Source organism: Panthera onca, chromosome F2 (assembly GCF_046562875.1).
Source record: "Panthera onca isolate mPanOnc1 chromosome F2, mPanOnc1 haplotype 2, whole genome shotgun sequence".
Taxonomy (NCBI): domain Eukaryota; kingdom Metazoa; phylum Chordata; class Mammalia; order Carnivora; family Felidae; genus Panthera; species Panthera onca.
In genome coordinates, this window is record NC_138356.1 from 37,558,756 (window position 1) to 37,630,844 (window position 72,089).

Here is a 72,089-nt window from a genome sequence, read left to right on the forward strand (position 1 = left end):
AGAGGGAGAGAGAGACAGAGCAGGTGAGGGGTAGATAGAGAGGGAGACACAGAATCCGAAGCAGGCTCCAGGCTCTGAGCTGTCAGCACAGAACCATACGCGGGGCTCAAACTCATGAACTGTGAGATCGTGATCTGAGCCGAAGCCAGACGCTTAACCGACTGAGCTACCCAGGCGCCCCTCTTCTAAAGTCTTCTATTTCTCAACTGTGAGGTAAAATAATCCTTGTGTTTGGAGACAGGATAAATGGCACTTAGCATAAAATCAACTAATTCTGGCAGAGGAGATCTTGCCTGCTCTGCCTCACACTCTGCCCTCTACCCAGGCTCTGCCACAGCAGCTTTCCTTCTGTTCCTAGGGGTTCTTCGACCTACAACCTTTGCACTAGCTGCTCCTTTGTTCTAGGAATGTGCTTCTCTAAATCCCTGCTCATGCACCATTAATTTCTTGAAACTTTTTGTTTGATGTATGATTTCTTAAGGTACACAAACCGAATTATCACAAAATGAATACACGTGTGTCAACACAACCCAGGTGAAAAACAACATCACCAGGAGTCCCGAAGCCTTGCTTGTGTCTCTCATCATGACTTAACCTGCTGTAAAACGGGTCACTCTCTTGACTTCTACCACCATAGCTAAGCTACTTTTGAAGCTTACATAAAGTAGAATCATATGCTATGTATTACCCTGTTTCTGGTTTTTATCTGTGTCTCAATTCTTTATGCATTCTCATTGCTACATAACAATGTGGTATGAATACACCACAATTCATATGTTAGTCCTGCTATTGGTGGGCATTGGGGTTTCTAGTTTGGGGTTAGGCCAAATACAATGCGACTGTAAGCATTCTTTTGGTGACAACGCAGACCTTTCTCTGGTAGATTGATAAAACCTAGCAGTGAAATTGCTGGGATATAAGGCGTGTATACATTCACACTTAGTAGACACTGCCACAGTGCTTTCCAAAATCATCCCAGTTTAACCTCCCACCCGGCAGTAAGAATTTCCACTGTGCCACACCCTCACCAATACTTAGCATTTAAGATCTCTTTATTTTTTTTTTTAAGTGTATTTCTTTATTTTGAGAGACAAAAAGAGTGCGATCGGGGGAGGGGCAGAGAGAGAGAATCCCAAGCAGCCTCCGCAGAGTCAGAGCAGACCCCGACATGGGGCTCGACCTCACAAACCCCAAGATCATGACCTGAACTGGAACCGAGAGCTGGATGCTCAACCGATGGAGCCAGCAAAGCGCCCCTCAGAATCCCTTTAATTTTAACCTTTCTGATAAGTGTGTGGCGGTATCTCATTTGTTTTAATTTGCATTTCTCATTACTAATAAAGTTGATTACTTTTATTTATTTTGGCTGTTTAGAGAGCTTTTTTATTTGTAAAATGCCTGTTCAACTTTCTTACACATTTTTTCTACCGGGTTATGCTTTTAAAATTAATTTTTGGAGTAACGATTATATATCTCTGGATAAGTACCTTTGTCAATTATATGTGCTACAAATTGTTGGAGGAGGTCATCGGGAGGACGTGACCGCTGGTTGACCCGAGAGCTGCACCTGGGCAATCAGAGGGTTCTCATCCCCTTGGAATGTTGGTTCCACGTACCCACTGTTTCCTGGCTGGAGCGGTTTTCAAGCATGAAGCCTCGAGTCAGCAACGTGTTGTTGAAACTACCTGGACTCTCTGTTCGTGCTCTTTCTCCCTCAAAAATGAATAAACGTTAAAAAAAAAAAAGATTCCGGTGGGTGAGTATGAAGATTTATCCGTTTTATCCGTCCTGGGGTTATTCAAGACAAGCCTCCTGAGTAAGTTCCCTTGTTTATTACTCTGCCACCTATAATTTGGAATCCTGTTTCTTTCTTCAGTCTCTCCCTGCCCTCCGTGTATGGGGAAGAATTTCAGATTTCACCTGGAAAGCTCCCAAGGTTTTGAGCCAACCCAAATATCTTCTCACACTCTGATGTTTGATTTTTTTTACTCTCTTAACAGTGACTTTTTTTTTGAGGGGGGGTGGGCAATAGAGTTCTTAAGGTTAATAGGGTCCAATTACTCAATGTTTTTTCATAATTGGTTGTTAAGGAATCTTTCCATGCATGAGGGATGGAAGATACTCTAACACATTGTTGTCTGTATACCTTTTGCACTTGGATTGATAATGTACCTGGAATGAATTTTGTTTGTAATCTGAGGTAGGTGTGCATAAGCTACCTTACATCTGCCCTGTCAGATTCCTTTACTCTCTTCTGTTTTCTGCTCCAGGAGGCAGGCCCATCACTTAGAAGGAAGTGTGACTGATTTAGCTGAGCTGTAAGAATTTCTTTCCCTGATAGAGCTCAGGAGTTCAAGTTCACCATGATAGGCCAAGTGCTAGATTCATGACCATTATTCCTATGGGCTTTCTAGGAAGTGACCCCAGATATCAGACTTTTATCGCTGTTGTTTTCCTTTTAAAAAAATTATATGTATTTATTTTTGAGAGAGAGGAAGAGAGAGAGCGTGAGTAGGGGAGGGGCAGAGAGAGAGGGAGACACAGAATCCAAAGCAGGCTCCAGGCTCTGAGCTGTCAGCACAGAGCCTGATGTGGGTCTCGAACTCACAAACAGTGAGATCATGACCTGAGCTGAAGTCCGACGCTTAACCGACTGAGCCACCCAGGCACCCCTTATTTTCTTCTTCAATGCTACAATGGTAAGAGTGCCAAGCCTGCCCTCATTTTGGTATATACTTTGTAATTAACAGCTATTTTCATCTGTCACGAACAGATGAATGTAAGAAATTCTGTATATTCCTATTCCTTTGGAAAAAATCTTTCACAAAGAACTATTTGATTATGTCAGTTGGGCAAAAAACTTCAAATATTTGGATTTTGGGGGATTTCTTTGTTTGTAAATCTTATTGTTGGAGGCTTCTCTTCATAAGACATACAATGATTCACTGAGGCAGGCAGATCTACATTTATTTAGATTTCTTAGGCCATAATAACTTGAGCATCCTACATTTCCACCTGGATTGATTACCAGTTACATGTCCACTGACTTTTTGAGGAAGAAGCAAAAATACAAGCAATGAGTTATTTTCCTCTTTATTCTTAGTCGTTAAATTCAACCTAAGGTCAGTGCTTCCATTTACACACTAGAAGCAAAGCCAATCTAATACATCATTTTGATAAATTTTATTTTTTGACAGATCTATTTTCTGTTCATCCTTGAGGGAAAGAGATACCTCACTTTTATTTTGTCGTAATTTCTATGAATTGAGAAAAGTAGTGCTGAATTTATAGAATTGGGGACATTTAAACTGATCTAGAACCATTAATTCTTTGGTGGTAACTTTGTAAATTTCATAAAGACACATAACTCTTAGCTCTCTGCTTCACAATCAAAGAATCCGAAGTCACCAACCATTACATGTCAGGTATAACCAGTATAGGATATTCTAGCTACAAATATATGAAACTGACTTGGATGTAGGTCAAAAGAACGTTTTAGAATCTCCCTTGCTAAGTATGATAAATGATTACATTAGTATTTCTCTTCAGATGTTATTTTTAACTCATTTGAAACTATTTGCAGATAGAAATAGAACTATTTTGAATGCTGATCTCAATATGAAATATATAGAATTCACAGAATACACAAAATTTTGATGATATAACATTCAACAATCAGGGTGCTATGAATTTAACATTAAAAGTTAATTATGTAGTAAAAAATAGAGTTGTTATAGCTAGAAAAAAATATTTTCAGAGGCAGCAGACACCCTTGGTGGAAATGGACAGTCCTACATGGAAAGAAAATCCAGGAAGTATGCAAAGTAGACACCAGGATACTCGGCATATATAATTTAATCAGAGATCACACAATATGACATAAAAACAGCAGTTGACTAGAATAATTATAATTTGCAACACGTGAAAACAGTTTAGAAAATGGATTAAGGTCACACTCTCTGACAGTAGGCTTGTTGGAAATACAGATGTAGAATCAGACAGATTTATGTTTCATCTGGTGCTACTCTTCCTTGTCATCAAATTAACTTGAACCAATAGCTTGGTATGGATTCAAGCAGTAGACGTGTTGTTGATTAATTAACTAAGTCTTGTCTAGTGAGACTGTTAACCTCATAGAGCCACAAATAACTAACTATTGATTGATATTTTGGTATTTTAGATGCAAAAGCACATTCCTCCTAATAATTGGAAATACAGCTTAAAACTATCTTGTGGGACAGACCTATGATTGTCTGAAGCGGTAACTTGTTAGGTATAATTCTCCTATTCAGTGACACATGTGCATTTACACATCAGAGACTAGAATTTTAGAGATTAATCCTAATGGAATTTTTAGGGAAATCATGTCCAACTATATTTGTGACAGCAAGAATGTGTTCGGTTATTTTTTGTTCCCAGTTGGGTGTATTGGCTGGCCTGAGCCTAAGACGTTCTTTTCCAATCATGTAGTTACAAAAACTGTACATTACAAACAGTGTAGAAACAAGCTGAAAAGAAAGTGCCACACATCCTGGGTAATTAGCTATATGCAGTTAAATTTACAGATACAAAAGAAAATACAGCCTACTCCCTTATAGTGCACAGTTATTTTTTAGATACAATGTATCGCTAGTAAGTGGTCATGGTCATTAACTCTAGTTGTCTCCAGCACAGAGAATGAGAGCAAGATCCGTTCGGTACAGCTTTCCTCCATCTGATAAAGCCATTATGCTCTTCTTGTATGTTGGAATATTATTAATATCCAGGTCCTGTATAGAACATAGATGGCATTGTTATCCAGTTAAATATGGAAGTTAATTAACCACTGTCAAGTGATAAAACATAGGATGAAAACTGCTTGCTACATCAATCCATTAAGAGCTGGATTGAAATCTTACACTAAAGTGAATAATCACAAGGTTGTTTTAAAATATATTTATCACAGTTACACTGATTTAGGCCAGTGCCAAATCAGGTTAAGAATTGAATTCTACTGCTGCTGCTGTATAAATCTTTAAAGTAGACTTCCAAAAATGGATGTGTGGTAGATGGATCCTTATAGTCTGCCTAAAAAGTAAGTGGCATGGTAACAAAATTACCTGTTTATTCTTCTCACACAGATCCTTCAGTAGAGCATCCAGTTCATTTTCATCTATGTACCCATTGCCGTCCTGAGGGAGCAGAAAAAAACCAGTATACAACCAGCTGAGCAATAACGGGGGATGTAATAAACAGAAACAATCGAAATCCTCAGAAATCTCACTGGCAGATATTCCAATGTCTTCGTGTCCGACCCTCAAGATGCTTAATTGCTCCCGAGGTCCAAAATACATGTGAATTGCCTCTCATTCAACACCTTACATTTATAAAACACTTTGAACTTTTCAAAGCACTTTCAGATTTAACATTTCATCTTATGTTAACAATATCACCTCCTGTTGAAGTAATTAAGTGGTCATAAATACGTTCATGTGAATGAGGACCCTGAGGCCTGGGGAGGCTATGTGACTAGCCTGATGTCACAGCAGGTAGTGGCAGAGCTATGCTAGAGCCCAAGAGGTCAGATTTGGTCCAGAAGTAGAGAAATTAGAAGAAAATAAAGGACGTCAACTATTGACATTACTAACAAACTTTCCTCATGTGCATGATGTCACCATCTATCACATGGTGGGGAGGATTTTGCTGGATGTTTTCAACTAACTTAATCCTCATTCCACCCTGTAAAGTCGGTATTATTATCTCCTGTTTACAAATGAGGAAACTGAGGTTGAGAGGAGTTTGGTGTCTTATTTAAAGCCTCAAAATAGATAAATTACAGCATGGGATTGGAATCCAGATTCGTCTGATTGGGACATACCATAATACATTTCCTGTGACAAGAATGAATTGGCTGAGTAATTTTAATAGCTCCTGTTACTTTTAATATGGACCTTTAGTTTGAGAGATTTGTTTTCACTGAAGTGAGCATTTTCCAAACTCTCCTAAACAATCAAATTATAGATAAAAATGAACTTTTACCTGATCATATAACTCAAAAGCTTTATTGAACTCTTTCCCACACATTTTGACTCCCTGGGTGATAGAGAAGAGAGAAAAGGTTAAAATGCTACTATTGTATTTCATTGTGTTTCCCTTGGCAAATCTCCCACAGTCTAACTTTCCAAGGAAAATAATATTTACAGTAGGGAAAAGAGAAATACCTGAAATTTCAGAAGAAAATTCTCCTGTACTGGTAGTAACCTTTTGAGAGAGAAATATTAATAGATGAGATTTTCCGGACAAGGATCAACTTATTATAATATCCATGTATTTCCTAAACTCACCTGGCCATCTCAGTTAATTCCAGCTTCCCATCATTATTCGAATCAAATAATTTCAGCTGAAAGACAGAATATTATTGTTGTAGCCATTGAAGAATGATTTATTGCAGGAAGGAGAAGAAAATTAAAAGTAAAGCACTGTGAGTTATCAATTACTTATACAGGCAGCAAAATTCTAGAAACTAGCTTTTATTAAGCTTTGAGTAAATTTTTAGTTCTGTAAGTTGTGTCAATTGCCAGAGTATATCAGGACAATGTAGAATAGTCAAACAGAGCAATAGTGATCTTAGCTAGATTCTAGAATACCATCATTTATTTTTCTTGCAAGTATGTGTATGTATCAAGATGTGAGAGAGAATGTGTCTGGCAATATATAGCACACCCTAAAACTCTCCAAAGAATGATATGAGAATAAATATTTGTTTCCTTCTTTTAGAGCATAAACTTACAGACAGAAGCAATAGACTTCTATTGAAGAAGAATGAATAAATTCTTAGAGAATAGAGTTTTTGCATCATTTTCAATTGTTTTATTTACCCTCGGATACTAGCTACCTCCTCATTGCACTTACAGGTACATCACACACCAAGACACGTCCAGATATATAAATACACTCCTACCCTTATTCAGGAAACATTCATGTTTTTAGAAAGTAGCAACTACTGCTGTACTATATTACATGGAAGGATTATAGATGAAATGTGTTAAAATATATAAAGTTTGCACATTACACATGTGAAAAAGCAACACTTTTGTTTTTAAAGAAAGGAATGTTATCAGGGTCATAATGGATATAGGTTTAGTGAAGTCTCTTTAGGGAGAAAAAGAAGAGTCTATGGTTTCAGATGTTCTAACATTCCTTGTAGGAGGCAGATTTTTTTTCAGGGTCCGATACTGACACATTTTACAATCTATTGACCATGAGTCCTAATATTGTCAAACTGTCTACCAAGACATTGGACTTGATCACACAATTTAGTGTCCATAGGGGAATATTTCTCAACATATATATTTAAATTTTAATTAGTTCTTGATTAATTTGCCTCTCAGATTTGAACTGGTTTATGACATTGAATCAGATACGCCAGGCCAATCCAACAGGGGGGAAACTCCCATCTGAGTGGTTTTTAAAAGACTGCTTCAAATTTCCACCTGGAAGGAGTCTTTACTTTAAATAGACATCCCATAAGACTGGCACAAAACAGAAAACTAATAAATGTAGGTTATTGTCCATTTCCAGAAGTTATTCAGATCTGTCCACTGTGACACATTTGTATGCTAATGCTATGACAAGTAGATAGAAAAGGATACTTCCTTGCAATGAAAATTTTTAATCGTTTTGAAATTAAAGATTAGTCTCACTCCATAATCTCACTGTATAGTGAATAAGACAACAGTAAAGTTCTAGTGTTTTTCTTTTCCCTACATCAAAGTAGGATGGGCTGAAAGTAAGCCTCCATTACATCAAATATAATCAAACCTTTTATAAGATGACTTTCCAGGGTAACTAAAAAGTCTAACCCCTTTATCAACCTAATATAACATAATTTTTATAATATACACTTATATTTTATGGGTTTTTATTTTAAAACTGTAAGAATTTACTGTACATTTACAGTACTTAAACCACATATATGTACTGATATGGATAATTTAAAATTTTGCTTGAATTTCAAAAACTAATTAAAATGTTGCCAAAATAGTGGTCCATAGTTTAATCAGTTTGGCAAAGAATTTTCTTCATAGTCTTAATTCTGTGAGTCAAAATGAAGAAACTACCCACTTGAAATTAATGACCTTCATGGGCGCTGGATTATTCTACCTAGAACTTCATAAATGTGTTCATTCCTAAATCATTAAGGGCTTATGTGTAAAGCAATTTTCTTGGCTCTATTATCAATATTCTATAAGAGGTCTTGGTTATACTATTTATCATAGCATCAGGGTACATTTGGAATGCCTCACTCAAAGTTTGGTGATATAGTTACACTGGCTTTGTAAGAAAAATGATGTTTTATAGATAAAAATTACCCAGTTCCACAAGAAAAGAAATACTCGTGTTGATTACTTATGTTAAAGCCAAAGATAACAGCTCTCACTCAGCCTCACAAGGTGTAAACATCCTGAAGTATTTCACTTTTCAAGTGAAATGATACCTGTGTGCAAGTGATGCCCATACCATGGTTTATTTCATGTATCCTCCATAGCCTTGGGAATTAACAAGAACATAGTAATATTTCATAGACCCTGGGCTACAGTCTCTCCAAGATCAGTCTTACCATCAGGTCTGTATACTCAGCTAGTTTTGTATCATCAACAGTCTTGTTTGCTTTTTCCAGCAGGTCCTTTAGAAAGTTCTGTTAAGACAAAGAACGCTCAGATAAATGTCATCAGTAACCTACAGTCTGCTTTCATTTCAGGCCGCCCTGAAATGGAACATCCCAAGAATGCAAAGAAGGCCTCTTTTTGAGGGTAGAACTGGGCGAGGAGAAGACCTTAGAAGGGACATTATTCTACACGGTTCACGTGGCATTCCAATGATGCCGCTGCCTTTGACAGGTATATCTGCCTTATGTGTTATAGTCTGTGTTGCACTGCTTTTGTGACTTCAGTTAAATGAGTATCTGGGTTGTGCACTGTGTAGGAATCTGAGTACAAGCTTGTACACCAACCAGCCCAATGGATGCATTTCTACATAATGTTATCTTCACAAAGGCGCGTATGACTTTTCTAAGAAACACAAGGGCCCCTCTCTATGCCTTTGTAACATGAGTGAAAATTCTTAGTGAGCCAGATGGAGAACTACCTCTAATTTCTAGTGGATTTTCTTTCCTTGCAAGCTGTATTTTCACATCAGCTTTTGACCACTAGGAAGCTTGTTTCACTGAAGGGCCAGTCAGTTAACTTTTAGGCTTGATGCTGTCCCAAGCACCTTGGAGAGAATGCTTCAGCTGGTTGTTCAGACTAAAACAGCTGGCCACAGATGATATTATCTAATCCTTGAAGGATATATGAATCATATTAAAATAGAGATTATTGTGGGAAGGATGAAAAAAGATGATTATTAATTTGACAGTTGGAGTTTAGGAGTGAGTTTACTTTAAAAAAAAAAAGAAATAAAAAGCTTTATGAAAGCCACATAAAAGTGTTAGCACTCAGGCATATGATAATCATTTTGTCTAGTGCTGTTCATTTGCAACTTCTTTATTATTTTCAGAAAATGAATTAAAGCAGTTATGGAAAACTGAGCAAATACTATGCTTGGATATTATTGAAGGATTGGGTATCTTTGGTTCTGTAGTGGTTTTTCTGTTTCCCAAATGTACCAGTTCTGCTGGGCTGATTTAACTTCATTCTTTCTGAGAAAGGAGACCTTTTTCTTTGTTTGATTAAATTTATTTTCATTTCAAGCATTGCACTTCAAAGCCAAAGTGAAGCATGGAAAATTCAAAGTTATCTATTGGGGGTGAATTTTATTTTTGAGCCTTATGAGCCTTTTGTCAGAGATTAATTGGGTTAAAAAGCCTCATCAGAGACTAAAATGGTGGTCACAAAAATAGCCTGGGAGAAACCTCGGGACGCTGAGATTCAAAGTCGTGTCTGAGAGCAAGTGATGTTTTACTCTATTATGGATCTTAAAATTAGCTTTCTTGAAAGATCCATTAAAAAAGAATGCCAACTTATCTTTAAAATTCCCCAGAGAGGAGGACTTCTATTTAGAATCTCTTTCTGAGAATAAAATGTAGAACAAAGAAGGTCAGTATTGGAAATGAGCTAAGGTTTTCATTATGAACTTGAAAACGATTATTTTTTTGGTCCTGTAGAATAAAAACACAAGTTTAACTGTCACCTTGTGAGCTCTAGGTTGTTGTGTTGCAAGTTTGTGTAAAAGACCTTGTTTTCACATTTAAAATGTTTATATTTCCAAGAAGCTGCTGTTGAATGTGTTTTAGCAATTTTACAGTGGTACAAACATCCTAGTTCCATCTCTAAAACTGTATGTGAATGGGGCCTCTGGATGGCTCAGTCAGTTAAGCGTCTCTTGATTTTGGCTCAGGCCATGGTCTCACGGTTTGTGAGTTCAAGCCCCATGTCAGGCTCTGTGCTGTCCTTGTGGAACCTGCTTGGAATTCTCTCTCTCTGCCCCTCCTCCCATCTCAGAATAAACAAAAATAAAAAACTTAAAAAAAAAAACTGTATGTGACTTAAACCGTGTTAAACCATGATGAGGAAATGGTATTTGATATTCCTATCTCCACACAGGACAACAGGAGAGGTAGCTCTTGATGCCTGAAGCTTGGAAGTATGTGGTGTTGTGGGGGGAAAAAAAACATCATTAACATTGTCAGATCGTCTAGATTCTTTTCGTAAGCAGCTAGGTAACTTTGAAAAATTATCCAATCTCTGTAAATTTCACCTTCTCTGCGTGGTGGGAATGATAATACCTGCCTTGCAAGTTTTCTGTGAGGATTAAATGTCAAAATTCATTTCAAGCCCCTAATACTCTACCAGCCACATAGTACTGAGCACCACATAGGTGCTCAGTAAGTATCAATTTGCCTCCCTTTTAGTTATTCTATTTCCTGCAGATAGACAAAATAGGGTCTTCTGGACTGAGAAGTCTTGGGGACGATTTGAGGAAATGAGAGAAAGATGTTGCCATACTTCTGAAAGACTAGTAAATTACTGAGTTCCTGAACTACTGAGTTCGTGAATAATGTAATTTATTGTGCCTCGTGAGTGTCACAAAATCTTTCATGCACAGAATTTTACTTGAGCTTCACGATAAATCTGAGAGGAAGGTATTATTACCCCCATTTGAAAGATGAAAAATCAGACAGAATAACTTGATTTCTAGACCACTTTGCCTTCTCCTTTGTATCTTCTTCCTCCCCCACCAGCTCCTCTGTACGTTTGTGAGAGGTAAGTTCCTAAATTCACTTTCAAAGTTGCAACTTTTCAGAAGTGGGATCGTGCAAGGACTCTGTCGTTCTTGTTGAGAGGCAGAAGGTGGTATGGAATGTCGAGGGAACTTGGAGGCAGAGGAGTCTGGGTTTAAACACTGCAGCCCCGTGTCTTCATTCAGTGTCGCCTTAGCGCATCACTAAACTTCTCTTTATCTCTTTCCTCAGGAGCGTAGTACTAACTTCAGAACTCAGGTGGAGATTAGGTAAAAGAATGTGCATAACATATAGTAGGTGTCCAATACTTGTCTCTCTTTCTCTTGAGAGAGAAATCTCTTTATATTAGTTGTTTAATTCATAAAATAAAATGGCAAATTTCAATGAAAAGGAGTGTCTTCTTTGGCTTAGTATCCTGTTATATCTGACTATCTAGTATAACAATTTGTTTGCAGCACAGAAAATGCTAATTTCTTTTGCATTGCTGAATAGAACTGAAGACGTACTTGAAGTCTCTTGTTTCATCTGGTACTTCATTAACAATGTGGAAGAGTGGGGGAAAGTGTGCCGTTGCTCAACAGTTAGTTGCTTTCGTGGGAGGCTTTTTAAAATGTTACAGAGTTCATAACTGTATTTAAAAGGAAAAAGAAAGCTTAGCACACGTATTTATTTGCTTACCTTAAGCTCCTCCGTTTCTATGAAGCCGCTGTGATCAGTATCATACTTTCTCCATGTCTGTAAGTAATTTGGGATAAGGAAAACCAAACACATTAAAAAAAAAAAAAGCCACCATTTTCCTGCATTAAGTAGCTTTCTGAAGACCTCCCTCATTGACAGGGCTCTGTTTTACCTTCATGAATTCCTCACAGGACTTCAGCTGCTGGCATCGGAAGAGCAGCAGGAAGTTCTCTTCTGTCGGTAACACGTGAGCCAACTGAAAAAGTTGTGAAAAGTTGTTGTAAAGAAAGCAAGCCTCTGTCATTACTTCCTGCTTAGTTCTTTTTGAACATATTTATTCGAAGCAGTTTTATTGCTTAGAAAGCCGGGAGAGGAAAAACGTTAGGAATGACCTTCCCTTGCTGATACTTTGTTCCTACACAGAGCCGGTGTCTTTTCCAATGCTTGGGTGGCCTTGCCTGGCTGGCTGGCTGGCTGGTCCTCGTGTGCCCGGAAAGCTCAGATAGGACTGGTTGGACCACTCCTCATCTGAGCAGATTCATCCCGGCCTTCACCTCTTCTGTGCCACAGAGCAGTCTTGTTCCTCTCAGGGCGCATATAATGTGGGGTACATACATGTCAATGTGGGGACGGTACATGTCATGTAGAAGGAAAGAAACTATGAGAAATGTGAATGTAGTGGAAAGGAAGAAAGGGAAGCAATGAATTCCCGGGTCTGAGGAGAAAGCCTAGAGATGTGAGGAGGATACACTAAAGATACTTGTACGGCAGTGGAAAGAGAGGTGGTAAGACAACTCAAGATGAACAGTGGAACTAAACAGAAAGAGGGAAAATCTGTTCTTAAACTGTTGGTTTCATCCAAGAGGGTGCCCACTGTTGGAATCCAGGGCCCGGGTTTATGATCTCCATTTCAACACTATGACCTGTCTCTTTAGATCTCATTTCATAACTTCAGTTCTCTTGCTCCCCTCCTTTTTTTTTTGGAAGATAAAAGGGCTCCAGATCCCATTTTAAGATGATTGTAATCTATCTATTGTGTGCAGGGAGGGTGGGAGCTGGATTGATGGCCTCACTGCAGGCATGGGTTCTATTCTTGGCTCAGCTGCTAATTAGCTGTGGTCCCCAGCAACTCCCTCAGCCACCTCTGGAACTTAGTACTCTCATCACTACAATAAGGAATTGAAGTAGAAACCAACATCTCTTAAATGTACTGGGTTCAAAAGGACTTTGAGAATCTTGTAGAATCACCATATCTTCACCATTAAAGAATGAACCTACACAAACTATATTTCATCTGATTTCCAGAAGTTGATGATTCACTTGAAATTCAGGCATGGACGCTCATCCCTGGATTTTAGCCCAAGAACCTATGGTATGGATCAACTTAAGTTCAGTATAAGTTCCAAAATTTCTACTAAATTATAGGAAAGACTAGCTCCCCACCCCCTCCTTTGAAAAGTTTCATCCACTGAGGGGTATTAAAAAATAAAATTTAATAGAAAACATATCATTCCAACTTATATGCAAGTAACCTCTGCTTTTTTATGCCCATATAATATGTCCTTTCACTTGTTTTTGGGTCTTTAAAATGATACCTCAAACCAGATCCATTCAGTTTGTAGACACTACATATGGAAGTGAAACTAAGAACAGACCCAAATATCTTACTAGGATATTAATATGACTCAGTCAGAAAACGTTTCTTATTTTGAAACAAAGGTCACTAGTATAGTTGTATATTAACATAAGCATTCATTTAGGGAATAGGAAATAGCAAGTTGCAATTCTTCTATTTATTGGTATGTAACTTGTCAGATACCACTTTGTAGGTTGTCAGACCATCCATTTCAGGAGGGCAGAGGCCGCTCTTCGTCTTCATCTGCTGAATGCCCAGAGTGTGCTCAGCCATGCTTTATGCCTGACATAAATGCTTGTGGATTGGTTGATAATTTCACTTCATTAAACATACCTACTTAACATGACTTATAGTATTCATTTTTACTGTCTCCATTGTAATTTTCTATATTGCTTGTATTTTAATAACTCAGTATTTTGAACACAAAATAATTTTTCTGAAAAAATTACACTTATTAAAATCCTCCAAATTCATGAAAACAGAAAAAAATAAAAGAATGAACTAGCAAGCAATTACAAAATGTAAAGTAAGGGAGAATTTTAACCATCTTTGTTTTGAAAATTAAAGTTCATATAACTTGCATTAAGTTTAGACGTCTCTAGAATGTCAAATATAGAGATGGTAAAAATTGTTCTCCATGTCTAGTATAAATGTATGTTTCTTTTGCCATGCCATTTTGGTCCTACTTGGTTTCATTATTTACAAAAATATAGATTGAAACTACATTTGACATATTCAATCTATTAATTTGAACTATTAATGTTAAACTGAATATAGAGCCATCCCACTTTATAGACATTAAAAAGGAGTCTTAAACATGTAAATGATTATAATAAGACAAGCTAGCCATTAAAAGAGACACAATGAGGTGAGCCTGGGTAGTTCGATCAGCTAAGAGTCCGACTTCGGCTCAGGTCATGATCTTAAGGTGCATGGTTTGAACCCTACATCAGGCTCTGTGCTGACAGCTCAGAGCCTGGAGTCTGTTTTGGATTCTGTGTCTTCCTCTTTCTCTGTCCCTCCCCCACTTGTTCTCTCTCTCTCTCTCTCTTTCTCTCTCTCTCAAAAATAAACATTAAAAAATTTATAAAACAGATTGACACTGGAATAAATGTGAATAGGATGTAGGTATAGTGAACACAAAGAAATCATCTTTTTTAAAGGTGTGTTTCACAATGTAATGGTCCTGCTATTGATGTTTCCATCAACACACTGTGCATCAGTGTTCAAATTTCAGAGCTGGGTGCAGTAGCTCTCCAACTCTGGTGTCTAAGAGCATATCTACAAAGTGTGAGAGGCCTTTTATTGAAGGTGTCAAGTAAGGCTGCTTTATTCTCAGATTTGCTAAGTCTCTGCGGTCCGTGCAAGTATTCAGTCCTGCCTGTTCCAAGGTTTTTGCTAATTTCTTAATTCTTGGGCTACCTGCCTGCTTTTTTATGAACTCTCAAAACTCTGTTGTGGGTTGGAAAAGAGAGCGAAGAATAACTGCAGGGGAACGAATAGAAGGCAGACAGTTGTGACCAGAAACCCTCAAAGCTTCAGTTGTGAGAACTGGTTACTTGTCACTGAGAGTTGGGAAGGAAAAGTGTGTTTGCCTGTCTCTCCTAGATATAAATGCAGACTATATAGGAGGATAGTGTCTGTGTCTTATTTACTGTTTCTCTGCCCGGAACCTGCAAACATTTCAGTAAATATCTTACTAAACCTATGAATGAAGGCAATTGACTATGGTCTACTGTCAGCAAAGGCTGTATATAAATAGAGATTTCCTTTAGAGATAATTCAAACAACTTATTACTGAATTATGGATAGAGATTGGGATGGATATTGTGGTATTCCACCCAGAGCTCCCTTTAGGTCCTGACAGTGTTACTTTGAGAGAGTCTTTGGGGGTGACTTTGGGAGATTATCTAGGCTGAAGAGAACTGCCTTCCCAAGGAGCCAGTGTCCCAAGAGTGATCCACGTGGAGATAAAAAAACAAAACAAAAAACAAAACAAAACAAAAGCCACAGCCCTGTCACACAACTTGAGACTGGCCATCCCAGCTTTAGAGCCCACTGTAGCATCAGCTAAAGCCTCCGTTGAGACTGTATCACAGCCCCTAGTCTCTCTCTGCCCAGTCCTGTTCTTTTCATTTCCTTTCAATAGGTATTGGTCCCAAGAGCATTTCTGAATAAACTTCCTTAAACTGCTAATTTTCAACTTAGATCTGCTTCCCAGAGAACTGAACATGTCACAGGGGTTTTTTTTTTGTTGTTTTTTACATCTTTCTTTTATTCCTAGGTATTATGTAGAACTCCTGCCTTACATTTTGAAGTAGGTTGAAAGTCCTTGCTATAGCTCATGTAGCTGTGATTCAGAACCTATTAGGCACTGCACTGGATGCTGGGGATTCATAGTCACTGCTGGTAAGAACCTTATAGGGAGGCAGATAATTTCAAACATTTTCCCTACAATTTCAGAAAAGTAGATATAGTGATAAAGGTAAGTATTAGGTGCAAGGAGAGTACATACGAAGGGCAATTTTTACTAGAAACCTAATGCCCAAGCTAAATAAGTCAAAGCACATATGAGGCATAATTCTTAACTCTTGAAGACATTCATGGTACATGTTAACCTCCTTCAGCACATATTAACAAAGCATTCACTTCTTTCATTTGGGAACCAGAGAAGTATTTTTCCTAGGCAATTAAGTGACTCCAGGAAATTTGGAAGGCAAATAATCTCATATAAATTTGAGACAAGTTGAGTTTAACAATTAGAATATGAAAAATTATATAAGAAGTGGGAAAAAGGGTTGGCATTCAGAATGGTGTAGATTTTTAGTTTTTTTTTTTTAAATATATTCTAGCAAATATATTTATTGGGCTTTTACAGTGTGCCGGGGTTGATCCATTTGTTTGACATGCTTTATCAAATTTGATGTTGGTCCTCCTATACCATCCCTGTTTACAGACAAGGAAACAGAGGCAGAATGGATAAATGAACTGCTATCAGACAGTGTATAGTTTGAGCCAGGTTTGAAATCAGATAGTCTGACTTTCTTCACTTTTAGGTCCTCGTCTGTAACCTTCGTCACCCTCCATTAAAATCTTCAATCAAAAACGTTTTCCTAATCATTTAAAAACATGCAGCCAGAGGGAAGTTTTTAATCTGATTTCATTGTCCTTCATTTCCCCAAATTCTGAGGTGGAAAAGTAGTCTGCCATGAAAAATTACATTCACTAGAGCTAAACTCATATGCTCAAATCCCACTGTGGAAGAAAAGAGGGAAAGTCTACAGAAGTGTCTGCTTCCCTCGGAGGGTTGTTACAGTTTTAGGATTAAAATAGCTTTTAGATCTATTTTTTTCAGTGGATGTACTGACCTGGACAAATAGATAGAATAAAACTGGAGAGGGTGGTAGGTTCTCACATGTTGCCCAAGGGATCAGGTGAAAAGCTTACATATTTGATATCTAAGGGAAATATCTATGCTTACTAGAAATTTCTTCTCTGGTGCTCACGTTATCTGCTGAATCATTCAGCCTTCCTGTTTTAATTATTTTAATCAGCCTTCTCTGAAATAGAGCTATTAGTCTGAATAAATTTAGAACAGTTTTTTGACTGTCATGGTATTTGTTCAGTTTTCTCAGAATTTCAGTGCTGCTGTTTTCAGTTCGTATTAGGAATCTCTTTATATTTGTGTGAATTTTAAAATCTATTTAAAGACATGAAATTTAAAAGTCCAGAGGAAAGATATCTATATATTACCCTTCATTTTAAATATTTCTAGATAGCAAAAGTATGTTGTTGGCAAGGTCAGTGCACTTCAGGACAGAACTTTGAAAATTAATCACTGTATTTTCTGATCTTTTGAGCAACATATCTCACTTAAAGCCAAATCACTTTAGCCCATTTCCAACAGGAAAGCAGACGACCACATGAATATCATTTGGCTTACCTTGATTAGATTTTGATGAGCCCATGAATACACCTATTAAATATATAGGCAAATCTACTTTCTTTTCCGTTTGAACACCAAAGTTACAGTATCTTGATATGAGTAGGTAGATATTTTCCATATTTTGGAAAACATGGGGTTTCCCTTTCCCAGCTAGGATTTGTGTGTTTGTGTCCCATATTATATGTAGGATTTCTTAGCAAGTGATATACGTCAAGTTGAAAAAAGAAAAGATGAACTCCATTTTATACAACTTCCTAGTGACACTAGAGGGCATGTTATAAATTCAGGCATTCCCTACCCTTCCCATCCCAGTTTTCTACATGCAATCTGCAACTTTCAACTTCTTTTTTCCAATGATTTTCAGAACCTCTCTTTACTCTCTTCACTCCTACTTAACCACCCTAGACCGAATCAACGTGCCTATGAACTCCTGCATTGAGTACTCTTTCTGTTCTCCATTCTATAATTCTCTTCTTTTCAACTAATTACCACTCCACCCCTCTTCTTACACCATGGCTGATAACTCAGATTAATGAAAAGAATTCTGAAATCCGAGTCCAATCTAGGCTTCTCTGCAGGTGTTGTCCTTCCTGCCAGTGGGACCTTGGACACATCATTTAACCTTTCTGGATTTCAGTTTCTTCATCCTTAAAATGAGGATTTTTGGCTAGTTATTCCCAGGAGTCCCATTCAGCAAAAAATTCTGTGTCCTGGAATGTTAAGTGAGACACATAAGAATTTATTAGAAAGTTTTCTCTTATTCTGCTTCAGCTGATCTGAAAGTTTTGTCCAAATCATGTTTCAAGTGCTTTGGTCTGGTAACTTCTCTATACTTTGTGCATCCTGTTCAATTGGGCTAAACATAAAGCCTTGCCATAAGAAATCAACCTACTGATGATTGAAACTATTTTCTCTTCATGCAGAAAATGCACAGATCGTTTATTAATTAAAAAAAAAAGGCCAACCAGTTTAGAAGAAATTGGCTGGGTTCTGGCTGTTCCCCCATTTATTTCTTATTTTTTCCTTAACATTAGTCAAATTCTATTGAAGTCTCAGGTTCCCCAACTATAAAAATAGACCCTCATATTGTATTTAGGCTTACTTTATTTTGTTGTGAGGATCAAATGAGAGAATGTATTTATTTAGAGATTGTATATTGTCATACTAATGTAAATTTTATTATTGTGACTGCTATAAAAGTTCCTCGGGGCGCCTGGGTGGCTTGGTCGGTTAAGCGTCCGACTTCGGCTCAGGTCATGATCTCATGGTCCGTGAGTTCAAGCCCCGCGTTGGGCTCTGTGCTGACAGCTCAGAGCCTGGAGCCTGTTTCAGATTCTGTGTCTCCCTCTCTCTTTGCCCCTCCCCTGTTCATGCTCTGTCTCTCTCTGTCTCAAAAATAAATAAACATTAAAAAAAAAATTAAAAAAAAAAAGTTCCTCAATTCTTTATTTCAGCCTTCCTTAACTTTATCCTCTTCTGTTAACTATCTTTTCTCACACATGCAACCTACTTTCTACAACAGTTTCTTATCTCAAACTTCTAGAGAAATTTCTTTCCTCATACCTCCAGGACAATGCATCTGCTAGTGACCCCTGGACACTCATTCAAATAGGACTTCAAATTATAATTCTTAAGTGATTGTATCATAAATAGTAAAACCTGGATTCAAAACAGATTATTTTAGTCCTTTAAAAAGTATAAAATGCATGTGAATTGGATCCATGCTTTTTTATAATACTGTTTAACCTACTATAACTGAAGAAATTAAAATAAGTAGCTGAGACCATTGGAGTCTTTCAAGGTGAAATATGTTAAATATAAAATGATGGTCCTTCCTCTACTGGAATGATAAAGTGTACCAAACTCTGAGATAGGCACATCTATAATTTCACTGATTTTAGATTTTCCAACTAGTTTTAAATAGATTTGCCTCATATCATTTATGTTCATTTAAATGTTATTTTCTTGTCCTCAATGATTTCATACCTTGATTAGTTGGCCTCTATGTCAATCTGTAAGTCCCAGTACTGTTAATTTATCTATTTATATAGTAATGAGTTACACATAGGCAAAGGGGAATGTGTATACTCCAGGGAAATATTTTAATTACAAAGATAATAATAGTATGTCCTTCCTTAACTCCGTTTGTAGTAGCTGCTTGAAAATAAGTATTTCACATTGACATGAAAGATGTCCTATATGATCAAGTATTTGAAAACCAGGTTAATTCTCTGAATCAAAGGTAAATTATAACTACATGTTGTTGGCAGCCAGAGTACATCACAACCTAATCTATTAAGAATATTATAACAATATTATTATACTTTTGATATGGCATATTTTAAAATGACCTTATTAATTTTTCTGGATAAAGCTGTCCACTCAATTTCTCTAAGAGGTTGCAGAGATAGAGTAGCTGGGACACCAGAGTTTCAAAAAGTACAAGTAAGTGAAGCAACAGCTCTTGCACAAATCTGAGAATGCGGAAGAATCGAGGCATAATCAAAGTTTTGCTTCCCTGATTCATAAAAAATATTTGTCCCCCACAGAAATAGTCATTGTCAGAAGATAAGATTTGACACCCACAGCTATACTTTTAGAGACTCAAGGGAAATCCTTGCCTATAACACATCATAAAATATTCACTAACTTTGTTTACCTCTTGTGTTTTTATTAAGGTCAATTGCCAATCTAGAATAGAATTTCAGGAACCAGGATGCAGCTTTTGCCATCGTCATAGGGATTACAAATATGTCACTTTATATTTTAATAGAAAATTCTATACTATTAAATAAAAATACCATTATACAATGCACTTGGTGTTTTATCCAAGTGAAACAGGGTAACATAAAGGCATAGGTACTCATACAGAAGTCTGGGACTTGGGCTTCTAACCGTATTGATGCCAGCAAATATGCACATGGCCGAAGGCAAATCATTTCACCTCTCCATGTCTTGGTTTCATAATGTATTAAATTTAGGCTCTGGATTAGGCAAACTCTAGGTTCTCTTTCACTTGTGAGCATTTAAATTTTTTTTTTTTTTAATTTTTAGAGAGAGTATGAGTGGGGGAGGGGGGAAGGGGGAGAGGGAGAGAGAGAATCTCAAGTGGGCTCCATGCTGAGTGTGGCGCTTGATCCCACAACTGTGAGATCATGACCTGAGCCAAAATCAAGAGTCAGACACTTAATCAACTGAGGCACCCAGGTGCCCCACATTTCTGATGTTTTTTAGTTCATAGTTTTGAACAGAAAAGAACATGTTACTTAGGCAAAATAATCCTCTCCAAATTGGTGTTGCCACATCATGTTTGAGTTGGTCACAACTACAATAAGCTCACTTATTAAAAGTAGATCCGAAACATGCATAAGTTTCTTACCTCTACAATTCCTATTTTTCCATCCTCTCTCTGCCCATATTGATCCACAAAGGTTTTCATCTCCGGTGATAACTCCTAAAATTATATAAAAGTAGGTAAGAAGTTTATTTAAATAAAATACCAATTATGCTTGTGATGGTGTTAATGATTTATGCAAAAAAAAAAAAAACCCTGGAATTGAAACCGTTTGTAATTATGCATAGCAATTAACTATTCTCATGAAAATTAAAGACATAGCTGATACACAGTATTTACTGGTTTCAAATGAAAGGGTTACCATGATCACTTCTGATTCAATCACTGAGTTATCTTCTATTACTAGTTTTGAGAATACGCTATACTTTGAAAATATAGTCAGATTTATTCAGTTCATAACTGTTAGTGAATTCAAATATAATGATCACTGTTGATGTACTTTAAACATTGCTTGCTTCAAGAAACGTTCTTTTATATTGCTCCAACTAATTGCCCTATAACATTTCCCTTATTTTAACATGTTTTATCCATGGAAAGTAATAATAGGTATTTTCAGTTTGGACAAGCAAAAATGTGAATGTTGAAGAGTGACTCACATTGTCACTCTTCAGTGTTTCCAGTGTCTTCTGTGTTTCCAACATAGAAGTGGCATTTATTGATTAAATAAATTGAAAAATTAAATAAAAAAAATAAGTCAGATAAAAAAATGACTTGACCAATTTGTACTTTCATTAGAGACAGACAATACTGATGACCTTATTATAAACCATTGGTTATATGTTTTGGATCTTTGCCTCCAAGAATAACTTAGGGAGCATTTTCCAGGGCTTCTTTGTTTCCATTTTTTTCTGAGATGTTTTCTCTCCCATGTATTTTAGTATAAGAACACATGTTTAATAGTGACAAAGTGAATGCTTGGATCTCATTTGAATTATTTTTTTCTAATCTATTCTATTGCTTACATAATCTCTTCACATATTGACAGCTTAGAGGGCCGTGAACTGTAAACTAGTGATCTGAATATAGAACTAGTATTCAGGAAGTTGCATTTATACCCTTGGGTCTCCAACATAGCCCATTTTAAATAGCCCTGTTGCATTAACTGAAGCCTATTTAAAATAGGTCAGCCTTTACTAATGTCCTATTCTATGTCCTTGGGAAAGTATATTAAAGTCTCAGTTTTTGTTGTAACTAACAAAATGGTGGTATTATCTATCACATGAGTTTGCTTTAGGGATAGATAGGTTAATACAGTTTAAGAGTTATATTTAGGCTAAATATTATTACTATTAGTTGTTATAGAATCCTTTTTGAATTAAAGTGAATATGTTTAGTAGAACTGAGGTAGTAAATAGTAATCAAGCAATTTAATTACAATGTAGTCTTTAAAACAAAATTCTTCTGTGGATTAATTGTAACTTGCATTTATTAAATTTTATTACAGCAACAACTGTAAGAAAATAAAGCATTTACCTCTTGGCAACAATGGGACTGTCAGTTATATTTTATGCACATACCTTAAGCAAAAACCAAAGCATTTGATTTTAAATCTTAAAATTGTATAGTACCACTAGTTTATCTAGCAGACTTTTTATTTTAATGTTTATTTTTGAGAGAGAGATACGGAGGAGGGGGGCGTGGAGGGAGAGAGAGAGAGACAGAGCATGAGCAGGGAAGGGGCAGAAAAAGAGGAAGACACAGAATCCAAAGCAGGCTCCAGGCTCTGAGCTGTCAGCACAGAGCCCGATGCAGGACTCAAACCCACGAACTGTGAGATCATGACCTGTGCTGAAGTTAGACGCTTAACCAATTGAGCCACCCAGATGCCCCAACTAGCAGACTTGGCATTTAGTTTGTGAACTTCTTGGGTTGTAACTATGTCAAAAATCTACGTTTTAAACAAAATGCAAAATGTAATGATGATGACAATAAAATAAAGCTTTATAAAAATTAATGCAAATTTAAAGACTAAATACTGTGTTTAGTACAAAAGGTAGTTTTCCAACATATTTTGGGTTGTTATATTTCATTAATGTTATATTCACTTATAGTTAATATTAGTGAAATTTTTAAAATTTCACGTTATTAATCTGAGAAGCCAAACAATGTTTCTATTAATACAATGAAATTTGTTATTCTGTGGCCAGAAATGAAAAGAAACCTGGTTCTTAAGGTTGGTTGTTATGTCCTAAAAAAAGAGAAGAAATATGTAAAGGTTTACTACAATGGGGTCAATAGTATAGTGAAATATTTGTCTAGTACATGAACCTTTCAACCTAGATCTCAATTTAGATTTTAACTATGCAAAGCCTATATATATATATAACCCAGAAAAAATTCAATAATCAAAATATTAAGCAACTTGATATAATCTTGTACCTGTGCTCAAGTCTGTTATGTTTGGATTAATATCTAATATATAGAATTTCTAATATTCTATTAGAGACTGGACAGTAGAAAAAAACTTTAAAATCTTTAGAACTCCAGCATGAAGTTATTTATTTACCAAAAAAGTGCAAATATTAAAATGAGAAGAGGAAAAGAAACATCTGAAAAACTATAGTTTCTAAGTATTTGAATTTCTAAATTGAAAATAAATCACAATGTTAAAATTATATCTAGAAAAATTAAAATACAATCATTTAGCTGCTGGGGTATTTTACAATGCTTTAATTCAAAATTTTATGGCTAGTAACATTTTCCAATCAGATATTTTAAACATATATTTTTAAATGAGAGAAGGAATTGTTTTTGCTTTATTAGTCAAAGATATATAGAGCTGTGATAATATTACAGGAATCTATATATGGTAATATATATAAGGAGGGGAGGGTGTGGAGAGAGTATATAAAACATTTTCTATTTTATTTGATCTCATTCTATTATACTTTCAGGTTCATATAATATTAAATTGGGGTAAAACAATTCCCAGAGTGTTGATTTGGTTCATGCTTTAGCAATTGATAGTTCTGCAATACATTATAATACATTTTAGAGTCCTCTGTTAGTCTTTTGAATATGTTGTATAGAGCTGTGTATCACACAATTTTCAATTTAGATAGGAAAAAAGGTAATTCTATTAGTTATTTATATATTTATAAGATATATAAATAAGCATATATATATATATATATATATATATATATATATATATATATATATCAGTGCTTAAGGTGTTGATTTGCTAAAGAATCACATACACCTATGTTTTCCTCTAAAGACATAAAAGATGTATCTAATCTGTAATGTAAAATCTCTTTCTAACCAGTAGTTAAAAGCCAAAGATCATTAACATCTAACTAGCCCAAATCCAACAGTCTTTGGAAATGTAGTCTTACATAAACTCCAGTACATTAGTAAAATTCTTATCCTATTTTCCTCTGCATAATCATCTCCTCTGTATTCTAAAGCTGGGTATATTTTAGTTTTATGCTGACAACATCTTTTCTTAACAGGTAAATTTATACCCAAAAGTAAGTCATTCATAATTAGTAAGGACTGTCATTTACTTAATTACCTATTGCTTAAATCACAAATATAGCTTGTTTTCAAGACCCCATTAATTGTTTCCCATCAAAATATAACTTTGCTTTTTAAAAATACATGAAATTCTTAAAATTGTTTTACTTGTTACATCTCTGACTTTTGGGTTTCTCCCTCTCAACACAAATCAATACCTTTCTTGTTAAATTCTTGCTCATTATTAGGTTGCAAGTTGTTCAACTTTCCCCCAGTGAGAAAGATCAAGACAGAACATTTTCTTATCTGTCCAACCACGTCAACAATAAGTGGCAATAGAAAAAGAGATCCATAATCTGCAGATCTGTTTCCTGACCACCAAGGGGCAGAAATGTGTTTTTACCCCTCACCTCTCACGGAGTTAAGGAGAAGTTAAAAATGACCTAATAGAACTCAATCGAAGAGGTGGTGATCTGTTAAAAGAGCTCATGCACCCACATTTTCCTTTTAAGCATTATTAAAGCACGTACAAGTATAGAATCTATATTTTAAAAGCTCTGATTTCAGATGTAAGGTTGTTGTTGTTGTTGTTGTTTTCCCCTTTAGGGGATTTCTTTTTCTCTCCCTCCAACACCCCTCACCCCCTAAGCCTGACCTCATCTTCCCCCCTACACAATTGGGAAAGGCGCTTTTTCTCTCCTTTCTCAGTCAGTAAATCTGCATCCCCCCTGTCTACATTCCCTGGAAACCACTTGATCTCGGTGGCTCATTATGAAAACTCTAGAATATTTATATATTAAAGGTTGAAGGTCTTTTTCCTCCGTTGCAAACTTAAACCTACCAATCCAGCCTTCTTCCGTGCTTGCTGGAGCTCCTGAATCAAGTTCTGCAGCTCCTTTCCTTCCAGATAGCCACTTCCTGCAAAGACAAAGAGGCACCCAGGTATCAGACATCTCATTCTGAGTTTCATCCCCTTTCAATTTCCATGACAGCTATTGTCTGGCCACCCGCAAGGCTCTCTCTTGCCTCTACATTGATTAACCCTGAAAGGGCGGCAGCCCTGCCCTCTGAGTGTCAAAGTTTAGACCCACTAATGGCAAAGGAGGATGGTAAGGATGTTAAGTGTAGCCATACAAACTTTGGGGTGCAGTGTCCCCCAATCTCTTCTCGCTCTCTCACTTTTCCTCCTCGTCCCTTCCCCCTCCCCTCCATTTTCTACTATTAACGTTCTTGGAGAGGAAAAAAACTTTAAGGTTTTGGGATAACAGAAAAAAAATATATAAACTTTCAAGTTGATGGTTTGGCAGCCAGCCGGAAAGACAAGATTAGGGAGGTGGGAGAAGAAGTAAAGAAACGAGGGATAGTAGGATCAGGAGGCTTAGGGGAGGGGGAAAGGTGGAAAAGGGCAGGAACAAGGGGTCTTCAAACAGTTAAAAAGAGAAGATAATCACCATCTGCGTCGAAATGAAGCCAGATCTCGAAAAACTGTGAAGCTGTGATCAGGGATGATTGCAGGTGGGATTCTGCCATTGTACAGCCGAGTATGTGTCTGCGTGTATGCGTGTGTGTGTGTGCGTGTGTGCGTGTGAGTGTGTGTGTGTGTCCGTGCGAGTATGGGGTAAGCAAGAACCTCAGTGTGTGTGTGTGAAAGAGATCTGGGCTGCGGAGGAAGACGGGGGCAGGCGCTGCCGGGAGCTGTCCTCGGTGCTGCTCGGCTCAGGCGTTCCTCCGGAGTTCTCTCTCAACACCCCGCACCCAGTTCTGAGTATTTATCCTGACGGCCCGAGCTGGGCCACGCCTTCTCCTGCCTCCCATTCCTCATTCCCGCCTCTTGCTCACACAAACCTTCTTCCCCTCCCTTCCAGTTTTCTCCTCTCCTCCCAGAAAAGCTAGCTGGAGCAGGAGTTTGGGAGTGTAGGAAGCAGCAGGTGGTGGGAGATCCTTAGCTCAGAGACTGGAGGCTGAAAACAGACACATTTGCCCCCACATTCTCCTAATCCATAAAGTATCTTTATTCCTGAATGTTACAGTGAAATAACAGAGAGGGGTTTTGATTTTCAGATGCAAAAGGAAAGCTGATAAAGAATACAAGCATATAAATGATGTATGTGTGTGTGTGTGTGTGTGTGTGTGTGTGTGTGTGTGTGTGAATAAGAGAGAGAGAGAGAGAGAGAGAGAGGAGAGAGATTTCTCCAAGACATTTTAGCATTTGTTTAAACAAAGTCAGGTGAAAGCTTGGCAAGTATTAAATTACTTTGATTAATGTGTACGATTAATTTATTAGTATCAACCACCCTATTTTTTTGCTGGAGAGTCATCATAGGCATGTTTCTTAAAATGGTTTTTTATGAGCAAGACTTGCCAACATGATAAAGTAGGATTATGTGGGGTTTTTTAACTTGAAGTAGACTTATAATTGGAAAGTGATGGATTTAAGTTATACAAATGTTAGAGAAAGTGTGGTTTACTTAAAACAACCAAGAATCTGGTCCAAGTTCATACTTAGGTGAGTTAGTGACCTGGCCAAGGCCCTATTCAGAGGTCTTAACACATATACCTCTTCTCTCTATGTGAAGCAATCCTCGTTGAAGAGTTTTTCAGGAACTGGAAGTGACCATCAGAGTTGGAAAAAACTACCTAACTGAATACATGTTATGTAACAAATGTAGATAATTTATTATTTACATAAATGCTTCTGAAGTGTTTAGTTTTGAATCTTTTGAGACCTTGAAGTCCTCTGAAGATATATCTTAAGGGGTTTATAATGGTAGAAAAGCAAAATGAAAGAACAAGAGAAAATCCAATTATAGCAAATATAGACTTCAAGTGAATTAAAGTGAATTCACCAAGCTCTATTTTTTAATCTTGTAATTATGAGAACCCTTAAATTTGTTTCTCAGATTATGACTCTACCCAGTAGTAGACTCATGGAATTTTTTTGTGTGTATCCGTTTCCCAGAGACCCATCATTTGAAAGCTGGTCTCTTTCAATAATCTTCTCAATACAGTTCTCTCTTCTGTAATACTTTGTAGTACACAAATTATTTTAATTTCAGTTACCTTACCTGATTTTCACTTTTAGTGACTGAGACTGTTATGCAGAGCAATACTATTATTCTTATTTTACACAAGAGGCAAATAACTGTTCATGGAGTAAATAGACATTCATTAAATGTTTAGTTGTTTGTATTTGTATTCATCCAGAGAATATTTATTGATACTTATTACATAAAGCACTCTGCTAGACACTGGAAAGTAATGAGATAAAAAGACATAGTGGCTGCCTTCCTGAAACTTAGACTTACAGGGATACAGTCACATTCACACAGATGACGGTACATATGAATATAATAGAAGTATTATGCATAAGTTAATGTCTGCATAAGCCTCCTTGTTTTTCTGCCTGTGAGAGTTGAAGCTTAATTTATCTAAATTTTCTTAGATAGCAAGCACAGAGAAAACTTTGTTCCATGATGGGCACTTCTGGTTATATGGTGAACCAGTTATGGGAGTGAAAGACTAATTAGCTGGTGCAAGCTCATCATAACTCCTGGAAAACGAATTCTAACAAATGTCCTGTTTGCCACTGGATTAGCGGCAGGGTCTTTGTATGAAAAATATGGTATATCAACTTGGAAGGAAATACTAGAGGGTAAACTTTGAAAAGAGGGTGAGAAAGTATTTGCTATGGAATGATTTGAAGAGGCACCCTGACCCTTTCTGGTCCTAAGACTAACAATGTCTAGGGTCTGGGTACAGTTCTGAGACAAAAAGGACAATTAGGCAGTGAAAGAACATGAGTTAAACAAGACAGTGAAAACTAACATTTCTATGCTTTTCACTAATTACATCTAATTTCCTTCCTGAAACCCACTTCTCATCCCCCATGACATGCCCACGGGCACACACACACACACTCACACACAGCCTAGTATAAATTCTTAAATAGCTCCACCACAACTTTTTTTTTAAGGCTTTCATTTTAATTTGCTAAAATATTACATGGCTTTAAAAAAAGATGTATGAAGACATCCAGATGGCCAACCGACACATGAAAAAAGGCTCAACATCACTCATCATCAGGGAAATACAAATCAAAACCACGATGAGATACCACCTCACACCTGTCAGAATGGTTAACGTTAACAACTCAGGCAACAACAGATGTTGGCGAGGATGCGGAGAAAGAGGATCTCTTTTGCATTGTTAGTGGGAATACAAACTGGTGAAAACAAAAAGCTAAAAAAAAAGATGTATATGAGAAAGCCATCTCTTTGCCATTTCATTTCTCTGAAGTTATGATGACTTTAGAATTTCCATGTGGCAATGTTTAGGTGTGGTGATTTCATGGTGGGAGGGTAAGAAAGGAATGGGTATTTTCTTGTAGCTGTATTCAAATAGCAAGCACACTTTTTAGTTTTTATGTTCATGTGCAGTGGCTTTTAAGGGAACTAATGTAGATTATGGAGATCTAAAGCCCACTTTTAAATCACCATTTAGTACTGCCGCTACTCTGAAGTAATCCATATTAAATGGTGACACTATTTGGTTTCACAGAAAAGAGGCTATATTCTGTATATTACTCTGTAAATTTTATGATTAATTCAAGGAAATCCCTCTAATGTTAACATCAGCATCTAATTCCTACTTTTTTTAATAAGTAATTTTTTCATTAGCCATCATTATAGACATTTATATTATTTCTGTTTTTTTTTTTTTAAGTGGGACAAATAATGCTGCAACAAACACCTTTATCCATTTATCTTAGATACATTTGTTTGTAATTGCAACAGGACAGAGTCCCCAAAAGGAACATTATTGAAGAAGTATGCATATTTAATTTTTTTTTTTTTTTAGGAGAGAGAGAGAGCAGGAGCATGTGGGATGTGAAAGAGGGGGAGAGGGAGACTCTTAATCAGGCTCCATGCTCAGTGTGGAGCTCAACACCGGGCTTGATCTCATGACCTGAGCAGAAATCAAAATCACCAACTGAGCCACCAAGGCACCCTGCATATTTCAAATTTCGATTCACACTTCCAGATCATTCCTCCCAGTTTGTAGCAACTCCTACTCAAATGAACCAAGTCTGAGGACTTATACTCACTAGTTATAAATGTTACTGCTTTTAAACTTTGTGTTAGTCTAATGGGTAAAAAAAAAAAAAAAAAATAGGTATTATTTCCCTTAATTTGCATTCACTATTTTTAAAATTTACCTTCTGTTTTTCTAAGGGATAAAAACTCCTCTTGCATGCAGGTGTGCTCTGTCTTTATATATAGAATTTTTTTAGTGGCAGAAATATAATCCCATAGACAATATTTTTCCTTTGGACTATTATTGATCTATTGTCCCAGACTCTCACCTTCAAAGAATATCTTTTCCAGACTATTTTCAGCCATTTCTTGATTAAATTAGATTTTATGTTTCCAGTTAAGAAGTGTATGTTCTATATAGATTTGAAGTAACTTGAGAAGTACTTTCCACTACTGTTTCCAAATTCTTTGGCTCCTTAATTGAGGTAGGAAGGATCTTCTAAAATGCATGGGAATCCTTTCATTTCTAGGATTTTTGAATTACAAATGATTTTAGTAGCAAGAAAGATTTTTTTTGTAAGATTGGAGTTTCTAAAAACAGCATTGCTAACAAAGCATTTTTATGACTTGCTTTATAGTCCTCATTGCCCAACATTAAGGTGAATGGGTTCGTGATCCAGTATTGTCATAAAAGTAGAAGCAATTTATTTGCAAAAAAAATTCTCCAGGGTAATTAAACTGCATTTCCCATTTCATGTTACTGAATTACCTCATCTCCATTCATATTCAGGCTACTGCATATCCAATTCACTATGCAGATTAGAAGACTCAGAACCTCCCAGGTTTAATGAATGCTTATTTAGCTTCCATTCAGAAAAGAAAACTCCCAGAAATCTTTTAGTGTGGCTCTAGTTGCAAGGGGGAATATAGTGCATCGCTCTTTCTTTGCATTCCAGCCCCTCCTACAAGTGTCCTTAATAAACGAATTAAGCCTTCTAGGGGAGTGCTCATGGTTTTACCTACTTATGTTCTCTGAAAGATACCTTCTCAGAATCATCTTGCTATTTGATATGATTTTCCTAAGGATTGGAGGATTTGCATAGATTTAGTCACAGAAAATTCTGTACTTTGGATCAGGTAGGCAACAATGGGAAAGAATTATATTTCATTCTGGGTGCCCCAGGTTCTAGAAAAATAAGTGACCAAATGTAGCTCACATAGGGGACAGTAGAAAGTCTTGGAAACAATGATATGTGGCAAATTGTGGAATGAAATGGCAAAGTTTGGCTTGGAGACGAAATTGCCTCTATTTACAAGTCTTACATAAGGAAGAGGGGACAGACTTTACCAAAAGGCACCAGAGGTGGCTTTTCATGCAGTTTCAACAGACTTCTCTTTTGAGTTGAGCTCTTCCATAAAGATGGGCACTGCATGGGTTGTACAATTCCCCCACAAGAGCACTTACTCGTTCAGACATATTTATTTAAAAGAAAAAAATTTTAATGTTTAGTTTTGAGAGAGAGAGAAAGAGAGAGACAGAGTTTGAGAGGGGGAGGGGCAAAGAAAGAGGGAGACACACAATCTGAAGGAGGCTTCAGGCTCTGAACTGTTAGTACAGAGCCTGACACAGGGCTTGAACTCACAAACCGTGAGATGATGACCTGAGGCAAAGTCAGATGCTTAACCAACTGAGCCACCCAGGCACCCCTGTTCAGACATATTTATTGATCTCAATATATGATTCATCATGCTACAATGGTGAAGAAGACAGAGTATCTGTCTTGATGGGGTGTTACAGTTTAGCAGGAAAGAATGTGGAGGTCAAGGCTGAATGGCAGGCTGTGAAAAGGGTTGTTGAGGGAATACTTGTACTGGGGTTTTTTGACTTTATAACTCCTGTCATCTCTCCCAACTCTTCCCTCCTATAATTTTGTGATTCTGCTTGGCCTGTTGTTTTTTGAATAGTGTGCCTTTGCAAAATAGATATCTAGTAAGGAGTATTGGCTGTGACCTTCAGCAGACTGATTTTCTTAGTGATTAACTGGTCTACTTAGGATAATTCTAAAGTCTGTGGCTTCATTAAACTCATGATTTAACCTTTTGAGCTACAAACACTAGTAAATATTGTCACAAATATTTTCATTTACATTAACAGTATTTTCATTTCTTCGGACACAGAATCCCTTGATTTATTGAAAGAAAGACATATAAAACACGGGAGACAGATTTTATCAAGTTTTTTGTTTTTCTTTAGATATCTAAAGTCTTCAGCCTTCTGCTGTTGATAACTTTCACCAATTCTAAACTCAATATTTTTTCACATTTTAATATCTCTGCTAATTAATATCTCTGTTAGTCTGCTAGTATCCCACAATTGGGAAGCTGAGACCTGATAATCGGGTGTCTTAAATCAATGGTATTTCAAACTCGATGAAATTTATTAACTTCTTTCAGACAATTTTAGTGTGTACCTATTTACATGAAACATAGAACTTAAATCCTAGAATCTAAACACCTATACGGTATACTTTGAGCCTTATTTCCAATTCCATTCCTGTAACACTCAACTCCCCAGCCACAAAAATCTATGTATTTGGAGTACATCTTTGCTTATGTTACTCTTTTGATGAAAGGGAAATTTGCCTTTTCCCTTCTTCAGTATTTTTCTGTTGGGGCAGCTCCCCACAGGTATAGCTCTTGCTGGGTTGCTCTTTACTGGTCTCTCACCAAGAGATAATGCTTCTGTCTGTAAAGTAACTTTGAGTAGCTTACTGTTCTGTATCTTCCCTGCCTGGCCTCTCAACTGGATTAAGCAGTTATTTATAAAGTGGTTTAAAAGGCCCAGATAAAAGGAACTATATTCAGAAACTATATTTGGCTACTAACAGGCAGGAAATTTATCACATCTTGATTTTAATCTGAATTAATACCTGACTAGAAGAAAGCTATTATATGTTAATATCTTTGAATTTATAATTGTACTTTTTTCTCCAATAGACCTTTGTAGCATTTAAAAGTATGCAAGGTGGAAAGTTCTCAATACATGCAATGAATTTAACAGATGTCCTAGGAAATTGAAAATGGATAACTAGTTAATCAATGAAATGAGTATGTACTGTTCAAGAATTTCAAAGTCATTAACAATGTCTGATGTCTGACTTTCTTCTAGAATAAGTTTATTTCCAGTATACTTGCTCTATTATATTGTGTGCCCCATCTGTACCAAATCATTTTTAGTTCTTTGGGAGTCTTTTTTTCTCTAGGGTATTTGCATATGTGCTTCCCTCCTCCTCCAGTTCTTCCTCATTCGCCCCCTCCCCCTTCTTCTCCTCCTCCTCTATCTCCTCCCTTTTTCCCTCTCCTTTCCCCTTCCTTCTCCCACTCCTCCTTACCTTTGCCTTCCCCTCTCATTACACTCCTTAGAATCTCCAGAACAATTTGAATGCATCTGGTGACGGCATTCGTTTATGCCTTGTTCCTTTTCTTCGGGGAAAAGCATTCAGTATTTCTCCGTCAAGTATGACATCAGCTATAGATTTTTTTCACAGATATCTCTTATCAGTTAAAGTTAATTTCTATTCCTTATATGATGAGTTTTTAAAATCATGAATTGGTATTGGATAAAGAAGATGTGGTGTGTGTGGGTGTGTGGGTGTGTGACAGAATATTACTTAGCCATATGAAAGAGATCTTGCCATGCTACAACATGGATGGACCTAGAAATATAATGCTAAATGAAATAAGTTAGACAGAGAAAGACATATATACCATTTGATTTCACTTGTATGTGGGATCTAAAAAAAGCAAATTAAGAAGCAAACAAAAAAATCAGGAACAGATCCATAAATATGGAGAACAAACTGATGATTATCAGAGGGGAGGAGGAAGAGCAAAATGGGGAGTGGCAGGTGCAATCTTCCAGTTATGGAATGAACAAGTCATAGGCATGAAAGGTACAGCATAGGGAATATGGTCAATAGTATTGTAACAGTATTATGTAGTGACAGATGGTAGTTACATTTATTGTGAGCAGAGCATAATATATAAAGCTATGGAATCACCATGTTGTCCACCTGAAACTAATGTAAACTTGTGTGTAAACTATACTGCAATAAAAAAAATTATAAGGGAAAAAATCATGAATTGGATCATCAATCGGGATGACCCACATAAACACACAAACCACAAATATGGTTCTTAGTCCTCTGTTTATTAATATGGTATTTATGTTAATTGATTTTTTTTTGGATGTTAAATCAACCTTACATTCTGAGGGTCAAATCAGCTTGGTCATGTTGTATAATCTTTTACTATATTGTTCAATTCAGTTTGCTAATATTTTGTTAATTAAAAAAATTAATGCTTTATATTTTTTTGAATATTTTTGCATCTATATTCATGAACAATATCGGTCTGTTGTTTTCTTTTTTTTAAGTTTATTTATTTATTTTGAGAGAGAGAGAAAGTTTGAGCAGGGGAGGGGCAGAGAGAGAGAGGGAAAGAGAGAATCCTAAACAGATTCCACACTGTCAGCAGTGTGGAGCCTGATGTGGGCCTCGATTCCCCGAACTGTGAGATTATGATCTGAGCATGATCATGAGTCTAACCAAGCCTAATCAAGAGTTGTGTGCTCAACCGACTGAGCCACCCAGGCACCCCTGTAGTTTTCTTTTTTTATGATGTCTTTATTTGCTTTAGGTATCAGAGTACTTCTAGCCTTATAGGATGATTGGGGAAGTATTCTCTCCTCTGTTTTGAAAGGGTTTGTAAAGGATTGGTATTATTTTTTATTTATATATTTGAAAGAGGGACACCTGGGTGGCTCAACTGGTTAAGCGTTGGACTGTAAATTTCGGCTCAGATCATGATCTCACATTTAGTAAGATGTCATGGTTAGTGACAGCATAGAGCCTGCTTGGAATTCTCTCTCTCTCTCTCTCTCTCTCTCTCTCTTTCTGCCATTCCCCTGCTGGTGTGCTTGCTCTCTCTCTCAAAATAAATAAACCTAAAAAAGTAAAAATAAGTGAATATTTTCTAGAATTCACCTATAAAGCCTTTAAGACTGAAATTTTATTTTGGGAATATTTTTCATTACTAATTCAACTTCATTACTTACTATAGGTTTATTCATATTTTCGACTCTTTCTTGATAATGTTTTTTTGTGATTTGTGTCTTTCTAGGAATTTATCTATTTCATCTAAGTTGTTTAATTTCTTGGCATAAAATTGTTCATAATATCTTATTAGAATGCTTTTAATTTAGGTAGGAATGCTAGTAATGTTCCCTTTTCATTCTTTGTTTTTGGCAATGTGCATTTTCTTCCTTATTTTCTAGATTACTCTAGGTAAGTGTTGGCCAATTTAGTTGATATTTTCAAGGGACCAACTTTGGAATTCATTGATATTTCTCTATTGGTTTTCATTTTCTAGTTCATTTGTTCCTGATTTAATCTTTATGATTTTCTTCCTGCCTGCTTTGAGTTTAATTTTCTTTTTCCAGTTGTTATGGTAGAAGTTTATCTTGAGATTTTTTCTAATTAGGTGTTGGTGTTTGCAGCTATAGATATCCCTCTAAATACTGCTTTAGGTGCATCCCAAAGGTTTTGATATGTTGTGCTTTTGTTTTCATTCAATTCAAAATATTTTAAGATTCCATCTTTGATACTTTTATGCCATGCATTATTTAGAAGTGCATTGTTTAATTTACAAATATTGTCAGCTTTATTTTGTTTCTTTCTGTTTTTGATAACTAATTTAAATCTATTATGGACATAAAATATATATTACATAAATTCAGTTTTTTACATCTATTGAGACTTGTTTTATGGCCCATCAGATGAACTTTCCTAAATAATATTTCATATACATTTGAAAAAAATGTGTATTTCACACTCATTGAATGGTCTGCTTTAACATTATAAGTTCGGTCAAATTGGTAGATATTGTTGTTCATATATTCTATATATTGGTTGAATTTCTATGTAGATGTTCCTTCAATTATTGAGAGTAGGTTGTTGACATATTCAACTATGGTTCAGTTATCTCTTTTTCCTTTTAACTTTGTCAGATTTTGCTTTATATATTTAGACAATCTGTTTTTATGTGTAATCTTATGATTGTCATGTATTACTGATATGTTGATGATTTTATCATTATAAAATTTCCTTCTTCGTCTCATAATATTTCTTATTTTCAAATCAATTTTATGTTAATATGTCACTCCACTCTTACGGTTACTGTTGCATATTATATATGTGTTTTCTATACATTAACTTTCAACCTATCTGTAGTTTTTGAATCTAAGGAATGGTTCTTCTAGCCAGCATGTTCTTGGGTTTTGCTTTATTATCCCATCTGACAACTTTTTCTTTTTCTCCAGTGTATGGTGAGTTAAAAAAAAGTCAACCTCTTTTTACTATTATTTTACTATTCACTAAGTGATAACATATTTCTTATTAGGAACTATAGGATAATAGGAAAAGCATAGGCTTTGTGGTTGGAAGACTAGCTTAAAACCTGATTTTGCTACTGGTTAATTTTGTGACCTTGGTTAAGAGTAGTTCTAAAATATGTAAAAATGATGATATCTATTCTACGTATGGTATTGTGAGATTTCAAAAGGAGCCATTGGTAAAGAACCTGCTAGGGTACTGGCTAGATCAAGTAGTTAGCAATTAATGCAGTTATAATAAACATCTATTAAGGTTAACATATTAAAGTGCTCAGTTATATTCAAGATTCTTATCTTAAGATGCATTAATCCCAATCCATTACAACTGACTGGAGAAACCATTCCCATGTCCTTTATGATAGCAAAACTCCATGGCAATTTTATTGGTGCATGATTATTAGATTGTTATTGTTAATTTCCATCCACGAGTCACAATTCATTAACTAGAGGTGCTGTTTTAAATGACATTTTGACTTTTGCATTGCAAACAATGCCAGCATGAAGCAAACCATGAAGGTGAGAGCAATTGATCATGATAAGAGCTCTTTATATTTCTGAGGTACTTTGTGATTATTAAAACTGAGCGCAGTCTTAGTGACTTTGAGGATATCCCCTTCCAATTAACCATGACACAAAATCAAGAAATCTCCTGGGGAAAAATGCTCTCATGGAAGATTAAAAAAAAGGAGTATTCTGGGGCACCTGGGTGGCGCAGTCGGTTAAGCCTCCGACTTCAGCCAGGTCACGATCTCGCGGTCCGTGAGTTCGAGCCCCGCGTCAGGCTCTGGGCAGATGGCTCGGAGCCTGGAGCCTGTTTCCGATTCTGTGTCTCCCTCTCTCTCTGCCCCTCCCCCGTTCATGCTCTGTCTCTCTCTGTCCCAAAAATAAATAAAAAACGTTGAAAAAAAAATTTAAAAAAAAAAAAAAAAAAAAAGGAGTATTTTAAGTCTCCACAAAAATGAGAGTAAAAAAAGAGAATTGGTAATGAAACAAAACAAAAGGAAACAAAAAGGATCCACCTTACACAAAACAAATTTTATTCTAGTGCCTTTGTGAGTGTATCTACTGGAAACAGAACATTAAGAATGTTCTCTAGCGGGGGGGGGGGGGGGAAATTTAAAAATTGAATTCTTGTTTGTTTCTTGGAATAATAGAGCTTTGGTATAGTAAGAGCTAAATCAGACTGAGAGATTTTACACTATACTCTTAATTTCCTCTAGGAAAATGCTGTTACAATTTTTTCCCCCTAAAACATTATGTATGTGCCCAGGGAGAGCAGTGATGATCAGTTAAACAAATATCTTGATAGGTAGATAAGAAGCAATTAGAATGTACTTAGAGATACTACTCTCAGCACTATGGTGTTTGGTGCCATGAAAATGCAAATTAACTAAAGCACCAACAGTCATAACGTTAATGATGATGAGCATTGTTGAAAAAATTATTTGAAGATGAGTAGACAGAACCTTGTCTAGAAGTAGGCACTAAGTATATATATCCATGTATATGTATGAAAACATATGTAGTTAAACAGCCTTTCTTCTCTTTATGAAATATATTTATGCTAATGAAGTTGAATTTAAAATGATTTTTCCATAGAGGTGCCTGGGTGGCTCAGTTGATTAAGTGGCAGACTCTTGATTTTGGCTCAGGTAATGATCTCATGATTCATGAGATTGAGTCTTACATCGGTCTCCATGCTGCTGACTGTGCAGAGCCTGCTTGGGATTCTCTCTCTCTCTCTCTCTCTCTCTGCCCCTCCCCCCTCAAAAAATAGAAATGATTTTCCATAAAGCAAATCCTATTTTGTAATCTATCCCATTCATATAATTGGAAATGTGTTTTCCCTGGAAGATAATGAAGCTGAGAAGCAAATACTGGTCTGGAATTTGTTAATAAATGTTTTATTCAACAGCAATTTTTCGACAATCATTATGTGCCTTCCACTGTAGAAGCTGAGGAGGCAGTGCTAAATCAGAAGCTCTCTATTTTCAAGGGTTTTATTCTTAAGTTAGAGACACAGAAAAGTAAACAAGGAATCTCAACACAATGTAATATATATTATGAAAAGATAATGTTAAGTACTATGAGAGGATGCAGAGGGTACCCAATTCAGTCAGCTGAGGCAGAAAAAGATTCCTGGAGGAGACAGTATATAAACGTAAGAAAGAGTTTTCTAGGCAAGAGTAGAATTGAAGGTAAATACAAGGGGCCTAGTGGTGGTGCTGGATGTAAGGGGATGGTGGTGTTGGTGATGGTAGAGGGTGTTCTAGGCAGAAGGAACAATATGTAGAAAAGCATAGAGGTGAGAGAGAGCATAGAGTGCTTGCAGCCCGGCACATTTTAAGTATTACCTTTAGAGGGTTTAACGTGGGCGAGTGGAGAGATGTTGATGGTAAAAGATGAAGCCAGAAACATATGCAGGGGCTAGAATATGAATAAATCTGAAACCTATGGAATGAGAATTGCTGTTTTGTGGTGGGCTGGTAAGCTGCTCTATGGATAAAATGATCTGTTTTATATTGTTTGTCCATTTCTGTAACGTAAATACTCCCACTATAGCCAATTTCGTGCTACCACTGGTTTAACCATTACCTTTCAAGATTCCTCAACATTTAAGTGTTGGCTCTTGAGAGCCAGTAAAAGCCTACTCTGTCCAACACACAGCAGCTAGAGACTAAATCTTGATTGGTGATCTGATACTAGGATGGAGCCTTTAGAGAGAGAGGGAGTCAGTTTCACTTGCTATTGTAATTCATCAGTAGTTTATTAGTAAACTTTTGTAGGTTTTAACTGGACCTCACCTTCCCAACCCCACTGTGTACCTATACACTCACAAAATCAGGAGCTTATTTTACTATGTGACATTTTGAGTTCTGTGGGGGGATGAAACTAAGAATCATAGAATTTGAAGGGATCTTTGAAATTGGTGGGCACAGCTCTTTCAGAGTTCAGGAAACTGAATCTCAGGTTACTGTTAATAGCCGCAGAGCCAGGTGTATAGCCTATGTATCTTTTTCAGTCCTGCTCAGCTCAGCCACTTGCCATTTTTCAGCATCCTCTGAACCCTAAATTTTCTCCACACTGTCCATGGCTAAAGTTTAGTTCTTTACTCCTTTTCTAAATATTTGTGACTCAACTGAAGTAAAGTGTCATACTTTACTCGTATCAGAGTCCTCTTACTTCAACATTTTAGGTTTTTCAAGTTAAGCTGTTTCCTAAATTTGAATTTTTTTAAAAAAACCGGATTTTTGTGTGTGCAGGTTTTCAATAAATATACATGTTCAGTTCAGTTAGTAATTTTTTTTTAGTTTTTTTTTTAAATCATTTTAGGGCATGCACAAAGAGGGGGAGGGAGTGGCAGAAGGTAGCAGGGGAGAGAGAGAATCTTAAGCAGGCTCCATGCTCAGCACAGAGCCTGTTGCAGAGCTTGATCCCATGACCTTAGGATCATGACCTAAGAGCAAATCAAGAGTCAGACATTCAATCAACTGGGCCACAAAGGCGTTCCTCAATTAGTAATTCTTAAAACAATGTTAACTGTCTTGCTTTAACTGTCAAACACAATTCAGAAAACTCAAATGGAGAAAAGTTCATTGTATATTCACAATTTTACTTTTGCCATTGTTCTATCTTCTTTTCTGATGTTCCACGTTTCCTTCTTTCCTTCCCTTTATGTTTCAAAAACTTCATTTAGCTCTTCTTTTAGAGTATGTCTGTAGGTGACAAATTTTCTTAGTTTTCCTTCATTTGAGAATGTCATCTTCATTTTTAAAAAATATTTCACTGAGCAGTGTGGAGGTTCCTCAGAAAATTAAAAATAGACCTACCCTATGACCCAGCAGTAGCACTGCTAGGAATTTACCCAAGGGATACAGGAGTACTGATGCATAGGGGCACTTGTACCCCAATGTTTATAGCAGCACTCTCAACAATAGCCAAATTATGGAAAGAGCCTAAATGTCCATCAACTGATGAATGGAAAAAGAAATTGTGGTTTATATACACAATGAAGTACTACGTGGCAATGAGAAAGAACGAAATATGGCCTTTTGTAGCAACGTGGATGGAACTGGAGAGTGTGATGCTAAGTGAAATAAGCCATACAGAGAAAGACAGATACCATATGGTTTCACCTTATGTGGATCCTGAGAAACTTAACAGAAACCCATGGGGGAGGGGAAGGAAAAAAAAAAAAGAGGTTAGAGTGGGAGAGAGCCAAAGCGTAAGAGACTGTTAAAAACTGAGAACAAACTGAGGGTTGATGGGGGGTGGGAGGGAGGGGAGGGTGGGGGATGGGTATTGAGGAGGGCACCTTTTGGGATGAGCACTGGGTGTTGTATGGAAACCAATTTGACAATAAATTTCATATATTGGAAAAAAAAATAAAAAAAATAAAATTGTATTTTTTATATGATCAAGAAATAACAAAAAGAAAAAAAATATTTCACTGGACATAGAATCTAGAATTGATAGTTCTTTTCTTTCAGTGCTTGAAAGATGTTTTTTCTACTTCCTTTGGCTTCTATGGTTTCTGATGAGAAATGAGCTCTTATTTCAATAGTTTTTCCACTACAGTTAAGGTGTTGTTGGACTGTTTTTAATTTTTTTCTTGGTCTGTAGTTGTCACAAATTTGAGTATACTGTGTCTTGGCATGGATTAATTTGGGTTTATTTAGTTTGTTGTTTTGTTTAGCTTCTTGAATCTGTAGGTTTTATATTTTTTACAAAATTTGGGTATTTTAGGGCATTTTTAAATTACTTTCCCAGGCCTGACCTCTTTCTCCTATCTTTCTAGGTCTCCACTGGCATAAATATTATGTTTGGTTATAGTGTCTTTTGTTATAGTCTCACAGGACCTCAAAGCTCTATTTGACTTTTTCAGTCTATTTTCCACCTGTTTTTCAGTTCAGGTAATTTTCCCCCCAATCCCCAAGTTCATGGATTCTTTCCTCTGTCCTCTCCATTCTGCTATTTACCTATTACTGAATTAAAAACATTAATTATTAGTTTTAATTTTAAAATTTTGTTTAATTCTGTTTTATACCTCCTATATATTTACCAATACTTTCTTTTTTAAAAAAAAATTTTTTATTCTTTGTTTATTTTTGAGAGAGAGACAGAGTGTGAACAGGGGAGGAGCAGAGAGAGAGGGAGACACAGAATCCGAAGCAGGCTCCAGGCCCTGAGCTGTCAGCACAGAGCCCAACGCGGGGCTTGAACTCATGAACAGTGAGATCATGACCTGCGCTGAAGTCGGACACTCAACCGACTGAGCCACCCAGGTGCCCCACCAATACTTTCTATTTTTCCACCTAAACAGTATGTTATTGCCAATTTGAACATTTTTATGTGGCTGCTTTAAAATCCTTGTCAGATAATCCTACCATCTGGGTCATCTCTGTGTTGGTGCCTGTTAGTTGTCTTTTCTCATTCATTTTAATATTTTTTTGGTTCTTGGTATGATGAGGGATTTTCAGCTGTATTCTAAAGATCTTGAGCATTTTGTAATGAGGCTATAAATCTTATTTAAATCTTATGATGTGGTAAGCCTCTTCTGACAATGTGCCTGTAGACAAAGTGAGGTGTAGTCTAATTGCTAGCATATGAGGGTGGAAATTCATATTCTCTATTCAGCATCCACGGACAGCCTGGGATACAGCTGAAGTTCCTCCTTCTTGCTGGGTATGAGTGTGAATTCAAGCTCCCTTCTACACCTGTAAACATATGTGGCTGCCACTGCCAATATGGGGAGTGCTGGTCACTCCCATGCAGGAATGCAAGTTCTCTTTCCACTCTAACTACCCTCTCGAGCATCACCCAAATCAGGGGGTACCTTATTATAGCCAGGAGAGCGTGAAAGTCATCTTACCTAGCCTTTCCTGGCAAAGGGTGTGTGTGGTCATTCTCTGTGATGTTTGGTTGCAATATGGTGGTTATTTTCTAAAGTTTAATGCTTTTCTTTTGTTTTTTTTTTTTTAAGTTTATTTATTTTTGAGAGAGAGAAAGAGAAACAGAGCACAAGTGGCAGAGAGTGGGGAGTGGCAGAGAGAGATGGAGATACAGAATCCAAAGCAGGTTCCAGGCTCCGAGCTGTCAGCACAGAGCCCAACGTGAGCTAAAACTCACGAATTGCAAGATCGTGACCTGAGCCAAAGTCGGGTGACCCAGGCACCCCTAAAAATTTACTGTTTTTTTCTAGGCAGTCCCTTATTGATCCTTTGGTAGAGAGAGATCTTTTCTTGTTTGTTTTTTTTTCCTGCTTTCATTGACATTTCTGGGTTGTTGGCTTCTTCAGCACTTAAAATGACCTACACTACCTGCCTGTCTTCTTGCCTTCTATTTAAAATTATTCTTAGAAGGCCAAATGGTTGGAAAATTGGGAATTTTTAAAGCTTGAGAATAAGATTAAAAGTGAAGACTCTCCAGAAATGAAATCTTTGTAGGTAGATATTCTGTATCATGGACCATTGAATATGAAATGCAAGAACCAAAAAAGGGGTTGAACTAACTGGTATTTAAGGTCACCTCCAATTCTACAATTCTATGACATTCTGAAACTAGCACTTGGAGATTCTTACCCAATGAAAGGGATTGTGGCATTGAAGCACCACTACTTGAATATCTATCCCATGATCCTTCCATAAGAAGTTCTCTTATCTGCACAGTCCCTATAAGAATAGCAGAGGGAGGGTGGGGGTGGGGTGAGAGGGAGATGGAAAGGGAAGAACATTCATCATAAACATAGAATACATATATTTGACTAATTTTTTAGAGCTCAAGAGAATGGGCTATGCCATCATGTTTACATTGTGTTCAGCTTACTGACTGGTCATAATAAAAATATTTCTAATATTTAGCCCAAATAAATTTTGTATGTATTAGATAATCCCCAGGACAAAAGAAGGCATTGGCTTTTATGTAAAATAAATGTGTTTATTAACTTAAAACAAAAGTATTTTGAGTTAAGAACATTTGGATCTCAATTAATGAAATATAAAGTTTTGTTTACATGTACATAACATAATTCCATTAATGTACTTGTCAGTATCCAAGAGGTCGTAATTATCCCTTGAGAAAATAGTCATTTTAGTAACTAACACATTGGAGCTAGAGGGATCTTTAACAAGGAGTAAAAGCTCTGAAATGAATACTAGAAATTCTGAACTGTGTAATTCCAAATGCTTCTATTATGGAGATGGGTCAATTACATGTGATTCAAAAACAAACGCATTATATAACTGGCATCTCAATAAAGTGTTGCATGGAAAAAACCAGTAACTAAAGTACAGAGCCTGAAAAGGTTAACTAGTTCATCACTTGACCCCCGTGAACTTGAACTAGGTTTGTATTGCCATGGGGGATGATAAGGAAACTATTTAGTATAATTAGAATGTGCCAGTGCAAATTTATTATTCAGCTGTGGAATTACTACCAAGAGATTAATTTACTATGTCATCACCTACACATATTTTCAGCTAGCCACTTTGAGGGCTCCGGCAATGCTAAAGACAAATTTGGCATTTTCATTAACATTAGTGGGTGTGAAGTGTAAATAGTGAAGAATTATTTCCTTTTGCATTTATCAAAAATTGCGAAATTAGAGCTCTTGCAAAACAACTGAAATAGGTTTCTTTTTATGTGCTGAGAAATATTGCTGGAGGATTCTTGTTAATAATTAGAAGACTAGATTTTTCAATATTCCTTTATATCCAAACAATGAACCTTATATAGTTATTAGTAATGTTTTATGCAGGCAGAGATTGAGTGACCAGAAGTCATAGCCTGGTTTGAATTTTGTTGGTTAATGAGGGTCTTAATAATATAAAATTTAGGATTCAGTGAGACAGGATTGACACATGAAGAGAATTAGAATGAACAGGGTTTATCTACCTATTTAATCTGTATATACACATGAACTATATATATATGTATAGTATGTATATATGTATATGTATATATATATATATATATACATATATATATTCAAAAATATATGTCCACTATATATATGTATAGTATGTGTATATATATATATATATATATATATATATATATATATACATATATATATTCAAAAATATATGTCCACATAAAATCTACCTATATAGGTATACTCATAAATATACATGCATACACATGGGTGTGAACTATTAGAATATAAATTAAGGCATTAACATTTTTTAAGAGTTGACCAGACCCTTTACAGGGTCTAGAATTGGGATAGCCTTTTGATTATTCAAGCTCCCTCTCTCTGTCTTGGGTCTTTTCCACAGCCTATACTCATTCCTGGAAATTGTCAGGTTCTCCCAGATCAGCAATGGGTTGTCCAATATCATAAATGTCTTGTTCCACTGACAAGGCTGGGCTCAGCATGGATATCAGCATCCCATACTAGGTGCTAGGGGCAGACTGGAGTATCAATAAAGTAAATGTGGCTGGAATAATGCCTTCAAAGTCAGGGTTATAGATGGCCTTTCTCATTCTTGACTTTCTAAGAATTACTCTACTTTCTCCATAGATTTTCAGAGTACCATGTGTTCAGGGAGGTCCCCTACGTGGAGACAAACCCCCCTGCAGGCTAGAATAATCCAAAAGGGTGAATAACTTGAACCCCCTGAGTGAATGCCATGAGGTTGCTACCAGAGGGAAGGGTGTGTGGTGATATTGCCCATTTTTTCTCCTTCCTGCCCAGTCGGAGGAATGCCATCAACCCCCACCCCCCATATCCAATAGCCATGCCAACCATGCCCGAATAATTTTCCTGGCTTTTTCTGGAGCTTAACAGCTATATCAGCAAACTTTGCAAGAGTATATTCTCTCATCATGAACTTTTTCTGAATTGGAGGCTGGCCTACAGGCTGAGGTTGTTGTTACTGTGCTTTAGCTTTCCTTTGTGTTAGTGGTTGGATGGCAAGGGATGTTTTGTCCGTTTCGCTGTCAATCACAACATCCCCTTCTGTGCTCTCTTCCCTCCCCCAGGGATTCCATCTCTTAGTGTCCCATTCAGGCCTTGTCATAGTACTCAGACCTTAATTCAAGGCAGCTTGTACCCTGCTAGCTTTGCAAAATGATACAGGAAGGTCTCCGGTTTCTTTCCTGTTCTCCCATGCATCTGCCGGCTTTGAAGCTAGCAGAGCGGTGGGTATCCGCCTGTCCCATCTCACCTCAGCTCTCCAGCTTTCTAACTCAAGTTTCAGCCTTTAGTTGGGTATCTCTGGCCACCAAAATGCCCACTGTGGCAACCATTCATTTCCCTTTGACACAATGCCTGAAACAAGTTCATTAGACTGGCTGGCATTTTCAGGGTAGCCCCCTACTCACGCAGCGGTCCACAAGCATCTAGCATACAGCCTGCTCCTCGCCACATGGATGTTGATGGCCAACTTGGGATATGCCTGCAGATATCTCTTTCCCAAGACCCATTTCTTTGTATTTTGGCTGGCTTGCCAATTGTTGATTTAAAACCTTGGGAACTTCCCAGGTGAAATCTGGGCCCCCATAAATGGAGAGGAAGGGAGACCAAAGAGAGAGATAGGGCACTCCAGATTGGTAGGTGACAGGTTTTAATGAGCTAGGGAACTTAAATAGGAGGTTTATCTTTGGTGGCTGCAAGACAAATAGATCTTTTCACTTGCCTGCCAGAATCTTAACAGTGTCTATGAAGGACTTACCCGGCTTCAGTCATGTCACCATCTAGATGGTCTCAACAACACATTGCTTTTTCAAGTCTGCATCCTTAAAAATACTTCTGAATGTGGGAAGAGTGGGCAGGATATACATTCCAAGGATGGGGGTGGGGGTGAGGGGCCTCTCATTGTCTGGGTACAGCTCACAGGTCAACCGGCAGTCAAGGTTTCTTAGGGACCTCCTCCAACAGCCTGCCAATCTGAATTTGGAAAGAAAGGGACTAAGTGAAATGTTTCCTTCTTTTTTCAATCAGGCACCATAGACAAAAATCTGGGAGAACTGACTTGGTAAGAATTCTCACCATTTGCTTCTGCCAGTTTTCTCAGGATCCTGTCTGTAGGCTCTGGAGTATGTGGGATGTACTAGCAAGTCTCATCCTAATTACCAGAAACTGTAGAGGAGGAAAAAGAATTTTCCCTTCACATTTTATGGTGTGTCTTTGGCTGAGACTCCCTTTCCTCTAGGGTACCTCATAAATGGGTAAGCTTATCTAGGTTAAAATTTCTTTTTTTAAAAAAACACGTTTGTTATTATTATTAATTTTTTTTTTTGGAAAGAGAGAGGGAGTGCAAGTGGAGGAGGGGCAGAGAGAGGAGAGACAGAATCCCAAGCAGGCTCCATGCTGCCAGCACAGAGCCCGACTTGGGGCTTGAACTCATGAAACATGAGATCATGACCTGAGGTGCAATCAAGAGTCCGATGCTTAACAGACTGAGCCACCCTGGCGCTCCTAGGTTAAAAGTTCTTTACTGTAGCCACTGTAATTCAAGATTGTCTTTGGTAAGGTTAACTTGTTTGCTCAGCCTTAAAATTTTATTCATCTAAGGCCTCACACTGATCCCAGTCCAACCTAAATTGGTCCCAGTGTGGTTTCCAAGTTGGGCCCAGTCTGACTCCAGGTCCAGTCTAGTTTTCCAGTTGGACCAAGTCCATCTCTAGACCCAGTGTGGTTTCCAAGTTGGAACCATTCTGTCCTTGGACGCAATCTGACTTGTAAATTGGCCCAGTGTGACTCCAGTCAGTTTCTGGACCTAGTCTGCAAAAAGAAGTGCTCAAAATCTGAATGTTCATAATGCAAAAGCTGTGGAGCTAGAGTCTGAGTGGGACCTAACCCATGATCTCCAGAGACAGTGAGAAAGCAGCAAGCTCAAGGGGCTTGACGGGTACCTACAACTGGTTGCTTGTTGTTCCTGGGGACCTGCCAGAGTTTTCTTTGGTTTCCTCTTCTGACACCAGACCTGTTAAAAGATAAACTAAGGGTATTAAAAATTTTAAGAGTTTCTTCGAACAAAAATTGATTTGAATCAAGCAGCATCCAATCTAGCAGATAGAAAGGAGCTCTGAGTTGCTGTAAAAATGAAAGATTTTTATAGGCAGAAGGAAGTGGGAATAAGGAAGTGACACTAGATAAATATCAGGTTGGTTATTGTAAGGTTACTCTCCTTCAGAGGATGGCAGAAATCTATCAGGCAGATTTGCTAACTAATGCCGATCAGGCAATTCCTGAGTGACTAGTTTAAGATTACATTTATGGAAGAGCTGGAACTATAATGACGTTAAGCCTTGGTTTGGTGACATGGACTTAGCATAAATACTCCACTGGGGGCTAGTTGTCTTGTTTTTAACAGTATGATACATATGTAACTTTATATATACATAAAACTTTGACCCAAAGCTTTCTTCTTGTTAATTTCTCACATTTGTTTCAGTGAAAGCACTATTTTCTTATCTTGTTGTTATTACTTTCGTCTTACATGTTGAAATAACTTTGTTCCTCCTTGTAAAGTTTTGCCATAAAATAAATGTATATTTTTAGATTTTTTTTATTTCCTGTTTTCATTGCTGTGAATTTTATTTAAAAAGCCCTTATTAGAGGAATCCCTGGATAGCAGTCTGAATTCTCTTTATTCCAAATAACAGCATGAATTCAAATTTAGATTAGATGAATCTTATTGCTAACTCTTCTAGGGACCCATCCATCAAATTAGAGACAAATCAACTCTTTTGACTTAGCTCTAAAAGTTAATTTTAAAACTTGATGAAGTAAAAATTTGAAACGTCTACTTCTTTCATATATCTTTAAATTTGGAATTCAAAGTCATTTTTATTTAATACAAACCCCTAAATTCAAGCAACCTGTGCCACTGGCATAGAACGAGGTCTCTGAAAAATAAAGGGTCATACAGTAATACCAATAGGAGTAATGCTTATGTAAAGAGAAAGGAGTGAAAACAGAAATGCAACTTCAATATTTCCTAGAGTGATATAGCATTGTGAGTTTTCATCAACTCTCCAACCCATGTTCCCCAAACCACAAGTTTATTGTTTATCAGCTATCACTGTGAAAATGTGTTTTCCAAGGTGGAAAAATTTCAGTCTGATCTATGAATTCTAATTTTGGTTATTATCACATTAGTGGTATGGTCTTAGGTAATCATTTTATCCCTCTGTCTCAGTTCTCTTGCCTATAAATTGAAGAAGTAAGAATGGCCCATCTTTTAATGTGTTAACGCAGACTAAGAATTTAAAAAAGCTTTTTTTAATGTTTATTTTTGAGAGAGAGAGAGCACTTGAGCAGGGAAGGGCAAAGAGAGAGGGAGACAGAGCTTCCCAAGCAGACTCTGTGCTGCCAGTGCAAAGTCAGATGTGGGACTCAAACCCATGAACCGTGAGATCAGGATCTGAGCTGAAGTCGGACCTACTGAGCCACCCAGGAGCCCCCAGACAAAGACTTGTTAAATTTATAGGAATTGATGGTCCTTGAACCATAAGTGAATCCTTCCAGGAGATAGAAAGTCTAGTCTGTAGTTAAAACACCTCTTTGTTCTATTTTGACCTTTTCCTATCCTTATTGTAGCATTTAATGACCTTCACTTAAAATGAAACTTTCCTTACAAGTAGAATTTAGATCTTTTTCCTTCTGTTCTTGCTCTGCTGGAGAAAAGAAATACATAGACTTTAAAATTAGAGTGTCTCACATCATTGCTTAGAAAAGATTAAATGGTTTAAAGTGTTATTAATACTTGGTGATATTTTACTATCATGGTATGGTTAGGGCAAAGGACATTTATGTAGATAACTCAAAGTAAGCAATTTTAGCTAAGAAAAAGTACATTTAGTGAAATAGTATCTTTGAGTTTTAATCACATTTGTTTATATATCTTCTAATCTACAAAATGTAATTTTCAATGTTCCCTATCTTCATTAGTGCAAATTAGCAAGTGAATTTCTCCAGACTGTGATTTCTTATTAACGGGAAAAAAATTGAAATTACATTGCTTACTGGGACATAAAGTACTACAACCAATGGGAACCTAGGTTAACAGAGAATACAGTACTGTTATTCAAGAAATTCAAAACAAACCAATGTACTATGAGTAGTAATCAGGGCAATGGAAAACTTGTTACCCAAAACAAGTTGCAGTATGTATTATGCCAGTAGTGTATTAATAGATCCCTAAAAGAAGTAACTGACTGAAATCCTAGCGGGGTTGTTAATCCCAGGAGAGAACCAGGTTAAGCCAGCCATTTTACCTTCTCTCCTTTTCTTCCATCAAGTTATGGTGACGTTGGAGCAGAAAACTAGTTTTGCTTTTTAAAAAACTCTTGAGAGGGACATATTTTATTTAGGATGACATAATTTCTCCCAGTTTCTAATTTAGTTCCCTCTTGTTAATTTAGCAAAAATAGAGACAGCAATAAAGTGCCCAGTATTTTATACCCTTTCTTGCTGAGGAAACTGAGTCTGAGGCAGACAAAGCAATTTTCCCCAGGCTACTCTGAAGTTAAGTCAACTACCTGATATATGTGAAATTGGAAGTTTTATTTTTTAAATATTTTGTTCTTTTTTTGTCACTATAGAGAATTTAAAAGATTATTAGCCCGGTGCATGGAAGAGATGGGTTTTTATTTCTAAATCTTAGATTGGTTTCTTGCTAACCAAAGAACGTATGGCTCCCAACAATTTTATTCTGAGACAATTAGACAGAGTTAACCAATGTGAGAAATTTGACAGTGGAAACTTGCTCAAGAACCCTTGGCTTTTAAAATCAAGTAACTGTTAGCTGATTTTTTTTTTCCATCAAATTAGTTGCTTTTTCCACTACTTAATGAAAATGATAGATAGGCACTTTGGTTATTGAATAGACTGAGGTGTTAGGAATATTGTTTCTTTAACCTGGGGTTGCATCTACAAATTAATTTACTAAATAGAAATCATCAACTAAGAATTTGTTTATGGAGCTAAATTGTTCATTACACAAAGTGAATTCACAGAATCCCATGTCTTCCAGATAAAACTATTCCACTCAACATTTCTGCTTTTGGAGAACCTGTTGTAAATATAGTGTTTAAAATAGATATTTTTTATATTTTTTCACAAAAATCCCCTTTATTAGCTTATTAAGATGAAACCTGAGATTGATTTAAAGGATAATTATATAACTCTGAATTTTTAAAGACTGTAAACATCATTTATGTAGCAGACAGTGCTGTTTTTACTAACTATTGTGTTTGAGGAGGTAAATATATGTTTGGAACATAAAAATATTTTTACACTGCTAGGCATAGAACATTTATTTAAAGGATTCTAACAGGTGTGATGTGATAATCTCACTGTGTTTTTGATTTGTATTTCCCTGATGATTAGTGATGTTGAGCATCTTTTCATGTACCTGTTGGCTATTTGTATGTTTTCTTTGGAAAAATATCTATTCAAGTATTTTTCCCATTTTTAAATCAGATTTTTTTGTTATTTAGTTGTAGGAGTTCTTTATATATTTTGAATGTTAACCCCTCATTGGATGTATGGTTTGCAAATATTTTCTCCCATTCTGTAAGTTACTTTCTCATCATGTTAATTTTTTTTCTTTTGCTGTGCAGAAACATTGTCTTTTATTTCTTTTTTTCTTATTGAGGTATAATTAACATTACTTTCATATGTATGACATATGAGCTCTGTATAACATTCAATATTTGTGCATTTTGTGAAATGATCACAATAAGTCTAGTAATACCGGTCATCATACGTAGTTACAAAACTTTTTTTGTGATGAGAACTTGTAAGATTTACTCTCTTGAGGCACCTGAGTGGCTCAGTCATTTAAGCATCAGACTCTTGATTTTGGCTCAGGTCATAATCTCATTGTTTGTGAGGTCAAGCCCCACGTTTGGCTTGCACTGACAGCACTGAGCCTGATTGGGATTCCCTCCCTTCCTCTCTCTCTGCCCCTCCCCTGATCTCTCTCTCTCTCTCTCTCAAAATAAATATGCAAAAAAACAAAAAAGATTTACTCTCTTAGCAACTTTCAAATGTGCAATACATCATTATTCACTGTAGTCACTATACTGTACATTACATTTCTGTTATTTATTTTATAAAACTGGAAGTTTATACCTTTTGACCCCCTTTACAGATTGCCTACACCCCAACCCCTGTCTTTGGCAACCACCAATCTGTTCTCTGTGTCTATGGCTCAGATTTTTTTTATTCCATTTATAAGTGAGATCATACTGTGTTTGTTTCCTTTCTTTGTCTGACTTATTTCACTTAACATGATGCTCTCAGGATGCATCCATGTTGTCACAACAGCAAAATTTCCTTCTTTTTGTCTGAATAATATTCCATCGTTTTTGTGTGTAGATATATATCACAACTTGTTTATCCATTCATCCATTGATGGACACTTAGGTTGTTTCCAGATCTTGGCTATTTTAAATAATGCTGCAGTGAAAATGAGAGGACACATGCCTTTTAGAGTTCATCTTGTATTTTCTTCAGATAAATCTCAGGAAGTAGAATTGCTGGATTATGTGACGGCTTTATTTTTAATTTTTTTTGAGATACCTCCATACTGTTTTCCATAGTGGCTGCACCAATTTATATTTCCACTGACAGAGGGTACAAAGGTTTCATTTTCTCTACATCTTTACCAACATTTGTTATTTCTTGTTTTTTTTGATAATATCTATTATGGCAGGTGTGAGGGGATAGCTCATTGTGGTTTTGATTTGCATTTTCCTGATTAGTGATATTGACTACCTTTTGAAGCTTTTTAGTTTGATGTAGTCCCAATTGTTTATTTTTTTCTTTTGTTTCTCAGGCTTTTGGTGTCATGTCCAAAAATATCATCACTAGAACCAATGTCAGAGAGCTTTCCCTGTATGTTTTCTCGAGGAGTTTTAAGGTTTCAGGTCTTGTGTTTAAGTCTTTAATCCATTTTGAGTTAATTTTTGTGAGTGGTGTAGGACAGGGATCCAGTTTCATTCTTTTGCATGTAGTTATTCAGTTTCCTCAATACCGCTTATTGAAGAGACTGTCCTTTCCACATTGAGTATTCTTGGGTCATTCTTCTTTTTTTTATTCTGTAAATTGTTTTGTTTAATCTTTGCCTATTTTCCTCTAGGGTACTATATATTATGAGTTAATATAACCTAATACTAAGGTACATAATATTAGAATCTTATATACTGTACACATTGTGATGTGTTTCTGCTTTTAATTTTGTTCATAATGTTTTTGCCTTAAAAAGGTTTTAAATTAATGTATAGTACATAACTTTATAGTTTTGGGTTTCTTATGCCTAAGAAAGATCTCATCTTTTTTCTTAAATATTAAAATAATGTAATACTTTGACTCTAATAATTTTATGTTAAAAAGAATTTAAATATTAATACATCTGGATTTTGTGTGAGGCAGAGACTTGATATTTTTCCAAGTGTTTACCCAGCTGTGCAAAATTATTTATTCTACTTATTCATCCTTTTTCCTGCTGATTTTAAGTGCCACATTTATAATAAAAAAGTTTTCATATATTTATGGATTTGAATCTTATTACATCTTTTTCATTTATGTATTTATTCCTATGCCGATGACAAATTGTTTTAATGATTGTAGCTTTTAATCAATTTTGCCCTGTACAACAGTCTCCCAATTTTTCTCTTTCAAATATTTCTTATTCTCATAAATTTACTCTTCTTCATGAAATTAACCATAATTTTGGTGTATTCCATGCTCCATTTCATTTTTATTAGTTTTTTTAGGAATTTAATTAAAAGTGCATTAAATTTATAGATTATACTGGAGAAAACTGAAACCTTTACAATATTGAGTCCTCTCATCTAAGAATCTGGCATATAATCCACTTTATTTAGAAAGTCTTTTTATGTGTATCAGTAAAGTATTATAATTTTCTTCACAGGGGTTTTATGTGGTTCTTTTTAGGTTTATTTCTAGAAATAGTATAGTTTATATTTCAATAGGACTGTGACTAGAACTATTGCATTCAAACATCTAAATGATTAGTGCCGATGTTTGGGATTTACTAATTTTTGTGTATTGATTTTGTAACGTAGTCACTAAATTTTGTTATGGATTTCAAAATTTTTAGTCTGGCCTTTTTTTGGGTAGAAAAGTATATCATTTGCAATTCATGATAACTTGCTTGTTTGCCTATGTGTACCCATCTTCTTTTTCTTGTCTCATTGTATTGACTAGAAACGTCAGAGCAATGTCAAATAATGGAAATGATAGCAAATATCCTTGGTTATCTTTGACTTTAATAGAAATGCTTTTAATTTTTTCACTACTAAGGATGATGATGCTAATTTTTTTTCTGTTGGACTGAATCACGTTAAGAAAATTTTATGTGGGGCACCTGGGTGGCTCAGTCGGTTGAGCGTCCGACTTTGGCTCAGGTCATGATCTCACGTCTGTGAGTTCGAGCCCCGCGTTGGGCTCTGTGCGGACAGCTCAGAGCCTGGAGTCTGTTTCAGATTCTGTGTCTCCCTTTCTCCCTGATCCTCCCCCGTTCATGCTCTGTCTCTCTCTGTCTCAAAAAAATAAAACGTTAAAAAAATTTTTTTTAAAAAGAAAGTTTTATGCATAATATAGGAATAGATAAATCGTGTAATTTTTAAAATCATTTTTAGAAATAAAAATATAGTTTTAATCTATGGACCTATCAATATAATGAACTACAGAATTGAATTTCCTAAGTTGAGTTATCTTTGTTTTCCTAGAATAAAGTCAACTTGGTCATGTTGCAATATGCTTTTGATTTAATGGTGGATTTGATTTGCTAATATTTTAATTAGATTTCTTTTTTTTTTTTTTTTTTGGTTATACTCCCAAATGGTGGATTTGATTTGCTAATATTTTAATTAGATTTTTTTTTTTTTTTTGGTTATACTCCCAAATGAGATTTTTTTGTAGCAATTGAGTCTGTGGGTGGATGCGAGCTCACAGGTAGGCATACAAAGTCAATTAGTTTTTTGTTAAAGTTTTACTAGATTCATAAAATCAACAGTGAAAACCTCTATTTTCTGTAACAATTTAAAGAACTTAGAATTAGTCTGTTCTTTGAATTTGGGATATCCCGGTAGTCTGTTGCTATATGGGAAAGCCAGATGTTTGATAATGTTCTCATCTTTATGATTCATTACATCAAACCTGCAATTGCTTTTTCAGGTCCCCAGGTTTGTTACTTTATGTATGCTTGGCCTATCAAGTTCTGAGAGAGTTTTCAATTTCTAGTTATACGTGTGATCTTTCGCGTATTCATAACAGTCTTCTTATAAATGTTGACTAATTATTTGGAGCAGAAATGTCATTTTGGCTTGGATCCAGTGGCAAGCAGTTTCTAGACAGCACACGTAAGAGAATGAGGAGTTGAGACAGAGAAGTTAGGGAGGTCACTAAGGGAACTGTCAGCAAGCAATTTAGCATTGTGAGCAACTGTAGCTTCCTGCCTCTGGGAACTCCCAGGAGCTAGTGTAGAAAATTAACTTCAGAGTTATCATTGCCAAATTGGAGAGGGAGCTGGGATGTTTATCCACCCACTCTTGTCAGTATTAGTTGAAGCCTACTTCAGGGGTGGTAAGCATTAATTCTCCAGAATTTCTAGCCTGCTTCATTTGCAATCAGCGTGGGCTCTGGTAACCAGAGAAAGCAAGCATTAAAAAAAATAATAATAATAAAAGAAAAATTCAGGTGTAGGCAGTTGAAAGTCAGTCCCGAAGGAGGGAGGAGAAACAGCATTTGCTACAAGTGTTCACAATTGTTATAGGTTTGTGATACTTTGTATCTTTAATTAATTCATTCTTCTTATATTAATTCATTCTTTTATTGAACAAATGTTTGCTTTCACACAAGAATAATAGTCTACTGGTACATAATTGTAGGATCATAATTCTTTTCTGGAAGAATTTCTCAAGATCTGACTCACAGACTGGGTTTTGGAACAATGCTGCTTCTGAAAAATCATTACTTCTATTGATTTATCTATCTTGCCAGTCATTTTTTAAATTACTAAAATGTCTGCCCTTGTGCTCTTTTTAAAAGTGGATGTTTACTCAAAATAACCAAACACAATGCAATATCTTCACATCTTATTGAGAATTCTACTTAGAATTTTGAAAAAGTTCTCTCCTGTTTCCAGAATTGCATATTCACTGGTAGTTAGTTGTTTGTTCTGATGGCCCAGCTTGATCACCTTCTCTTTGGCTTCTGATTTTCTTTTCATTTCTAAATATCTTCTATTTGTCGTATTGATTATGATTAATATGATTAACTGAGACTAATAATTAATGTTAGCAGGTAGATTAGTAGTTCCAGACCTTTCCACGGAGAATGAAATTTTTAAAAACTGGGGAAAGACGTAGTATTGTAACTTTTTATATTTACCAAATAAGTTAATTAAAAAGCTATTATCTACTATTATCATAGTTTAAAAAAAAGAAAGGATATTTTAAATCCCCTGAAGTAGGGAAGATATACAGTCTCTTAAATAGTGCAAGTTTGGCTGTATACATTCTTATAACATTGATCTTTATTTTCTCACTTCATAGTTTCATGGAAATTTTCTCTCTCGGGGGGTAGTGACTGTCAGCTGCTGTGGTCACAATTTCACTCTCAGGCCTCACTTATGGTGGTCTGCTCCGTGAATAGTGGAGGATGTTTTCAGGTGGCAAAGCTCTGTTTCATTCAGGTGCACAAGTCAAGTGTAGCCTGGGTGCAAATGCTGTGGTTACGTTCTTTGCCTGAAGGGCTTTGGTGGGTTTCCTGAAGTCTTTTTGTTTAGATTTTTAGATTCTAAAAATGTTTAGAATGTTTCCTTGAGACTAAACACTTAATGACGTATAAGGCTTTCTCTGACTTTGCGATATTCTTAGATCCCAGTAGTTAATGGGAAGTGTAAATTTTCAAGACCTATATTTTATATGCTACCTAATATGCTCTGTCTTTCTGAGACTGTTAATATGTATATGTGGCATATACTACCAACTGTATTTTTTTACTTCTTACCTTTTAGTTCTCCAAGCTCAATTACCTGGCCTTTCCTTAACATTTTCTCTCCTGGGCCACAATGCCCTAGAGGTTTACATGTTAAATTGTAGTTGAGTTTAATGACCTTACGGATAATAAATTATTGAATCATAATGAACTTGCTAGCTTAGCTTTCTATTTGGAGAAGAATTTCAGGTGGGCAAATCCTTGTACACTGGTTTCTCATGGGATACGAAAGTCTGATATTCTTTGTGCTTGTGCCTGGAGTTATAAGAACTACTGTGCAGGGCAGGACTTGTAATAAAAACTCTCCAAGTTGCTTTTGACTACATGTGATGAAAACAAAAAGAACCATTAATTTTAATGGGGGAAGAACAATATGTGTATTTTCTATCTATTTCTGACACAGGTTATATAGGCCATTACTAAAATGTTGTTCCTTATTAAAATTCCTTCACACATTAAAATATTTCAGCAACTGTTGATGAGGGTACATTCATGTAATGTAGATAAGTTACTGGATGAACCCATTGTTTCACTATTTCTTTAAATGCCAAGCAGTGCTTTTGATGGATAATGGCTATGCATAATTGATTTGCTTAAGAATTTATGAGATCAGGCTCTGCAGCCAAGTGTAAGGTTAGGAAGATGTAGGGTAGTTGGATGAGGGTCTGAATTCATATGATGTAAAGACCTGACTCAGCACAGAGACCACAAATCAGCCATGGGCTGGATGCAGCCCCAGCCATTTTGTTGTTTGGACTGAACAATGTTTTAAACACGTGTTTCTCAACATGTAAAGATTGGGCAGTTTTATAGAAAATTCCAGGTTTTTGCCTTTCATTGAAAAGTCAGAAGATCTGAAATCTTTGGCCTGATTTCTTTCTTTTTTAAACAGATAGCCACTAGTATTTAAGTAAAAATATTTTTTTAATGTTTATTTATTTCTTAGAGAGAGAGAGAGAGAGTGGGGGAAGGACAGAGAGAGAGGGAGACACAGAATCTGAAGCAGGCTCCAAGTTCCACACTGTTAGCACAGAGTCCAATGTGGAGCTTGAACTCATGAACTGGTGAACTGAGAAATCATGACCTGAGCGGAAGTCGGAGGCTCAGCTGACTGAGCTACCCAGGTGTCTCCCAATTTCTGGAGCTAATTATCAGCAGCAGAATGAAACAGTTTCCTTCTTGTTTCTGTGATAGAGATTGAATTTCAGTTGCCATGTATCATTGCATTTCTATTATTATTTTCTTTTGTAGAGCAGATGAATGATTTCTTGTGCCTGTATCTTTATCAAAAGAAAGAAAATGAATGATAAGCTGAGAGGGTAGCATATGGGAGAGAGCATGTTTATTTGCAAAAGTGAAGATTATGCCTATGTGTTTAATATGCAAAATGTGCTTTTGTCCAAAAAATGCAACTCAAAATACCATTATGTAAGGAACCATGATAAAAAATATGATTGATATGTGGAAAACTTGTTTAATGAGAAATTTAATGATCTGGGAAAAGATTCCAAATTTTTTTTTTTTTTTTAATGAGCTTGCTTTTGGCTAAAAAAAATCTGAGCAATACTGCCATAAAATTGTTAAGTAGCACCTATGAAAATTTAAACTGGCAGCAAGATTTAATTCCAACAAGAAATGTGAGCTCAGAGTGTCAAAGAAATGGCTGATAACTTAAAGGATAAGTTGGAGGAAGAAGTTAAAATATTTATGTCGTGTTTATTGCAGAGGACGAAAGCCCAGATGTAACAAATACCACCTGGTTAGCTGATTTGTATTGGTTACAAGTGAAAATATACATGAGACTGAAAAAGTTTGGGATATGAAGCCCACAAAAGGCATAATATCAAAAAACAAACTATCTGTATTGAGGAAAGTCTTCAAATGCTTAATGAAGACTGGCTAAGAAATATTAGGGAGTCCCTCTCATATTAGGTGGCATCTTCATGGAAGTTAACATCAAACTCCTTCTGAGATGAAAATCTCAGATGGTAAAATTTGGAGGGACACATTGTAATTTGTCAAGAATTACTTCCTACCCAACCAGTTTAACAAAATGGAAGCTGTCTTGGTTGGAAGCAGGGACATTGCAAACTGGAAGTGCTTCTGTGGTTTGAAAGGGAGAGAACTCAGTGTTGGACTTAACGCCCCGGAAGCACAGTTCAATAAGTTGTCTGTGGTAGTATGCGGTAGTAGGTCACATTTATGACATTTGAATGACATTGAAAAGTTTCTTATTTTCAAGAGTGGAAAGAAATTGGCTTGCTCGTGTCATCTCGTGAAAATTACTTCAGTTCAGCCGAGTAAGGGATAAACCTTGACCCTTTTGGTTGAGTTTACAACCCATCTAAACCCCTTAAAAGGACCTTCACAAGTGGTTACCAATGAATTTATGTGCCCATTGAAAGCAGAACTGTGTCTTTGGGAAACTCATCTGACAAGGAAAATTGTGGTTTACATTCATTTGATGAAAGCGGCTCCAGAAGGAACACTTATGGCTTCAACTACATTCCTGAAATATGAACTGAACTCCAGAAGATATTCTCTGCTTTCAAAGTTTATAAAGATGTGCTAACATTTAGTTTTAATCAAATTAAGCTCTCTCAATTAACTTTAATCATGTGAACAAAGAGCTTCAAATGGAAATTTCTGAGTTGCAGAAATGTTTTCTGAAAACAAAACAGAAGTTCTAGAATCCTGGAATTCTACAAATATCTCTGCGCAGTAATTTTCTTAATTGTAAAAAACATTGTGTAAAGATTTTATACATGTCCAGATGTACTTACGTTTGTGAACAGCTATTATCATTTGTGAATAAAACTAAATAAAATTCTGTGCTAAATGCTGAATTCTGTATTGCATGTAGCAATGTAAAATTCTCAACTAGACATAGCCATCTTGGTATGGAAGAGAGGATGAATTTTCCAGTTCTAAATCAAAGGAGCAATGCATTAGGGAAGACAAATTTAATATTTAATGGCTTCTCTTTATTAAATATGTATACTTAAGGCACAATGTAAAATACAGGAGTGCCTGGGTGGCTCAGTTGGTTAAGCATCCAGCTTCGGCTCACGTCATAATCTCATGGTTCGTGGGTTCGTGGGTTCAAGCCCCACGTTGAGCTCTGAGCAGCCTGGAGCCTGTTTCAGATTCTGTGTCTCCCTCTCTCTCTCTGCCCTTTCCCCACTCACATTCTGTTTCTCAAAAATGAACAAATGTTAAAAAACTTAAAAAATAAACACTAAAAAATAAAATACAATCTCCACTCTAATACATGTTTGCATTAGTATATATATTCAAACCATAATTCAAAAAAAAATGAAAAATATTTATTAGCAGTTAACGTCTTAAACAAAATCTGGTTTACTTCACTCTTTTATTACCTTCCTGAGACCAAAAGGATTGAATTTGAGACCCTTTGCTCAGTATTTCATCTTAGCAAATGAAAAGCAGAAATCTGGTTTTGCCCTCTATATGCCTTTCAAATAATGACTGGATGCTGCTGCTGATTGACTTCTCTCAATGGGCACAGCCTGATTATTATATTTACCATGACAGTAGCCTTTGGCTGGGTAGTAGACTATTCACTTTTTCATTCACCTTTTCTCAAACCTGCTAAAATTGTTGGTGTTCCTTTTAAAGTGCTGCACCTTTCAAATAATTTGAAGCAAGTCTTAAATCAAATGTCAATAAATTATATATTCTCACTAAGGTAAACCTATTCTAATTTTGTGATTTTAGAAAAAACCCTCACGTATAAATAATCATGTCCTTAATATTTTTATTACAGTATCCCCTGTATTTTCCAATGTTCTTTGTACTTAATGGTCACAATTATTGAGAGTGATTTTGATTTTCTTGATTAGAATATCAACTCCACAAAGACAGTACTTTACATATGTTAACGGATGCATTCTGAATATCCAGTATAGTTCCTGGCACACAACAGATACTCAATACATGTCTGATGAAATGTATTTCAAGGAGAGCTGAAAAAAAATCCAGTATTTCAGTAATACGTATTAACCAGACTAGGTTAAGTTGCATTTTTTGGTAACAACCTCCAAATCTCCATGGTTTCACATACTTTATTTTTTTATTCTGTCACGGGGGTTGACATGGGGCTCTGCACCTAGGTTGATGGGGTCTCTGCCAGTCTTCCAGTAGCACCATCTAGAATAGAGGTCTCCATTCAGGCATCTTAGATGCTCTGTTCTTTCCCTCATATCACAGCTGGATGCAAATCAATGAACGAATGGGAAATTCCTGGAGCCTCATTTGTTATAGTTCTCACTTTGCAGATCTAAGTCTTAAGAGAAGGGGCTTTGGAGTTTGGCAGACTTTGGTTTGAATCCTGATTCTGCCACTTTCTAATTCTCAGGCACTGTTCAAGCCAAAGTAACCTCTTGGTGTCTCTATGAAGATGGATTATATGTGTGAAATTTAAATGAGGTTATGTACAAGGGACGTGCTTAGTACATGGTAGAGCTCTGTGCATCTTCACTTCTATTCACAAGGCTGGCAGGTACTGCACACGAGATTCAGTGGCAGAAGGAGGATTTGAATAGGCAAATATTTCCCTTGCTGGGGAAGAGAGAGACTGGGGAATCATATACAGGCTTTTCTCCATTCGTCTTTGTTTTGTTTTGTTTTGCTTTTTCCCACTCATCTCTTTGGACAGAAGTAATTATAGGTCTTCACTGAGGTGCAGAGAGGCTGGGAATATAATATATAGATACAGATAATTTAGAATAAATAAACGGAATATTTGATAAGTGTTACTTTCTCTGCTACAGCATGATAAATAAACCAGTGACTAATTGTTACCTGAAGTTGCTGTATATCACTTCTAGCACTGTTGTTGGACCCTTTGGTATAAATTTCCAGATATGAAAAGAACCTCATCTCTTAAAAGGACTATAAGACAGGCTATTGTGTAACTCGTTAGGGACTTCTGGAAATGCACAGTTGTGTCACACTTTTTAAAAGTTTTTTTATTTATTGGGGTGTCTGAGTGGCTCAGTCAGTTAAGCGTCCAACTTTGGCTTAGGTCATGATCTCACAGTTTGTGAGTTCAAGCCTCACATTGGGCTCTGTGCTGACAGCTCAGAACCTGGAGCCTGTTTGGATTCTGTGTCTCCCTTTCTCTCTGCCCCTTCCTCCATATGTGTTCTCTCTCTCTCTCTCCCTCTCTCTCTCTCTCTCTCCTCTCTCTCTTAAAAACTAAAGTTTTTAATTTTGAGAGAGAGGAGAGAGAGAGAGAGAGAGGGAGAGAGAGAGCGAGCCTGTGGGAGGGGCAGAGAGAGACAGAGACAGAGAGAGAATCCCAAGCAGGCTCCACACTGTCAGCATGAAGCCCAATGCAGAGCTTGAAGTCATGAACCATGAAACCATGACCTGAGGCAAAATCAAGAACCAAAATCAAGAGTTGGCTGCTTAACTGACAGCACCACCCAGACACCCCGTGTCATATTACTTAAAGTGATAATTTAGAGTGCTCTTTGAACCATATATGATTGATAGTACCATATGGGCAAATTGACCCAAGGTAGTGGCTTCTTTTGGAGGCTAAGAGGGTAGGTCTCCAAAGTGGATTCAGAAGTGAATTCTGATGGACTATCTCCCCCCTTTCAAGTAAGCCTTTCTTTTTTTCCCCTGAAGTAGGGATCTCAAAAATAAGCTCTACAGAAACAATTTCTAGTTTTGGATCATTCTGCTGATTCTGCCAAGGATGCTGGAGTTATCCTCGACACTGATGATAGTTTTGGGGTCCGGATCCATCTTTTTCCAAAGGTAATCTGATCTCATTCCTGGAACTGTTATATCTTGCATTGACTTATCAAAGGATTTCCTTCTCTAGGGGGAAATGTGGTACTAGCTCCTAAGTCAGAATTGTCACTTCTTTACATGTTTACATGAAGGTATGTAAGACTTCTTTCAGGTCTCTATTTCTTAGTAAAATCTGTTGAATGTGTATAGTTTCTTTTTAGGCTATTTCTGTAATGATGCGAAGACTCTACAAAATGATTTATAACCCTTTGCATATAGGTAAGGAACAGAATTATTCACCCAATAACTGTTTATTGAGAAGAAAGTGTGCATAAAGAATGAAGATAACTGATGATAATTACTGAATACACAAAGATGAAGGAGACAAATGACTACTTTTGAGGTGCTCAAATTCTGGCTGGAGAATGATGTCAATGGATAAGTCTGGCACATTGAGATGACTACTATAATTTATGAATAAAGTGAATGAGAGGAAGGAGAGATTGTGCCTTCTGCAATGGATTTCAGGAAAGCCTTCTCAAACATTGCAGCTGACTTGTGAGAGTAGGTACTTTCTGTTTGAAGCAGAGAATATTCCAAAGCAAAGAGGAACATTGACAAACCTGGTTAAAATGAAGAAGACATAAAAGTTTATTACATGTATGGGAAGCTAGGAAAAAACCAGTGGGCTATGATATTGGGTTCTTGTGAGGGAAGTGATGTAAAATAAGGATAGAGCTGTGTGGTTGCTACAATAATGGCTTCCAAGGAATCATCCCTCTTGGAAGACTCATCTTGTATAATATCTTCTTAGATTGACTAGGCTTGATCATATGATATATGGAGAAGCTTGATAAATACTCATGTGTAGGCCTAGCCTGCTTGGAGCTCTGAAACTGTCATGGCTGAAGAAGCCCAGATTATCCTCCTTGAGGATGACCGATCCCATGGGAAAGGAGTAACAACACGCAGAGAGATTCCAAGGTAATAGACAGACCACATGGAGACAGAGAATGAGACACACAGTGAGAGAGAGACAGAGGGAGAAAGAGACAGCACGAGTGAGAAGGAAGGAGACATCTATGAGTGTAGAGAGATCCCATGAAAAGAGAGAAACTGTGTAAAGTTATGAGTCTTTGGTAGAAATTCATCCCCAGCAGACAAGCAGGCTGAATGCAGCCATATTTGAACTTAAGCAAGATCAGCAGAAGCACTTCCCAACTAACCCACAGAATTGTGAAAAGAAAAAAACAGTTTTAAGGCATTAAGTTTGGGAATGCTTTCTTATGAAGCGATGGATAACAGATACAGAAGGTATCTTTATTCATCCATTCAGCAAATATTTATTGAGTTTACTGAGTATCTTCTGTGTGCCAGGAACTCTGCTGGATTGATACTGTACTTTGCAGGGCCTTACATTTCATGGTAGGGAGTTCTATCCTCTCTGCTCTAACGTCAGCCATTATAAATGCCATTGCTATTATTTCACATGAGGACTAAACCGTATCTTGCCTATTATAATAACGTTCCAATTGTTCTTTCTCATTTCAGCCTCCCCTCCCCCCCCCGCCCCCGCCAGTTAAAACAAAGCTGATCCATGTTATTCCCCTGCTTAAATCTCTAATGGCTTATCATAACCTTCTGGTCAAATTTTAGACCTCTTTGTGTGCATTTTGTAATACCATTTATAACCTTTTGCCCAATGTTCAATAACTTGTGGTTATTGTGGTTCCCTAAATACGCAATGCTTCCTCAGGTATTTGAAACTTTCCATGTGTTGCTGTCTTGGCCTGGAAGGCCCTCTCTCATTTGTTTGCCTGGAAAAAGCTTACATATACTTCAAGACACAGACAAATCTATACATTCTTTTTCAATATCTCCAGGTGGAATTGATTACTCTTTTGCATCTTTGACTACCACTGATCACTGCACATTACTCTAATATCTCAGTACTTGTCATACTATTGATATGTTCTTTTCTTTTCTAGACTGTGAGCTCATTGAGGGTGTGGGATCTACCTTTTTTTATCTTTGTGTAGGAAGCACTTAATGCCTAGTATATACCAGGTACTCTATAAATAGTTTTTGAGTAATGCCTTTATCTTTTTTTTATGTTTAGTTTTTTTTTTTTTGTTTTTTTGTTTTTTTGTTTTTTTTGAGAGAGAGAGAAGAGCTCAAGTGGAGGAGGGACAGAAAGAGAGGGAGACACAGAATCCGAAGCAGGGTCCGGTCTCCGAGCTGTCATCACAGAGCCCGATGTGGGGCCTGAACTTCTGAATTGCGAGATCATGACCTAAGCCCAAGTCCGGTGCTTAACTGACTGAGCCACACAGGTGCCCCAGAGTAATGCCTTTATCTTATAGACTATAGGAAATTACTATTTTATGGGAAGAAATTTTAGAAAATTAATTTAGGTATTGGTATGGAAGAGGAAAAAACATAGGCAAATGAATACATTTATTAAACCATTTAACTACTTCATGGCCAAGGTGAGATATGAGGATTGTCAAAACTAAGGCAGTAAGAAAATGGAGGGGGAGATCTGCTTAAAAGACCTATCAAAGGTAGAATGGCCATGACATGGTAGAAATCTCTTAAATGTTAAGGAAGAGGAAGAGTTGAATAATTGCAAAAGATTTTGTGTTGTCTAGCTTGGACAAGTGAGTAGATGGTGATGCCATTAACCTAGATAGAAAATACCAGAAGAGGAGCCATTTTAGAGAAAAAGAAGGAGTAATAAGGAGATAATTATCAGCAAACGTTCTGTTCAGAGTAAATTTCAAGGATTTGGCAGCTCTCTGGTAAGGGAAGTGTTAATTACAATGAGGGTGACTGTGTTTAACAGAAGGCTGGAAATCATTGTGGCTCTAAAAAACCTTGTAAAAGATGATCTGGTTGGATTCATCATCAGAAACTTAGACTGAAGAAAAATGGACCTAGATCAGTAAATTATATGATGAATAATCTTTAAATTTCTCCCAGGCTGGGCTTGATATGTACTCTAGGAAACAGTTGGGTTTTACAGCATAGCCTATAATTGCAATTGCTTTAAGAAAATTATTCTTTTTGAAAACTGGTTGTCTATTTGTACCCAAATACACAGTAACGGTCCCATTTTAGTGATGCTGTAACTGAGGCTACTATTATAACACAGAATAACAGTGATCGCTGACCCAATTAGGAATGAACTTGGTAGCTCCTACCCTTACAGTCGCATGATAGACATGGTCCTCCATCTATTTTATCCATGTGTTACAAGATTGCAACATAGGCTTCTCTTTGATTCTTTAATCATTTATTTTCCATTGTTCAATTGTTAGAATACCAAACAGGAGCTCTTTCCCCCTGATTAGAAGTCTTAACTTTCCTGACAAGACTTGAGGTCTGTGTTTCTTACATCACCGGGGTTATAGATGAAGAGCTTCAAATAACACATTGCCTATGACAACTACCTCCCAGCATGCTAGTTGCTCTGGGAAAATTGGCTTTCCTACTTTGATTTTTCTCACTAATAAATTTAGGTAATAATAGACTCATGAGAAATAAGCTGACTAGAGAAGGGAGTAAAAAAATGAAACCATAGGTTATTCCTTTAGATTATTCCTTAATACAAATAAGAGACAAAATCAAACCGAAACAGGACTTGTGGGACATCAAAAAATAACAGGAAACCAACACTTCAAAGCCTTGAGTTTGTGATAATTAGTGCAGTTAGAAAACACTTGATGCGTCTGCAAAGCAAGAATAGGGTGAATAGTGGGTATCAAAACAAAAATTAAGAAGGCTGAAGACCAAACTTGGAGACTGTTTTTTTTTTTTTAAATCAAAACTCCCAAATATATTGCTGTATGAATAAAAAAAGATCAGAGATAGACTCTCGTGGCAAAATATATCAAGAAGCAATAATATGTTGGTAACTGCTATTTGTGGGGTCTCTCTCTCTCTCTCTCTCTCTCATTGTTTTGCTCAAAGTTTAACAAGCTGAGTAGCAGTAGAACCTCACAATAGATTCATTCCACTTCTTCTAGTCACTACTCCAGAGAGACAGCTCAGGACATTCTTCTGATTTCTATAATGGGTAAATGCTACCGTGGACTCCGGAGGCCAACTGAGGGAGCTCTCCGAGGACACAAATGTCATCACGCCGATGAAGCACCTACACAGCACTAACCTATAATCCTGAGTAGCCGGAAATCTACATCTTCCCCAGAAGAACGCACCTGCCCCCGTTCCTACTGCAGAGACCGCACAGGAGATACAGTACACCACGATCTCCTCGCACTGTGTCAGCAAGACGCAGCAGGTCCTGTAACTGGAGCCGCAGCTGATGCTTCGGTAACTCAGAACATAGAACATCCACTCTTTGTAATTTGGGTAGCACTCTCTTAGAGGTTAGCGGTAAGTTAGGTGATAATGAAATGAAGTCCTTTTGGCAGCGTGTGGGGTGTGTCAGTCTGTTGTGGAGCTGAGTTTAGTTGCAAGGTGAGTAGGCCTGCCTGGGCAATCGCCAGTGAGTTAAATCAAGACAAAAATCTTCCTTAAAAGAATTGCTTTTATTAAGGTGAGCTTGTCACTGACTGTGATGGATATGGACACTGTATTTCCAGACAATGGTAAAGAGCACGGAACACTTAACATAGCCAGTACTTGTGAAATAGGTTTTGATTTTAGCCACTAATGTAATGTCACATGTTTGCTGTTGTGATTCTGTTTTTAAAATTTGGTTGATTAAGGGGCGCCTGGGTGGCTCAGTCAGGTAAGCATCCAACTTAGGCTCGGGTCACGATCTCACAGCTTGTGAGTTCGAGCCCTGCATCGGGCTCTGTGCTGACAGCTCACAGCCTGGAGCCTGCTTCAGGTTCTGTGTCTTCCTCTCTCACCACCTCTCCCCTGCTCACACTCTGTCTCTCTTTCTCAAAAATAAACATTAAAAAAAAACTTAGTTGCTCACTTAAAACATGTATTTTCTAAGAGTAGCTATGAGTTTATTATAATGGTTTTATGATGGGTTCATTTTTCTATTGTTCCTGCTTTTCTGAATGTTTATTTTTTTATGAGTAAACTATTGGAAATAAGATGTCTGTTAGCCAGATTTTTCAATAGCTGTTGGCTTTATACTGCTGCAAATTCAAATTTGCAATTTGAAACTACAACTTTTATATATAATGAAATCTCCGGGTAGGGACACAGTTTTCATTATATTTCCACTTGCCTTTTTATCACTGATTCAGTCTTTTAATTCAGTCTTTAATATACTTAAGGAAAAAAGGAGATTACATTTAAAGAACCTGAAATTTTAAGATCAAGATAAGTAAAATATAGTTCTTACTTTCAAGGATAATATAGCCTATTTTTAAAGACAGATATATGCCACAAATTAGATTTTAAAAAGTATTTTAGTAAAAGTTGTTCTGTGAGTGTTAATTCTAGTAGGCGTGGAATTAGCCTGAGTTGTTTTGCTTGTCTCTGTGTCACATTGTCCCCTACTCAGTAAGAGCATTGCTCAGTAACCATGAGTGTGAAGAGTTTGGGGTGGTTTATATCATTATTTATTGATACCAGTGAGAATGATAAGTTACACGTGGACTTGATGACATCCCTAAAAGCATGCTGTTTGGGCTGATTGCACAGAATGAATATATCTAGATGACCAGCAAAATACAAAACAAAACAAAAATCCTAGTGATAACTTCCGTTTTGGGATCTCTGGTTCCAGAGTGTTCAGCGTCATGTTGGTGGTTTCTGATTCAAGAGAGAAAGTACATACTGCCATGGTCCTTACAAAGGGAGCACAGTTGGACTTTCTACTTGGCCTCTCCAGATCTCCTACTGTGAGATAGCCTTTGGCTGTGATGCATATTCTTTCTTTAATAATGTGACTATACTGTATCTTTTTACTGAAATAAATTGTAGATGTGTAAGCACTGTCATTTTGGGTTCTATAAATCTTCTTGAGCAATTAAATCTTGTATAATTCCCATTGTTAGTGAGAAAGCACAATGTAGATGGAACAACTAGAAAAGAAAGTGATTTCGTGTGGGCATGCCACATGTGTGTGTAGGCCCACAAGTGCTTCATGTAGAAGGTTGAGTTGGAGAGGTAGTGTACAAAGAAAGACTGTGGTATGAGACAGTAACTCAAAATGAAATCTCATTGATGATTTCTATTTATCCATTGGTAGAGAAATCTCAAAGAAAAAAGTTTCAGAAACCCAAGGAAGGAGGCAGTTCATCAAAATATTAAACCTTCCATACTACTCAAAACAATCTCCAGATTTAATGCAACCTCTATCAAAATACCACCAGCATTTTTCACAAATTGAGAATAATATTAAGGTTTATGTGGAACCATAAAATACCTCAAATAGCCAAAGTAATCTGAGAATTCCAGATTCCACGAGATACTACAAAACTGTAGTAATGAAAACGGTATCGTACTGGAACAAAAATAGACATAGATCAGTGGAACAGAACAGACAACCCAGAAATAAACCTATGTTTGAATGGTCAATTATTCTGTGACAAAGGAGGAAAGAATATGCGATGGAAAAAGTCTCTAACAAATGGTGCTGGGAAAATGGGATAGCTACATGAAAAAGAATGAAACAAGACCACTTTCTTACACCAATGCAAAAATAAAAGCAAAATGGGTTAAAGATCTGAATGTGAGACCTGAGATGATAAAACTCCTAGAAGAATACCTAGGCAGTAGTTATTTTGACATTGACCATAGCAACATTTTTTCTAGCTACATCTCCTTAGGTAAGGGAAACAACAACAAAAGAAATTATTGGGAAAATATTAAATCTGATCGGGAGTTTGAGAAGAATGAACATGATGAAGACATTTTTGATGTTTTTAAGTGAGAAGTTTGAAGGCAACCTTCTGAAAAAAGGTTTCAATTTAGAAAGGAATGGAATAGAAATTCGGTGGTGAAAGAGAAGAGGAGACATGAGGGTAGAGCTTGAAGAGGTAGAGGTTGATGGAAAATTTGTTTAGGATTGGTAAAAGTAAACAAATAAACCAAAAAAAAAATAAAAAACAAAAACAAACAAACAAAAACTCAAACAAACCTGAAATGCCTATGGACTGAGAGGAAGGATCTGTAGGAGGGGACAAGTTGAAATGCAAGAGATGGGAAAAATTGATGGGCAATGCCTTGGGCCAGGGAATGAGGAAGAAATCAAGAGGATGCTGATGGTTTTGTGAATGAAGAGAAAGAAGAAGATATTAGTTGTATAAAAAATAAAGTGGAATGCATATTTAATGGGCCAAGCTGTTTGGGTACTTTGCCATTTTATTTTTTTTTTAATTTTTTTTTTCAACTTTTTTTTTTATTTCTTTTTGGGACAGAGAGAGACAGAGCATGAACGGGGGAGGGGCAGAGAGAGAGGGAGACACAGAATCGGAAACAGGCTCCAGGCTCCGAGCCATCAGCCCAGAGCCTGACGCGGGGCTCGAACTCACGGACCGCGAGATCGTGACCTGGCTGAAGTCAGACGCTTAACCGACTGCGCCACCCAGGTGCCCCACTTTGCCATTTTAAATAGCAGATAGCATGGAGGGGTACTGTATCAAAGCATAAAATGTAAAAGGGGCCATGGGTTTTCCTAGAGTTTCAAACTCTAAATAATTCTTACCAATTGATATTTATACCTTCACAAATAACAAGCATCTTCTCCTCAGACTTGAGCTTTTTTGTTGGGGTGGGAGGACACAAGTTGTAAATGGTTAGAAGTAATTTGATCCTTTCATAACTTGCTTTTAAGATGTTAGGCAACAGTGGACATCAGTCTGTGGTTAATAATTCCGCATTGCCCAAGCCCCTTTGAGTAGTCTGACCAATATCCCATGAATCCTGAGGGTTTTCATTCTGGCTTATGTACGTACTGTGCACTGTTATCTCTAATACTTTCAGGCAGTTCTTTCCCCAGAGTCAGTTTCTTAACACGCATGTGCTGATTAGTACTCACTTGACTTCTAGCCTCAGACTTTACTTTGGTCATCTTGCTCTGCTCTCAAGTATTTTCTAGCAATGGCTCATGAGAACCTCAATACCTTCTGTATCCATGTATAAATGTACTGAGATATAATACTAGGGTGGAGAGAGGCAGATTTTTTTCAGCGAATGTTTCTATCAAAGTTGGTAGGTCTCCAAACTACTCAATCTGTGTTACAATATTTTTTTGCTCTTAAAACTAATACACTAATTCTTCTAAAATTAATCTTGACTATTGCATGAATTTTCCATTTTTAATTTGAATCCTGTTATTTTGCACATAGAATTTTAATTAACTTCACATATAATAATAGAACACTTATGCTTTCAGACAAAACGGAGTAATAGGGACTAGATTTACCATATTTCTTAACCAAAAATTGGGTAAATTATAAGAAACAATAAATTTTAAGACATTGGACAAAGGAAATGAAGGACAGTCATCCATGAGAGATGAAAAAAAATGAGATGAATTCTGAATGCCACTTTTTTTTGTCTCAGAGAAATTTCTAGGTCCTGGTATAGGAAGAAGGAACCCAGGCAGGGCATGGCAGACTCCCTCAATTAAAGATCCAGAACTAAGGGACCAGGGAGATCTAAGAGGCTAGAATTCACAAGACAGTACCATAAAGGAGAGATGTCTATAAAAAGAGAATTATTGAGTTCTTCAGATGGTCTTCCTTGAGTAGTCAAGTGAGTACTAATCAGCACCTGTGTGTTAAGAAACTGACTCTGGGGAAAGAACTGCCTGAGTGTATTAGAGGTGACAGTGCACAGTACGTACATACGCCAGAATGAAAAACCTCAGGATCCATGGGATATTAGGCAGACTACTCAAAGGGGCTTTAGAAATGGGGAATTATTAACCCTAGACTGATGTCCAGTGTTGCCTGACATCTTAAAAGCAACTTAGGAACGGATCAAATTACTTCTAACAATTACAACTTGTGTCTCCCAACCCCCCCGCCCCCAACAAAAAAGCTCAAGAATAGGTATGAGAATATAAAAATATCCAGGAATTGGGGCGCCTGGGTGGCTCAGTCGGTTGAGCGTCCAACTTTGGTTCAGGTCATGATCTCTCGGTTCGTGGGTTTGAGCCCCACGTCGGGCTCTGTGATGACAGCATAGAGCCTGGAGCCTGCTTCAAGTTCTGTGTCTCCCTCTCTCTCTGCTCCTCCCCCGCTCATGCTCTGTCTCTCTCTCCTTCAAAAATAAAAATTAAAAAAATTTAAATAAATAAAAAACAAGAATATCCAGGAACTAACAAGGTAAAAATTTGCAATGGGCAAACTGGTGTCCAATAAAACGCTACCAGCATAAGAAAGCAGGAAAATATCCACCATAATGAAGAGATAACTTAATCAAACCTGACCCGGAACTGACATAGATATTAGGATTAGCAGACAGGGACATTAAAGCATTTGTTATAACTGTATTTCATTTGTTCAAAAACTTCCTTTGTGACATTGAAGCTGTACAAAGACCCAAATTGAACTTCTAGAGATCAAAACTACAGTGTGTGAGGTAAAAAACACATGGGATAGGATTAACATCAAATTAGATATCATACAAGAAAAGATTAGTGAACTTGAAGGCACAGCAATAGAAACAATCCAAAATAAAGAACACAGAGGAAAGAGAGTTAAATCGTAAGAGAGCATCAGTGAGCTGTGGAACAACTTTAAGTGGCCTATTATATGTGGGGACTGGAGTCCCTTAAGGAGAGAACAGAAGTGGAAAAAAAACTATTTGAAAAAATAATGGCCAAAATTATTCCAAATTTAATTAAAAGTTTCAGCTCACAGATCCAAGAATCTCCACAATCCTCACATTTGAGAAGCATGAAAAATCTCCAACAAGGCACATCAAGATCAAATTATTCAAAACCAGTTTTAAGGAGAAAATCTTAATAGATCCAGAGGGGAAAAATTGCATGTATAGTGGAATGGAGATAAAATGATATCATATTCTTATTAGAAACAGTGTGAGATAAGAGTGGAACAGTATCCTTAAAAGTACTGAGAAAAATGAAATGTCAAACTATAATAGTATAACCAGTGAAAATATCTTTGGTTTATAGCAGGTTGACCTGGACATTGTTTTCTTTGTATTTACTTTCCTAGTTGCTCATGGAGCTTCTTGTATATATAAATGTATGTTTTCCTTGAAAGTTGAGGACTGTGTAGCCATTATTTATTCAAATACATTTGGCCTTTTTTTTTTCTTCACTCTTTTTGGAATTTCAATTACGCTATGTTAGACCATTTTCTATTGTCCCACAGATCTCTGAGGCTCTTTGTAGTTGTTTCTTTTTTTTTTTCTTCCTTTTTTTTAAGCTTCTCTCTCTCTCATTTTCAGTTTTCAGTCTCTTGTTGACCTTTATTAAAGCTTATTAAAGTTTAGTGATTCTTTATTTTCCTATTTCCAATCTAATAATGTGCCCATTCTGTATACATTTCATTTTATAAATTGTACTTTGCAATTTTTTTCATTTCCATTTGGTTCTTTTTTTTATAGTTTCCATTTCTTTGTTGAGATTCTCCATTTGTATATTCATTATGACCA

General features: G+C 36.6%; 1 protein-coding gene across 1 annotated transcript; it reads right to left on the minus strand.

Moving 5' to 3' along the window:
• Positions 1-4,258: 4,258 nt before the first annotated feature.
• On the minus strand, positions 4,259-26,148 carry CALB1 (calbindin 1). The gene is made up of 11 exons (XM_060610869.3): positions 25,747-26,148; positions 25,137-25,213; positions 20,861-20,935; positions 12,072-12,155; positions 11,900-11,956; positions 8,600-8,677; positions 6,324-6,379; positions 6,201-6,240; positions 6,019-6,072; positions 5,100-5,171; positions 4,259-4,769 (listed from the first exon to the last, which is right to left on the minus strand). The coding sequence occupies exons 1-11, from the start codon at positions 25,823-25,825 to the stop codon at positions 4,656-4,658; spliced, it is 786 nt and encodes a 261-aa protein (XP_060466852.1). The 5' UTR covers positions 25,826-26,148; the 3' UTR covers positions 4,259-4,655.
• Between the last annotated feature and the right edge of the window lie 45,941 nt (positions 26,149-72,089).

Coding starts and splice junctions, on each gene's coding strand:
- CALB1 (XM_060610869.3), bottom strand. CDS start 25,825: ATGGCAGAATCCCACCTGCAATCATCCCTGATCACAGCTTCACAGTTT. Junction 20,936..25,136: donor CACGGAAGAAGGCTGGATTG/GTAGGTTTAAGT, acceptor ATATAATTTTAG/GAGTTATCACCGGAGATGAA. Junction 6,380..8,599: donor CTGAGTATACAGACCTGATG/GTAAGACTGATC, acceptor TCTGTCTTTCAG/CTGAAATTATTTGATTCGAA.